Source organism: Gordionus sp. m RMFG-2023, chromosome 1 (genome assembly GCF_954871325.1).
Source record: "Gordionus sp. m RMFG-2023 chromosome 1, tfGorSpeb1-WG-v2, whole genome shotgun sequence".
Lineage (NCBI taxonomy): Eukaryota > Metazoa > Nematomorpha > Gordioida > Chordodea > Parachordodidae > Gordionus > Gordionus sp. m RMFG-2023.
In genome coordinates, this window is record NC_088775.1 from 23,348,806 (window position 1) to 23,420,894 (window position 72,089).

The following is a 72,089-nucleotide window of genomic DNA, read 5'->3' on the forward strand; positions in this document are numbered from 1 at the left end:
GAGGAAAAGTTATTTAATAGTGAATGAAGACAGGTAGAGAGAGCTTTGGCTACTTGTATTTTAGAGCCTTTGGGAATTCTAGAAATAATGGGAGGTTTGTCGGATTTTAGAAAGTTAATGATGTCGACGTGAGTGGTAGGTGGGAGGGAAATGAATGTGTCTGATGTGGTTGGTATGTGGGCGTTATTGGATGAGGTGGAAGTATAACTGTGAGTAGAAAAAATGGAGAGGGGATTTTGGAAGGGAGGGGAAGGACGCTTTTCAGACTCAGGACAAGCAATGCCTTTGGATTTGTGCTTGGTGAAAAGGCCGGATTTGGTGATTTTTATGTTTTTGGAACACGTGGGGCAGCGCTCCATTGTGTGACTAAAGGAGAGGCTATGAATTGAGTAAAAGAACTTATCAGTGAGAGAAATGTCAAATTATTTTGTACAATGAATGCAGATGTGATGGAGAGTAAGGAGAAATGATCTATAGAGAATAATGAGATTGTAAAAACAAGATTTTTCCATATGGAAGGAGATGGGCATAAGAATTTTAGGGAATAGTTGGTATGTGATGTTGATTATTTGTTTTGTGAAATATAATGGTTAGGGAAAATAAAGGTTAAAAGACTGAGGAATATATATTTTTAAAGAAAAGAAATTATAGTTGGGTGTATTTTTAGGTATGAGTAAATTTAAAGATGTATAAAGGGATTTGAGTTTTCAAGTGTAAAAGAAAAATGTTAAAAAAGAATTGAGTAAAATTAAAGATGTATAGGAAGATTTGAATTTTGGAGTGTTGAAGAAAAAAAAAAAATTTTTGAAAAAGTTTTAAAAAAGAGGAAAAAATTACAATAAAGAAGTGTTAAAAAGAAAATAATAATTTATTGTTCAAAAAGAAATGTATGCAAGTAAGTAGAGAATTTGTAATGTGTAATATATATATAAGGAAAATGTGAATGTTGAATTTTTGGAAAGTTAATGTTGATGTGTTAATAATTAAATTTAAAAAGTAAGTTTAAGAGAAAAAAATAAAAAATAAAATATGTAATGTATAAATGTGCAGGAAACTTCAGTTGTATTTGTTCAAAAAGAAATATATGCAAGTAAGTAGAGAATTTGTAATATGTAATATATATATAAGGAAAATGTGTAATTTAAATGTTGAATTTTTGGAAAGTTAATGTTGATGTGTTAATAATTAAGTTTAAAAAGTAAGTTTAAGAGAAAAAAATAAAAAATAAAATGTGTAATGTATAAATGTGCAGGAAACTTCTGTTGTATTTGTTCAAAAAGAAATATATGCAAGTAAGTAGAGAATTTGTAATGTGTAATATATATATATAAGAAAAATGTGTAAATTAAATGTTAAATTTTTGGAAAGTTAATGTTGATGTGTTAATAATTAAGTTTAAAAAGTAAGTTTTAAGAGAAAAAAATGAAAAATAAAATATGTAATGTATAAATGTGCAGGAAACTTCTGTTGTATAAAAGAAGAATGGCAGTGCTTCAATTCCTATTTTTAAGCAAGTCATGGAATAAAATCATGGATATAACATTTGCTAATTGATGAACTAAAAGCATTATTGGTGTTGTAAATATTGTAAATGTTGGTGTTGGTATTTATGTAGGATGTTCAATTGGGAAAAATCTCATTGTATTCATTAATAGGTTGAATATTAGAATTAATTAGATCCATAAAATTGGAATATAATTTTGTGAGTGTTCTTTGGTTTATTGAATTTTTATTGATATAGAGGAGTTAAAAAAAAAAGATCTTCTCAGATATGTGGTCTATAAGTTGAGTTATAATAGACACTTCAATTAGGGGAGGATTGGGCTGATTTTTGTTGCCAATTTGGGGAGACAGCAATAAGAAGTTTAAGAAGTTCACTCAGTATATTATAACTTCCTTATATGTATCGATTACTTAGGCAAGGCAGGCATTGAGCAATGAATAGAGATCTAGATTAGGATAGATTGTTGCAATGTGTTGTTTCTGATAAATCTGCATTGGGTTAATTACTTTGACATCTGGGTAGTTGGGTTATTATTGCAAGGGATCTCGATTATAATTAAATGTAGTGAATTATGTTGCTGATATGGGGTTGTTGGTATATTTAACAATTATAGTTAGGTTGTTATGGAGTTCAGGGGCGGACTGGCCATAAGACCCGGTGGGCATTTTGCTCACGAGGCTGCGAGAAAATGTCGATTTTTGAGGCCGGTCAGAGGAAAATATCAAAATAGAGGCCGATTAGAAAAAATTATTATTATGTTCACATTATTTTCTCTTATCATTTATTTATTTTTAATGATATCTCTATGATTTGAATATCACATTCCTTGAGAATTGTCATTTCGTTTACTATATTTTAATGCATAATATATCAATAACGTCGCTTGTCGCTACACATTATTACGACGTTCTTTTCTTTGTTTTTTTCAAATGAAGTGAAAACGCTTCTGTTTGAGTAGAGTGAAAGCTAAGTTTTGATTAATTTATTATATTATATTTTATACATTGATTAATTGGAAATAATATAGCCAACATTTCTTGTTCTAAATTCATTGAAATCAAATAAAATCCAGGTCGGTGAATCAGATAAAAGGATGGATGCTTGGGTAAAGCAGAATAATTCATCTGGCCAAAATAAGTTGAGAAGGCTGCTAAAAATAGGTGAGATAAGGTGGTGGGCACGTGAAAAAGCCCTTAGATGGATATATGGTAAAGAAAGCTTTCTCCCAATAACGATAACTTCAATTTATAATAGATAATAAATAATTTGAGACAAAAACTAGATAATTTATGTAAATTTATGATTCTAAGTATAGCTATAATATATTTGGAAATTTTCAAAATAATGGGGCCACTGTCATATCTTCAAACTAAAAAATTAGGTAATTTGTCAGCATGGAAAATGTAAGAAGATGCTAAATCTTTTGTATCATCGATTCAAAATAAAGCAATAAAATGGCTGCTAATTTAAATGAAACATTTTCATATTTATAGCTCCCGGAGAGTATCTGAGTACAAAATGCTTTGTAAAAAGGTCGAATAAGACGAGCGAAGAGAATATATAGTGAATGCCAAGATGAACGTCCTCAAGAATCGATTGACCTTTATAGGTTCGAACTATTTCGTCCTATCCGGAACTACTTTCTGCGAATTGAGAGCTTATCTTGAATGTGCAATATTTGCATCCGAAATAAATAGTATAGGTATATCTGAAAAGGCCTTGGAAAAACTGGCACAATTGGCATATATATTGAGTGTTAAATTTCATAACGAATTATGTTCATTTGCCAGTTTATTCGAAGATTTGGTAGCAGAATTAAAAGAAACGGACGATAATATCGCATGTACAAGTGAGGATTCAAATGAAGATGGAATATTACAATATGATAATAAATCAGTGTGATAATAAATGTACCAAGTGTTTAATATGCGTGTATGAAATTCTTAAAAGATACAATATGCATACAAGTGACACTAATTTATTTTTGGCTTATGAATACATTTTAACTTTATCATTTACGCAGGTTAATTGCGAGAAAGCATTTAGTAAATTAAAAATTATAAAAATAAGCTGAGAGCTAATATCGACCAAGAAAAATTAAAAGTGTTTTTAATGATGTAAGTTGAACGAGAACTATTAGCATAGATTGAACTAGAAGATATTCCTGTATATTTGCGCAAAGGTTCAAAGTTAATGAGAGATTTATTAGCGTAAAAATTATATATTTTCTTTATTCTTTTATTAGAATCTTATTAATATTATTTACAATATGATCGGTGCCTGATTTTATAAAAGTGCAGCAATTTTATTATCTCTAATATTGTATAACTGCAATAATTTTATATTTATAATTAATTCCTTTAATATATTGAGTATCCATTTTTTTTATATTTAACATGTGATGTATGATTTAATTTTATAGTGCAATATCGTCTAATATAAAATATATATTTTCGATGAATATTATTTTATATAGGTAATGAATATGATTTTAGATGTGCATTTTTTTAAAATAAAATATATAATTATCGTATAATACTTTTCTTATTTTTACTAAAAATGTAAAACGTTTGAACTTATTTTCAAAAAATAAGAAACCATTTAAGGAAACTCGGTCGAAGACCGGGCAAAAGCGGGCCGAAGGCCCGCAAAATGGGGGTATGGGGGTGTCGCCCCCATATAAATGTGGCCGCTATGAAAAAATGCCCACGAGGCCGTAGCGTCGCCAGTCCGCCCCTGATGGAGTTGAGCTCTTCAATTAGGGTGGGATTGGGCTTGATCAAGAGGTGGAATAGTCTGATCTTTCAAATTTGAGATGCCAAGATATGTTGATGATTTAACTTGATCAAGAGAATGAATTAACATAATATCTTCTAATCTAATATTTGATCTTGACTTTTAGTAGTGGTGGTCATGTACAAATGTTTGAAAATTTAGGGGAGAGAGTTATTGATTAGGGTAGTGAAAGAACTTTGAATACATATTTTTGTCCATTAGCGTCAAAAAAATTTTCTTTACTTCTGCCACTGCCATGAAGATGATAATCCAATAAATTTAATAATAGGTTGATATTTATTCAATTTTATATAATATTTCCGTCGGCTAGGGTTAGCTCTTTAAATATTCACAAAGATATGGCTCCTATGACAATGATATTCTGATGAATTCGCAGATTCCAAGCGAAAATTAAAAATAACATTATAATAAGTCTAATATTTTTTATATAATAATTTTATATACAAATTTGTTTTTATTATTAGTCAATATTTTATACATATCACAATTAGTATATTTAATTTAAAAAAATTATTCTACTTATATTTTATGTGAATTTTCTATAAGGCGAGACCTTTTTAAAGCAAATTTCAAAAATAATTATACAACTTAAATTTAAAAATATCTTTTTAAAAAAATTTACCATTTAAATTTGTTAATTACTACGTAATCCAGTGCTTACAGTATCTTTATACTTACTATCAATTTAGTTTTGAAAAAAAACTTAAAAATTCCATTTTTTAAAAAATTGTATTCAACGAAATATAATTTAATCAAAAATTTAATTTCTAAATTAACCCTTTAAAGCTCAACTTTTTAAAATAAAACTTAAAAAAAATTTTTATAAAAAATCTTCATTAATATACACTAAGGATGTAAAATTTTATTTCGACTTTTTTTTTCATAGTTTACAGGTAAAAAAAAAATCACGATACAATTTGACATCATTGAGCCAATTGCATGTATAAAAAAATATATATGTATTTATTATGAAATGTTTTTAAACAATTTCTATTCTGGTTAGAGTATCAATAAATTTCACATTTTTCACACTTAGTCCTTGAATGTACGCTAACACATAGTTTACACCTTTTTCGAGTTTTGGACGCTTCTGGCCAATGCCCCATATTAATGATATTACCTTAAATAACCTAGAACCTTTTTGTAATTTAGGAGTTTCATTTAAAGGTCTCCCTATTTTTCTTTTACTAATTTTACCTGCCATTAATAAAGCAGTAACTGTATGAATATTAGCACCTTCATGCATGAATATTATCAAGTTCTATGTGGAGTGCATTTGTGGGCGAATCTATTACTATATTATCAATAATTAAAATTATCCTCACCATCATCAATATCTGTTAACGAAATATTACCTTCAATTATAATTATTTTTAATTCAATGTTAATAAAATAACTTATTAAATTCTCAATGATTTAATTTGGGATCATAATTTTAAAAATATATTTAATTGTTTATATTTTTAATAATAATTTTAAAAATAAATAACTTAAACTATTTTTATTCTTATAATTTGTTAACGCCTAGCTGGCACCTAAAGGGAATGAGGGGAATAATTTTATTTTTTGGCATATAAAATTCATTGTTTAGTTTTTTTTTAAAATTATATTTTTTACCAAAACGGGGGTGGGGAGAGGGGGTATTTTTATTTTAATTTAAGATTAATAAAATTCATTGTTTTTTTTAAATTATATTTCTTACCAAAACGTGGGGAAGGGGGGGGGGAGAGGGGGTATTTTTATTTTAATTTAAGAAAAAATTTACCATTTACTTTCAAAAATATTAATGGTTATTTATTATATTTATAATAATAATAATATAAGGAAAGTTACAATATTTATGTTATAAAATCAAAAAAAATAATGATTAACGAAAGAAAAAAAAGAATATTATATACTATATCTATATTTCGCAAGAAACAATTTATGATATTTATATTAATATTTAAACCAGCAGTCACTTAACCAAAGGAGTATTTGACCTGGTCAAATACGGTCAAATTGATCACAATTTTTGTTTATTTTTTGGGTCAACAATATCAAGAGGGGAATCTCACTAGTAGTGAATTTAATGAAGTATGTGATATAATTCTAGAATTAGCTATTTTACAAGATAGTGATGACCAAAATATTTTAAGTGATATAATTAATTTCAAAAGCAAAAACAGCATGTTTAATATAGCGAATTAGGAAAGTAGTAATTTCCAAAAATAATCAATTCCGACCTCAAGTTAATAGATTAAACTTTGCCCACCACATTAAGAAATTAATGATTCCTAGTTCTACTTCTTATTTTGAAGGAAATAGGTTGATTTGGGTTAATATTCTTATAAAAATAGTAATCGATTGAAGATCTAAGACATCAGGAAAATTGATTAAAAAATATTAAAGAAAATAATAATATTGAATATGAATCAGAACAAGAATCTGCTACGGATAGCTAAATGTTAGTTATTTAATGACAATGAATTTAAAAATTTAATAATATAGATATTAACTTAAAAAAACATATTTGAATTTGACCATATTTTACCGGTAAAATATCGGTCAATTGACCGAAACTTATTTGACAGGTCAAATGCACAACCCTGATTTAAGCCGCTAAAAAAAATATTTTGCAAATTATAGGTGCTGAACTAGGAGGGAAAAGGGAGGTTTCGAAGAAACATTTTTAGGATTTCGAATTGGATTTTTTGTTTAAGAGATAAGGACTCGTTTTTGATCCCTGTCCTTAATGCAATTCTTCTACCCAATTGATTTAAGAACTTTAGGGAATGGGGACCGGGGTCTCCCAGAACGCTAAAAATTAGGGGAATAAATATAAAAGAATTGGGGAGGAATCTATATTTATTAAACTTATCGAGTTCTTGGAGTTCCAGGGGTGCGGTATTTCCGTTAGCCGGATAGGAGGTAACACGCGAGACATCCCAAACAAGTCTTTTGCCGCCGTGATCCGGCTTGGTTAAAGAAACAAGACGAGCGCCAAAAAGAATTAGACGAATACAAAGAGGAACTTCTCATAAAAGGATATTATTGCAAAGTTTAGTTAATCATTTCATCAAAGGGTCAATAAAACCATTATCATAGCACTGAATTAAATCAGCAAAAAAACCGGGTCTAAAACCATCTAACCCACCTGTTTTCCCTTTTTTAAAGGACTTCAAGCACTTAAGTACTTCATCACAGGTATGATTGGTTTGGGAAATTAGCTTCAATTTATAAGTAATATCATATTTTGAACAATAAATTTATTCAATACATATCATTATTAATAAATAAAAATGCATTTCAATATTTTATGGCCTAATAGCCTCTTGAAGTGGTTTGCCTCACCCTGCTATCGGAACTTGTTGAACAAAATTATCACTTTTACAAAAATTAAAATTTAAAAAAAAATCTTAAGATTTTTTATAAGGCACCTTTATAGAATATAGATTTAGGTATCTAATCATAAGAGCTGCCAATTTTGTAAAAATTGGTTCGAATAACTCCAGTCTCTCCTATATAGATAAGAGTTTAAAATAAAGGGACCAATTGTTTTGACTATAAAAGAGTCGACTTGAGTTAATCAACTAATTCGAATAACGTCTAGAGACTCTGAGTCGGGTGAACTGTCTTTTTAACAACACAATGTCTATTGTTGCTAAATAGTTGACCGAGGCCGGCAAAACGACTCATATTCAAACCGATTAATTAGTCATGAGTCGGCTGAAGCCCGACCCGTGCGCTATTTTTGAATAAAATATTTTTATCATTTCTCTAAATTGGTATCATATTAAATAACTTCTGAACCGGCTTGAACACAGGCCGAAAACACTAATTAGGTATAATAATTTAAATTAAATATATAAAAAAATAATAAAACTTACATCATCTTCATTCTTCTGTTGAGAATCCATATTAGTATTAGTATTTTCTAACTCCAAATCTCTAAATAAGGTCTTCTTTTTTTTATAAAACATTGGGTTTATTAGTTTTAAATATAAAATTAATATAAATTACTTCATCTTCTACTATCTCTTGAGAATCCATCATAGTAATGGCATATACAAAAACTTACTGGTGCCATCAAGGCGCTATAATCATTGAAATTTAAAATAATAAATATAATATAAATAATACATTTTAATGAAATAATTTAAAGAACCAAAAAATCTTGCTAGATTATTATTACAAATTTTAAATAACATTGGGAAAGAGATACGTAAGAGGGATTTATATTTTCTAAAATAATAAATTAAAGAAATGTACAAAAAAATAATGGTGCTAGGCCTTAAAAAATCGATAAACTTACTTTAAAATTTAAATGGTTATGTAATTAAAAAGTGTGCTCTCATCTCATAACCACATCTGATCTTATGTTGTGATTTAATCTTGACGTGGATGCTACCTATTTCAAACAGTTTAAAATTTAATAATTAAATTTTCTTTTCTTTTGGGCCATAGGTGAAATCATATTTTTATTCACATCGATTTATATTCATCCATGTAAATAAAATCTAAGAAGTTTTTAAATCTCATAAGCTTTTCCCACATATAACATCCACAACAATTATTTGTACTTTGGACAAATGTTAAAATTGAAGCATATATTTTTTAATGTTACCTGATAAATTTTAAATAAAAATTAAAAAATTTTTAACCGGTCCGCTCGTAATTTTTGATATTATTTAGCTAGCTAGCCCAATAAGATAAAGTGGTGTAACTAAAAGTCTGCTCGTTTCAGCTAAAAAGTTGAAAAATAGACAATTGTTACTTTTCTATGGTACATCTTCACTAAAATTTTATTTTAACATCTTTACAATATATATTTTTACCTATTTGTTTTAAAAAAATTCAAAAAAGTTCACAAATAACGATTATGACAATTATCAGGTACATCTTCACTGAAATTTTATTTTAACATCTTTATAATATATATTTTTACCTATTTACTTTAAAAAAATTCAAAAAAGTCCAAAAATAACGATTATGACAATTATCACGTTTCTATGGTACATCTTCACTGAAATTTTATTTTAACATCTTTACAATATATATTTTTACCTATTTGCTTCGAAAAAATTCAAAAAAGTTCACAAATAACGATTATGACAAAAGTTCAAAAATAACGATTATGACAATTGTCACCTTTCTATGATACATCTTCACTGAAATTTTATTTTAACATGTTTACAATATATATTTTTACCTATTTGTTTTAAAAAAATTCAAAAAAGTTCACAAATAACGATTATGACAATTGTCACTTTTCTATGGTACATCTTCACTGAAATTTTATTTTAACATCTTTACAATATATATTTTTACCTATTTGCTTTGAAAAAATTCAAAAAAGTTCAAAAATAACGATTATGATAATTGTCACTTTTCTATGGTACATCTTCACTGAAATTTTATTTCAACATCTTTACAATATATATTTTTACCTATTTGCTTTGAAAAAATTCAAAAAAGTTCACAAATAATGATTATGACAATTGTCACTTACTTTTCTATGGTAAATCTTCACTGAAATTTTATTTTAACATCTTTACAATATAAATTTTTACCTATTTACTTTAAAAAAATTCAAAAATAACGATTATGACAATTGTCACTCTTCTATGATACATCTTCACTGAAATTTTATTTTAACACTTTTACAATAAATATATTTTTACCTATTTACTTTTCAAAAATAACGATTATGACAATTAATATTTTTCTATGATGGTACATCTTCACTGAAATTTTATTTTTACATCTTTACAACATATATTTTTACCTAAAAAATTTAAAAAATGTTCAAAAATAACGATTATGTTATGTTTAATGACATAATTTAGTCGACGTTATTAGTTCTTTTAGTCGACGTTATTAGTTCTTTTAGTCGACTGAATTAGTTCTTTAAGTCAACTTAATTATTTCTTTTAGGCGACTTGTCGACTATATTAGTCGTTTTAGTCGACTAAATTAGTCGACTAATAGACTAATTTAGTTGCTAAAGTTTTTAGTCGAATTTTTCGACTAAAACTATTAGTTAGTCGTGTGTTAGTCGACTAAATTTAGTCGATTAACAACACTAGCTAAAGACCATCTTAAGGATTAATGGCATATGCAAAACTCCATTATTTACAATATATAGGAGGCTACGACAATACTAATTGGTTGTAGTGATAATAATGATAATGAGAGCACTTGAAATTTTATTTTTAGAAAAAGAAAATCACATTATCATCAGATAGAAAGGAGGATCAAAAAATGCCTATTGCATCTTTAATAGAAAGGTTCTCAGAAGTTAAAATAATAAATAAAGATACAAATATTTTAAAATTCTGGGAAGAAAATTCTTCAATATATCCAAAATTATATATCTTATCTAGAATCGTCATGGCTGTACCGATGTAACGTTTTAAAAATACTCCATTTTTTTATATACTCCTAGCTTATTTGTGGAGTATTTTCAGATTATATTGTTCGATTATAATGTATTTACATATCAGAGTATATTTAGATCAATGTAATTTTTATGATATTTTATTGAAAAAATGTTCATTTCAATCAAGAAACATTATTTTTGAAAAATATTTTTGTCAATCAAGAAACATTATTTTTAGCTACTACAATTTAAAGATTTACATCCTGAAAGTAAGGCTGCATTCATAGTGGAGACGGATCTGATTTTTACATCCGTTCCGTCAAAAGTCAATCTCATTAAAAATGATATATATGTTCATAGTGCGTCCGTTCCGATACCTTCCGTCTTAAAAACGGATCCGGCAAATTTTGAAGTCAAAACATTTTGACTTTTTGATCCGGCAAATCTTATAGAGCGTTATAACGTTACTTACAATTTTTTTTATAGTCTATGAACATTTATATCATTTTTAATGAGTTTGACTTTTGACGGAACGGATGTAAAAACGGATCCGTCTCCACTATGAATGCAGCCTAATATATTTTCATTAGTCACATTTTTATTTTTAGATTCCCAACCCATTATTTCATCATTAAAAGATACACAAGTGTTTTAAATAACTCTTAATTGCCAAACTACATTTATATTTATGTCGATGAGTATAACTACTGCAATGTAAAGATTTACATCATGAAAGTAATATATTTTCATTAATCACATTTTTATTCACTATACACAAAAATAAAATTGTAAAACCTTTCACTGCATAACCATATTTTATATCTGAAATTAAGTCATATCAAATTCGGTATCTTTATTTTAAACAGCGAAATTCTTAGGGATAATAATTTTGTGACATGTCCTAGTTTTATTGTAATTTTTATAATATGAAAACATTTTTTTTATCTAAAATGTCAATCAAGAAGATTGGAATTATAGATTGAAAAAAGATTTTATCATTATTAATTTTTTCCATGAAATTTTCTTAAAAAATATTTTTTTATGATTTGGATTTTAAAAAAATAAAAGTTTGAATTTTAAAGACTCCAAATATTATTAAGATTTGTTCATTAAGACTTTTTATTAAAGATTTAAAATATTATTAAGATCTTTTTATCAAGTTTTTTTTATTCTATATATATTGTTTTATAATTAGGTATTTTAACATTACATTATGCAATTATAACCATATTAACCAAATTGAAATATTCACAAGAAGTTAAATAATATATACTTAATTTCTTTTTCTCTTTTAGGTTATTTTGCAATTGATATGAAAACATTAATCTAAATATCGATAGTAGATTTTAAACTTAAAATCAGCAACCTCCCACCCTTAAACTAATTAAATTATCTTGTAATTCTCGGGTATAGGGTTTTGTTTTGTCCAACTTCTTTTGTTATTAGCCTATAGACGTTTAAATAACAGTTTTCGAACTGTTGTGCGTACAAGTACGTGCGGCTTGCCCACAAACGTGTGAAGGGCTACTCATTGATCGCATAATTAATTTTAATTAACATTTATATTGCATATATTATTTATATCGCATATAGCATATATTATTTATATCGCATATATTATTAATTGATTTTTTTGATCTTTATATTTACAAATTAAATAAAGGATTTTAATAAATTATTCTGAAAATTGTTTCTAACTTTGAGCAGTAACGTGATAATAGATAGTGCAAGATTTATATGTTAATCTTTGATATTTTCGAATTAAACCTTAAATAAATATATAAATTTTTAACAGTTAATATTAAATCTAAAGATTATAAGGCAAAATTACCTTAAATATCATAGGATATAGAAAAAATAATACTTATTATTCATACGTCAGTTATAAATGCCAATATCACTAAATTTATTATATTTAATATTTATATATCAGTCATAAACGTCAATATCACTAAAAAATATAATATTTAATATAAGCACGTCAGTCATAAATGTCAATATCACTAAATATTGGAGTATATTTTGATCAGAGTATTTTTAAAACATTACACCGACGACACAAGTACAATAATTTATGTATTAAAAATAACTATCTATTTTAGGTAAGGGTAGAACGTGAATTTTCATCTTTGAAATATATATATTGTCTAATTAAGGTGGAAATCTTAAGGATGATATTTTAGAAGATATTATGATTGTGCGATTGAATAAAACATTTAAAATATAAATTATTTCATTTGTAAATTATGAATGTGTATATATTTAACAGGGACTCGAACCGTTATTTATAACGGTTCAGTTTGGTTACGGTTCAGTATGTAAAAAATTATAGTGGTTACGTTTTGGTTACGGTTCTTAAGAAGAAATTTTTAAAGGTTCGGTTCTGCTAATTATAAAGGTTTATAAAGGTTCATTACGGTAATTTTTTTTTTATTGAAGCAACACTATCTTTTAATTTATTTTTATTATAAGCATTTATTAATTCTATATAAAAAAAATATATAAGATTCAAAATAACTCATTTTTAAATATTTTATTTGAACGTATAAGTAATATATTTTCTAATATAAATGGATTCCTTTTTGTTCGTTGTGACGATAACACAAATTTTAGCCCCGAAAAAGCCCTTTCTGCAGAAACTTGTGATGCGGGAACCCGGGAACCGCCAGTACTATAAGAGCAAGTTTATATAATTCTGGATATTCAACTCATTTCCATTTCTAAAATATAAAAACTGAACCGGTTTGAACCGGTTTAACCGTTATTTATAAAGGTTCTTTTTACTCCTTCAAAAAATTATTATATCGGCTCGGTTACGGTTATGGTTCAGATATTTATAACGGTTTATAATGGACGGTTCGTTACGGTTCACTCCGGATCCCTAATATTTAAGTATAATAATAAATGAATGAAAAAAAATCTTATTTTGAGTCATTATTTTTATGTTCCCTGAACTCGGACCCGAACCCGGGTCCTTTTTAAATTTTATTCCTGTACCCGAACCCTTTTTTTTGTCGAAGGGTTCACATCCCTGTATTTAAGCATTGGGACATTTTACGCTAAATTTTTTGATAAATTTTGTGGACAATTATTTCGACGGTAAGTTAAATTAATTTCAGATTTTGTGCACAGCACCAAAAACTATATTGACTAACGTTTTAGAAGATGCATTATCTGAAAAAAATTGCTTTCATAAAAATCTATTGTAAATTCCCTTTATATTTCTATTTAATGAATTAAAAGAAAACCATATATCGATCATAATAGTCATTTAAATGATATCGTGTTAAATTTTATTATATTATTTTGTGTATTCTATTGAAAATATATTTAAAAAAAATTTTTTTTCACCCAAAACGAATTCAAACCTTTTTGAAAACTTTACACTCTTATTTTCCCGGAAGAGGGGGGGGGGGTAACAGACGAATATAAATATAGCTTTTTTAAGGTCAATAATATTGTATCAAAAATTTAAGGAATTAATTTAAATTAATGTAACCGAACTCTTTGACTTTGCCTTGACTCTATAAATGATAAATAATTCATTATAGAATTTCTTATAAATAATGGGTCTTAATCACTATTTCATTTATCTTGGGGGGGGGGGTATTCATTTTCGAATTACAATATATATTATTTCGTATTTTAATATTTAAAACAAATAATAATATATTTTTAAATTATCAAAATTTTCAAATTTAAAAATAGAGTTAGGTCCAAAAATTAAAAAACAAATTAAGCTAAAATAATTAAACTAAAACAATTTTTTGCTCTAAAAATTTTCTGATTTTTTCTACGAATTATAAATTCCTAATTGTAACTTTTTATTGCTATTTGACAATCAATAATTATTTATTTGTATTTGAACGAATCTAATAATTCTATTCCATGAATTTTATTTCCATTGTTTAAAAAATAATTTTGGTTTTACACTTTAGAATGAAAAAAATACAATTGTACTTATTTCAAATTTGTCAAGGGAGGGTTTCACTGTTCCCTCCTTGGCTAAATAAGAAACAACAAATTCAAAATGGCCAAAATTTAAAAAATAACTTTATAAAGGAAATATTATTATTCGGAAAATATTCAAATATTTTTTCTTACTGTGCGACTAATATCCATGATTATTAGATAAAATTAATACAAATTAGAGTTCTGTATATACCGGCCAGCGGGCCTGGTAAGAGTTTTTAAAAATTATTATAATATTTATGAGAGGGGTGGAGGGGGGAAGTTAAGATTCCTCTGCCCAAGAGACCAATTTTTTGTGAAATTTAGCAAGCTGAAAGATGGTGTAAAAGGTAAAGTATTTGGAAAAATATATAAAACAATTTCTAATCAAATATTTAAAAAAAGGATGTAATAAAATAATAATTTTTTTAGACTCCGCCAAATTCGTCTCAATGTTTTGCAATTATTTTTTGGTATGAGACAATCTTTTAGAAAAGGTAAGTGAAGACCTGAGTCTGACATCCCTGTTTTTGTAAAAATCGTTGAAATCGAGCCGGAAACTCAGGTAAAACAGATGCATGTAGTCCTCGTTGATAACGCAAGTGGATAAATCTTGATTATCCGGTGGTTCAGATTTGTTATCGACCAGCGAAGCATGATGCGAATGGGATTGGGACAGAGAAATCCCAGGTTTGTCCACAAGCATGAAAAGAAAATCTTTCATGAGATCCTTTAAAAAAATATGGTAATTTTATTTGATATTATCATTTTGAAAAAATGCATATCCCCGAAAAATCAATCCTTCGTGGCTTTTATCAGGCCCCCTTATTATATTTTCCAGCGAGCCTGGGTTTTAAAAAAATTTAATGAGCTTGGGAATAAAAAAATTTCATTTAAATTTAGCTTATTTTAAGGATATTCCAATTAATTTCATTAGTAATATTTATCCATAACCATATTCTACTGTTGGTATTTGTTCAAAAAAATTGCTACTTTTAAAAATAATTTTTTTCTATATTTCAGCATTGCACAAAAAATGATAGCCTAAATATATTGAAATATTATTTATTTTCATTGAATACAAAATAAATTCAATTCTTGGATATTAAGACCAGCACAAAAGAATTTTAGAAAAAAGAATAATAAATTTGTAAATATAAATATTTAAAAAAAAACCTTTAACAGAAAAATTAGAGAAAAAAATTAATCCATAGTTAAAATTTCGAAGTTAAATAATCAATTTCCCAGCAAAATTGTTATAAACCTGAAAAGATATTTTGAGCAAATGAATTTTATCCCTATAAAGCTGGACTCTTTCGATAAATGTGACCAACGGAGTTGCATTATTGCTGGTTTTGTTCCGAGCTTTTTTTTCCGATTTATTTAAAAAAATATATTATATTTTTATAAGAGGTTTTTAATCTAAATTTAATTATTTAAAGGTTATGCCTAAATTTTTTTTGTTTTTGTTTTTATGCATTAAGATATAACTCTCCTAAAATTGATCACAGTTTTCAATTATTTTAAACTCTTATTTTTACAAAATAAACTAACATAACCTCATTCTATTTTTCATAAGTTTAGGTGAATAAATAAAATTATTAAAATTATTGAAAAAATAAAATTTTCTGACCTTTGTTGATTTGAGTATAACCAGAGCTTGTTTGGAAAAAACAGGATTTTTTATCGTTCTTAGACGGATACATGCTTTCGAAAGGGGTCGAGGTAAAATTTATTAAGTTGTTGGAAGAATTGTCAACGGTGTCGGTACTGTAGATAGGTGAAAATATAGCGACCTTTCATCGTTTAAAAAATAAATAAAAGGAATTAGAGACATGCTTGGGAGCCAATATGAAAAATGGAAAGGGCAAGGTTTTAGAAAATTTTAATTTATTATGTAATTACAAATATAATTATGATGGCCATTCACAAATGTTTGTTTTTCTTTCTTTAATTCCCGTTTGTTTCACTTACCAATATAAAAATTAAAAAATGATTTCAATAAGTAAATGTAGAGAATGAAAACCAGGTGTACCAACATAGTTATTAAATGTAAACATTCAATGATAAACACAAATGATTCTACTATAAATGAATTGTAACAAAATTGCCATATTTTTTTAACATCATCTGCAGGATATCGATGTTTCAATTTTTGGCAATAGGATCAAACTTCCGTATCTTTTTTGCCAGCCAAAAAATTTTGATGTTCCAGCTACTGCATACTAGGTAAATTGATTTCAAGATGAGCATCCTTATGTCCCGCAAATTTGAATATAATTATTTTTATAAATCGATAACTATCTTCAAAGATCATAAAATTGAAGATTTTTTAAAGATCAATTTTTTTTTTAAATTATTTGAAGAGCATTTTAAACTTTGATCCTTATTATTTATGGGTTCATTCTGCTCTAAAAACACTGGGTAAAAAATTATAAAACACATCATTTAATTTTTAAATATTCGAGAAAAAAAATATAATATATAACAAACTTTTTTCATGTTATTCCTATCTTGGGATATATGAAAAGCTAGACCCTTCGCCGACAATGGTAATGCTATGAGGGTGTGGATAGAAGCATGAAGCGTTAGGAATTGAAACACCAAATCGTACAGGCCTAAGAGATGAGCGTATAAGAGCTTGATTTATATATATATTTATAAAATGGATTAAGTGAATACTAAATATAATCAACCTATCTCCAGATGGCTGAAATACTCCCGTAAATCTAAATAAAGTGCTGATTACAGTATAAAACCCGATCATAATATTTTTCGCGCTTTTTACGCTTTGATTTAGAAAATTATATAATTTTAAAGATGTTTTTTTATTTAAGTTTTATGCCTCTAGCTTTTAACTGAAGCCATGAGAAATCTTATAAGAATAGCAAAGTCGCGCGAAAATTATACAATACTACAAAAATATAAAATTTGTTTATAATTTTACATCAAATTTTTTCAAAATCTACATTATAATTTTAATGTAGCAAGTAGCTTAAAATATAAAATAGAGCCATCAAAGATAGATATGAAAGAGAATTTTGAAGGTGACAACAACAAAATTTTCCTTAAAAAATAATTGATAAATTTCCTTTTCTACAAACTTAGAAAATATTTTAAACTAAATAAAAAATAATAATAATAATACAATTTAAATATAGATGCATAAAATGTAGGATAATATCGTCCAATAAATCAGATGGACAAGATGCCGTCACAGTGATGTTATATTTTGGTTTGATAAATAAATTATAAATTAACTCATTGATTCATATCCGTCTGAGACATATTTTCAAAAACCATTTCTATGTCATTATCATTTGAACCCATATAAAATTTCGTGTGTCTTCTCATTTTCTCTACTAAACATTGCATTTTTTTGTAATTTCATAATATGGGCCTTTTGTTATGTCCTTTCCTTATAACATTTACAAATAGCATTATTTATTTCTTCCTAATAACATCCTGCAGTACAAAAATGTCCTATAAGTTATAACATAATAAATCTTAAATTTAATCTAATTAATGAATTTTAAAAATAGATTAACTTTACTTTTATTTATATAATATTTTGTTATAAACATTGCCATAAATTAGTTTTCGATTTTTTTAAAATTAATGGATGAACAATTATACCCTGAGGAATTTTAAATCGGGCTAATTCTTTAGGATACCCGGTTGGAAATATCAATAGCAATAATTTTAGTTTAAAAAATTTGATTTTATTTGAATCAAGGAATTCCACAACAGAATTCAAATATTGGCCAACATACTTTCTTAAAAAAATACAGATATCGATAATTAGAATAACTTAAAAAAATTTCTATAGAAATATATGTTAGTGGCAATGTATTATATTTCAAACTTTAAATGATTTTTGGAGCGTGTTTTTTTATATCTAATCATTTGATTTTACCGGAAATGTATTCCATCATGTTTGGAATACGTACCCTATGAATTTCAGACTATTTTGTCATGAATTTTTGAACTTAATATAATTTATATTAGTTTTTTCATAGATTTTTTTAATATAAATTATAAATTATTCAAAATTATTTACAATTCATAAGATAGTTATTCTAAACAAGCTGGGATGTATTTCTAGTAAAAACAGATAAGTTGAATAACACATAGCCGCCAACATATATCGTATGCATATATTATTGGCTCTGTATTTTTTTAAAAAAAGAAATAGTAACATGATTTATCAATATATAATAAGTCCGTAATTCTTGAATTGGAATGTGAGCTATTTTTATTTGATTTAAACGAAAAAAAAATTGATTTTTTTAAATATCATTGCCGAGATATCTAAGCAGAATAAATTAGGGAATCAAACGTACGATTTTAGCGTTTCACTGTCGGTTGAGGGAACTTCAGGAAAGAAGCTACTGGTTTTTAAGGATGATAGTTAAAAAATAAATTAAATATCTGAAATTTTGTATCTTAGACAATAATATTTCTAGAAATTTGCAGATCCAATAGAATTTTTATTCGTGGATCTATGCCAACCACTTTTTTACCTCCACAATATATTTTTGGGTCATTTTATAGATTTTTAATTATTTCTATACTTTTGCCATATAATTAATATATTATGTTATTTTATAAATCATGTTATTTTTAATTTCTTAAAATTATTAAAATTTATCGGCATCTGATGATTTTTTTTTTATTATTGAAAAATAACCTTTAGAAAAATAAATAATTATATCAAATAATTCATATTAAGGTTAATACTATCACATGTAAACATCCTTTCTATACCATATAACAAATTTGGAAAAATGATATTATAAATTGCTTGAGGTCAAAAAGATCTTTCCTTGCATTAATGCAACACTTGTTATTAATTAGTTAACAAAAATTTTGGTGTAAGAACTGGAACAGAAAAACGCTCTTATATGGAGTCTAGGATTTGATATTAAATGATAAAACTCAAAGTAATTCCCTGTTATTATAAAAATGATATTATTTTTTGTATAAATTAGTATAATCAATATACACCGATTATATTTTTAGTTATCTTATTTGGTGTCTCGTATTTTATTTTCACCATATTTTGTACCTATTTGCCTCATATTATATTCAACATATTGGTATTTGTAAAGAAAAATACCTTCTTTATACTTGTTATTAAAAATGCTTTAACTTGTTTATCATATCTTATTTATAAATATCAGAGAATTATTATCACATATTATTCTTTTCGTGTTTGATTAATAACTTAAATGGAATAAATAACCTAAGAAATGACGCTTAATCTGCTCGAGGGCCAACACGTTACCAGGCATGCTCACCCCCCCCCCCATTTTTCATGACATAGTGGTTTGAATAAAAACCTGTGTTGATTAAATGCTTATAAATTTTTTAAACTTTAAAATTTGGCGCGAGTAAAAATCCTCTTGTCAATTGGTTCAAATAGGTCCCGTGACAAGATATAATCTTATCGAGGTCGTTGGAATTGCCGTTTAATTCTTTGATGAAGGTGTGCCAAGAGCATTCCATCACCTTTAGTTGTAATTTTTTTTATATTAAATTAAAGGTAAGGAAATGTTCCTAAAAACGAACAATGAGGAAAATTATTTTATCCTGTCCAAATAACTGTTTATAGATTATGTTTCTTATATTGTTTAACCCGAATTAGTATTCTTTTTGTAAGTAATTGCGGTCTGTTTTAGTTGTGGTTAACAATTTAACATGATTTTGAGAAGAAAAAAAATGTGATAAATATATACCAGTTTTTATTCAACTAGGGTAAACAATACCAATAAAGTTTTTTAAATGGAAAAAGGATATCATTAAAAAATTCTAAAAATTAGACAAAAGAGGCAAATAAAGTTTTCTTTTAATGGGGTAAAATAAGTATATAAAATGGGGTAAAAGGATATGAATAATGATTTTTTACAAAATGGGGTAAAATATTTGATTGTACTATAAAATATTTTTAGTTTATCGATTTTAGATGATGCTTAGCGAAGAAACTCGAAGTTAGCTGTGATTCATAAGGAATATTGTAGGCACAATTTAAGCATGTTTTCGCATTTCTTTAGTTCTATATCATTTTTTTTCTTTCTTTTATCTTCTTTCAATTTTTGCCATCAATCATTGGTGGTTTATATGATGTTCTTCGCAATTTATTCTTTTTTATATATAGCTTAGAATTCTGCAGGCCTCGTAGTTCAATTCCTGCCATTTATAATATGTACATCGCTGCAGTCTTTGGGCAACTAAAAATCGGGGCTGGGACCAGATCGACATTAAAGTTTTCGGCCATTGGGACTCGGGCCGAGAAAACCCGATTTGCAGGGACTCTAATATAATGAAGCCTATATATAAAAAGTCATCTCATAAATGAAAGAATTGGAGCTAACATTAACCCTTCAGTAACTCATACTAAAAAATGGCGGAAATATTCATGTTGGGTCAGACCCAAGTCCCTTAAAAAATGGCTTATATTTTAAAAACAAAAAAAATTTTGGATATATATTCAGAGATAAATTTAATAAAGCTACTGAAGATTTGAGTTCATAGAAAAAACATTTCAAGTAATATTAATTTTAACATGCCTAAAGTCCCAAAGACCCTTGGAGAGTACAGAAGGGTAAAGGGAACAGCTAGGTCTCAGCCTAAGTGATAAATCTATGTTATGACAATGTAGTGTAGACAAATAAATAGGAACAAGTATGCAAAAATTTCAGAGGTGGTTAAAAAGATTTTTTTTAAGATATTATATTACCTCGAAATTGAAATAATACTGAATCTGTTGGATGAAATGCGACATGGTAGCTACCATTATGTGGCAAGAATGAAATAGTGATCCGATTTCTATAAAAATGGATATATTATGTGTTTGTATAAAAAATTACTTTTGGAATAAATTTGTTCGAGATAGTCCATCTTATTGCTACCGTTAAATCGCCCCCTCGATTTAAATAAGAAGTTGGGGTAATTTTTCTGACGCTTCCAGCATTTAAGGAGGGTATGACACAGCCATTTAGTACGCCAAATCACCAAGAAAAGGGCTTGATAATTGTGAAGATGAGCTTTCGTTAAAACCTTTTTTTCGAGGGCAAAAAGTAATCAACTAAGTTTTATTTTTTTTTCTATGCCTACACTCTGGCCATTTAATTTATTTAATTTATTATAATTTTATACTATTTTTAACATCCTTTTGTAAAATATACCAAGTTTAGAGAGATCCAGTGCCAGACTCGGATTTTCCATATTTGGATCGGACGAATTATTATTATATTTAATATATTTATTTAAAAAAAATGAAGATATAATAAATAAATTACAAAATTTTTTTAAATATTCTTTTGTTTAAAAATTTATGTGTAAAATTAATAAACAAAGTTTTCACAAAGCATATTACTATTTTTTTGATTTATATTTATGGATCATATGATATAATACATAAAATTTGTAAGTCGAGCAAAGCTAATTCATGCAGGGGAGGAGGGGGCTTAAGTATAATTGGCACTAATGAAATGTGGAAAAATTTGCAAAAACGTGATTTTTAAAAAAATTAATAAAATATTGAATAATGTCGATGAATTATATTTATTCCACTGTTGAAGATATACTAAAAAATTTGAATATTTTTTTTATTGAATTAAAATTATATTCTGCGTATAAGAGAGCTATCCAAGGAACCCGTTAACATTTTTTTTAAATATTAATGTTTTATTTCACTTTTTAATAATTTGCATTTTATATATTGTTTTGATTTTGAATAATTTTAAAAATAATAAAGAATAAAAAATTTTAAAAAGACTAAATAATAAAGATTAAAATGACATCATCAATAGTAAAATTCTATAACAAATATTTATTTATTAAAATACAAAAAAAATTACCACTGATAAAGGACCTTCTTCTATAACGTACTTGAGACAAAACATTTCCCAGATTGGAACCTTGTTATTATCTTTTTTAGGCTTCATAAAAATGATATAAAAAATATTATCACAAAATTCAGAAAAGAGAAATGAGTTAATTTTGACTCTAGAGCTGTACCGATCCAATATTTTCCAATATTAAAAAAACCAATCTGGTTCCGATATTTATATTGATTTTTATTTACTATCTATCTTTGAACTAGGCCAATTAAAAAAAAATTATAATATTCGATTCGAATTATTACCGAATACGAATAATAAATTATTTGTTTTATGATCGGATCGGTCCCGATATTTGGTGTTTTTCAAAAATATCGGATCGGCCCGATACCTGTAAAAAACCCGATCCGATCCTTTTACTAAAAATGCAATTCTTATAAAACTTTTGAGTAATGAAACTTTGAATTATTATTTTTTAATAAAAAAATTTTTTTTTAAATATTTTAAAAAAAAATAAATTTTTTCGAGTTTCTATTTTACATTAATAATATTTTATAAATAATTTTTTTTTAAACAATGCAAATGTTATTTATTTTTTTAAATAGATTTTACAAGTTTTTTTATAAAAATAGAAAGGAACACCCAAAGTTTTATTTATTTTTAATTTTTTAAAAAAATAACACCAATTTTATTATTTATACTTTAAATAAAAATTATTTTAAATATGGTTTCTGAATTATGGAAATATTTTGATAAAGATGAAGGTAATTTTGCAAAATGCGTCATCTGCGGAATTCTAATTTCACGGGGAGGAATACTGAAAAATTCGTTCAATACAACTAACATTAGGAAACATCTGAAGCGTTGCCATCAAAAGGAATTCGAAGAGCTAACACAAAAAGAACGAGAAATATTAGAAAAAACAAATCAAATTTTTAAAAAAAGAGCCCTGAAAGTCAGCCAACAATATCAGCCATTCTTAATAAAACTAATATTTGGAAACATTCTGATCCTAAATCAATAATAATTTCTAAATTTATAGGGGAAATGATAGCGTGTGACCACCAGCCGATTTCTATCTTGGAGGATATAGGCTTTAAAAGGCTTTTACATCATTTATGTTCAAATTACAAAATTCCCAATAGAAAGTATTTTTCGCAAGGAGTTATTCCGGATATATATGAAAAACTCTCCGAAAAAATTCGTAAAGAAATTTTGGTTGACGATTCTTTTTTATCCTTTACGGTAGATATATGGACTAGAAATTCAGGTGGCGATTCTCACATCTCATTAACATGCCACTATATAAACCAAAATTTTCAACAAATTAATAGAGTTCTAAATGTTAAAACATTTAATGAGTCGCATACAGCAATAAATATTGCTCATAATTTTGTGCACATATAAAATGTACCTAATATATTAAAGGCTAGGTTAGATAAGTTCTATCTAGTCAATCAAAGCGTCATTCACTATGCTATATTATAATTTTAATATCCTCAAGTAAAACTCGTTTGGCACCAAAAAAATGATACTAAATAATAGATTTTTATTTTTTATATTAAAAATTCCCAGTTTAAAAGTCAAAACATTTAAAAAATTATATACAATATATAAGAAAAAACATTTTTAAAAAAATAATATCAAATAATTATATTTAAGGAATCGTTATTTTTAAAGGCTTTTAAACAAAGAATTTCGTTATATTAAAATATATAATAAAATGACATAAAATAATAAACACAATATTTCTATCCCTTAAAAATAAACTACCAATCTTGGTTAAGAATATATTTATATCAAATATTATAAACCCGATAAATCCTTAAAAATTAAAAGGTAATATATTTATATTTTACTTTAGAGGCAACAACAGTTATGCGATTCAGAATATCGGAACTTTCGTATTTAGAATTACTATTTTTAATGGCATCCTCAAGAATTTGTGCCATTTTGTGACCGAAAAATGTGTGCTTCAAATCGTGGCCTTGATCTTAAAAAATAGGAAAAAATACAAACAAAACTTTTAATATTTTCTAAAACATTTTTTTTACAATACTTGCATCTCTATCTACACCTTGCAAGCTTTCCAGCCCGGTGACCAGCTGACTAGTAAAATCCCCTCTGGCTAACATCACGTGATCCCGGATGGCAGCGATGTGACTTACTAATCGAAGACGAGACATCACATGATTTACCAAGTCGCGAGAATTATTTTCGTAGCAGTGGGACAACAAGTTTATAAAAGGACGAGATAAAGCTTCATTTATAACATCAAAAAATACAATGGCAAAAATAATGACATTTTACATAATTTATTCCTATTTTAAAATTTAAGATTTAAAATCAGAGACCTGCAGGCTCGGCCCTAAGCCCGGGTACCAGGGCTGGGAATTTTTTTAATATAAATTTATACAACATGAATTATTATATTCGTCAATTAGATATGGTTATAGTTAGTGTTGTTAAACGGCTCGTTTTGAGCCGATTTTTAAAAACGACATACTCAAAATTTTAGCCAGAAAAATAATGCCTAAACCCAGAGATTTCGATAATACATGTATAGACCTTTGTTCCTTCAATGAGCAAAATCTTCAGGCTTGCGTAATATTTTTCTGGATGAAGTATTGAGTTAGCCGTTTTTAAAAATCGGCTCATAACGAGCCATTTAACAACACTAGTTATAGTGATTATATATAGTTATGATTAATATAATGTTGGGTGAAAGTTAACACTAGCTAACATAGTATCAATTACATAATATAATTATAGTTTTCCTGCCATGGAATAAATATGCAAAGGATTAAATAAATTATTATATAATATATGTTATATTTTTTATTAATTAAAATATCATTTTTTTTATAAATACAATTAATATAGTATATTTTCAAAATATTATTTACACAAATTTTTTATAGTATCAATTTGTAATATACTAAATATCTGTTTAGAATAAAAAAAATAAAATGGCTCGTTTTGAGCCGATTTTAAAAAACGGCTAACTCAGTTTTTTATCCAGAAAAATAAAATATTATGCAAGCCTGAAAATTTTGCTCATAGAAGGAGCAAAGGTCTAGACATATAGTATCGAAATTTCGAGGCTTAGTCAATACTTTTCTGGCGAAAATATTGTGTTAGCTTTTTAAAAATCGGCTCAGAACGAGCCGTTTAACAACATTAGCTAATATGCTTGCTTATTAAATTATAATATTCGCCAAAAAATATGATAAAATACCAAATAGATGAATTTTTTGAATATACCAGGTCGAATATACTTTTAAAAAATTCCGAGCCGGACCTAAAAAAATTTTTTTTTAAAAATCCAGGCCGGGCCTCAAAAAATTTTAGAAAAAAAAATCTGGGCTGGGCTGAAAATTTTTTAATCCGGGCCGGGCCATACAAATCTGTTTAAAATTAAATAATATATAGTAATAATTCACATTATTTAAAACTACAAATTTAAAGTTTGATAATATCCTTTGTAATAAATTTCATATTTGTTACTTTGCATAGGAATGGAGGTGGGAGGGGGGGGGGGCTTTATTATTTATTTTAAATTAAAATTCTAATGAGTTATTGTAAAAAATTGTAAGTAAACAAAGAATATATTTAAAGTTTTTAGAAATCCTAAAGATTATAAAGCAATTTAAATCTTAGGTATGTATTAGTTTTTGAAAAGAGCCTATTATATTATATGAATGTTTAATTCGTTTGCTTCTTTTTTAAAAAAAATATGAACTTAAACTCAAAAGATTGAAATTTAAAATTACCCCCCAACTCCGTATCCAAGAAATTGTATCTGGTGAATGCGTTTTGGTCGTTAACCTGAGACTTAAAAATATGGTGAAAATAGGGGGAGAGATTGGAAATATGTGAAGAATGGTAGGGAATATCGGAAAAATTGTCCACTTGGAAGTAAAGTTTATTGAGTAGATTTTCTTGGGGCGTTTCATTATTCTTCTCTCGTTTAACCTTACAAACTTCTTTCAGAAAATATAGGGATTTGCCGGCAGAGAACATCTAAATATATTCAATATTATTAAATATTTTTGATTGCTAAAAATGAAACGAAATTATTGGATAATGAAAAAAAAAAATTTGAAATATGAGAATAAAAGATAATTTATTAGTAGTATTACCAAAATTATCTGTTTGAGAGTGGTATTCCCAAAAATTATCTACTTGAGATAGTCCTTTTTTAATTTCTTTCTTTCTTATTTCTCTCTCTCTTTCCAATTATATTGGGATATAGTAGTATATTAAAAAATCATAGGATAATAACTTTGTAAATTTGATCGTTGGAAATTAACTTGGGTAGCATAGTATAATTGATCACGTATTTTTGATTCCAGGCGTCTTGTTTCATCAAATCCATACTTTCGTCTATAGGAAACTAATAATCACCATTTTTTTAAATATATAGGCTTTTACCTCGTAAAAATACTTTTAATTTAATGTATACATTTAGAAATATTAATTAAGAAAGGCACGTCCGTTATAATTAGGCTGCAATTTTATATGCGATTTTGCGCCTTAATAACAAAATCAGTTGATCAAATTTATAATAGAAATGTTAGATAGTGTCATACATTTGTTTCATAAAAATCAGAGCTTGATACGGGCATTAGCTATAAAAATCAAAAATAAATATAATATATTTTAAAAAATCCGGGCCGTACCTGAAAATTTTTTTTTAAAAAGCCGCGGGCCTGAAAATTTTTTTTGTTCTCGTTCAGTGAAATATCTTGGAACCCGGTTTAGATTTTGTCATTTAGAAAAATAAGGACTTTTAAAATTTGGTAAAAATAACAGAAATATTAGTTTTTTTTAAATTTATTTTACTATATTTATCATTTATACCATAAAAATAATTTTATCATTATAATTAGAATAAAATACAAATTAAAAATTAGTATTCTATTTGTTTAAAATTTATAAGAGAATTATAATATCTTCCAAAATAATTGTTTAAATTAAAAGATTTTATGCCTAACTTTGACAGTACATTGCAAATTTATGTACTCAACATTGGTATTTGAATATAATTGCTTAAATTAAAACAAGCTTTTCTAAACGATTCTTAAGTTTGGAATACACTCCATTTGATGAAAATACCAGGGATGTGAACCCGAACCCCTTTAAAAAGTGGAGGATCCAAGGGTTCAGGGTGCTTAAAATTTTTAACTTAAAATTATTTTTTTTAAATTAATGTAAAAATATAATTTTTAAAAAATAATATAAAATTTTTATAATTTTATTAATTTTTAAAAAAATAATATAAAATTTTTCTAAGTAAAATGTTTATAATTTTTTTCGTGGAATCTCCCTAAAAAATAGTCACTTTAAAACTATAATTGATAAAGCAAGGGATGTTGTAAAATATTTAAGAACTCCCACAATTGCTAGAATATTAAAATCCATGAAAAGGTAAATGGCAATTTTAGATTGCACAACACGTTGGTCCTCTATATGTATGATGCTAGAGCGATTATTAAGTTTGAAAGATTTCTGTAATAATTTTATCATAGGAGCATGTGAAATCATTTTGTCAGAAGATGATTGGAATCAAGTAAAAGAGCTTACTAGTGTGCTGGTTCCTTTAAAAATAACAACATTAAGAGTGCAAGCAGAACAATTGTGTTTATCGGATTTTTATGGCATATGGTTAAGATGTCGATTAGAGTTAGGGAGATTAACAAGTTCTTTTTCAAATGAAGTATTAGAAAATACGAAAATAAGAGAGCAACAATATTTACAAAATAGTGTTGTATATGCTTCTATATATTTAGACCCGCGATATCAGGTTTTATTAAGTAGTGAGCAAAAACAAATGGCTATAGACCATCTTGAAGATTTATGGCATACCCAAAACTCTATTATTTACAATACATTGGTGGTTACAACAATATCTACTGGTTGTAGCGATAACAATGATAATGATAACGATATTGATGATCTGGAAATTTTACTATTAGATAGAGAAAAAAAAATTAAATTATCATCTGATAGAAAGGAGCAAAAAATATCTATTGTATTTTTAATAGAAAAGTTCTCGGAAGTTATGAGAATAAATAGAGATGCAAACATTTTAAAATTCTGGGAGGAAAATTCTTCAATATATCCAAAATTATATACCTTTTATAGAATCGTCATGGCTGTACCGGCGACACAAGTACAATAATTTATGTATAATAAAAATGACTATCTATTTTAGGTAAGTGTAGAATGTGGATTTTCATCGTTGACTAATTTACGTGGAAATCTGAAGGATGATATTTTAGAAGATTTCATGATTGTGCGAATATTTAAAATATAAATTATCTCATTTCGAATTATAAATGTGTATATATTGAAGTATAATAAAAAATGAATGAAAAAAAGTCTTATTTTGAGTCATTATTTTTATGTTTCCTCTGAACCCGGACCCGAACCCTGGACCCGGGTCCTTTTAAATTTATTACCGGACCCTTTTTTTTGTCGAAGGGTTCACATCCCTGGAAAATACTCCCTACCGAAGCTGTTGATTGTTTTGCTAGGAATTAAATGGTCAGGCTACATTCATATTTTTATTATTTCATCTGAAAACATAATTTTATTAAACGATGTTGATTTTCAGAATGGTGGGTTATAAAAACAATCATATAATAATATTTAAAAACCAATCTAATTTAGATATGACTAATATTTTTTTAAATTTTATCAGGTAACCAAACATATTAAAAATGATTAGATTGCAATTGGTGTAATATTTTGTTATAAACAATTGATTTATCCTCAGGAAAAAGGTTAATTAAACCATATTTATCATAATATAAATTAAAAACTAGTCGCTATCAGAAAATTAAATTAAGAGTATTAAGAAATATTTTAATTTGCCTAATGCACACCCAATTGGGAAATAAGAGTGGCTAAAATAAAAAATAATAAAGCCACCATTACTTTATTAGTCAAAAAAAATAAAATTTTAAATTTGGTTTAACAGTTTTATTTGAGTAAAAAATGACTTTCTGACTCACTGATATTGACTAGTTAAATTTTTTTAAACCGTTTGCCCAAAATAACAAATTTTTGATTGACAGTCGGCAATTCATTCGACAAAAATCAAATAAGCTCATGACTTATCAATATATATTTTTTCAATAATTTCCTGAACGGATCCACTAAGCATTAACCTTTTTACTTACAAAGAAATATTATACTAAGGTAAAAAAAATTATGATGTATATTTTTCAATCCAAATCTGTAAATTCTCCTAATGATATATTAGTATTTGGTTTAAATCGCGATTTAGATCAAAAAAATCGATAAATCACAAATTTTGCCATACCAAATAGATATTGTTTAAATATATATTTGTTAATACACTTATATTTGAATCAAATATTTATACGACATTCATACGTAATATTAAAGTGTCATTCTTGAGTAAAATTGTACTCGTAAGGATACAATAAAGCTGCGTTTAATTTTCTCTTCGCATCAAGTTAGAAATTTCTGCAAGAGATTGAGTTTGGGATTATATTTTCATAGAGTACAACGGACATTTTTAGCGACTGTGTAGTGTGTGCTATGTCGCCAAGAGGCTAGATTAAAGGATGGGGGGGGATAAATTATAATGCATTTTTTTATGTTTGATGGATTGCAGAAATGATTACATTTCTTATATGCTTAACGAGTTTAAGAAGAACTGACACCGCCATTTTGGCCAATATCGAAAGTTCTACCACCAACATGATATTGGCTCGGCGATTATATGTTTGATAAAATAGGCATCTATGGTTGCGAATTCTCATTTTTATGCCTAATCTTTGGTCTTTCGAACTAGAACTTTTTATTCATTCTATATATAAGTATAGGATAAAGTTAGTTTTTAAAAAAATATAATTTAATATTTGATTGTATGTTCTAGTTTTAAAATACCATTCCCTTTTGGGATTTGGATAGCCTACATGTAATTATATTTGAATTATTTCAACTTTCCAGTGATTTAATTAGTATTAGTTGGAAGCCTGTTAAAAATTGAGTTATCATTTTTCCCGTTTTTCCATACCAGTGCATTTGGTGTTTTTTTTATATTACTCGCTTTCATTGTTATATTAACTTCTTTAAATTAACTGTACATTCGATAGAAAAAAAAACTAGGTCTGTGGAATGAAATGGATATAGATTAATATTTTAATCTCGTGGGATATATTGATATCCGAATTAACTGAGTATACAATTATGATTTTTGGCAACATTTAAGTTGAGTCATAAATTTGGTGGCTAGATAATATGGAAAAACTTAAGATAATGAGTTTATCCATATTATCTCGAACTCATTACAAAATAAACCAGTCTTTATGGACCAAACATAAACATGTGTCTAAAAAATAGCTATTACTATAACTACAAAATAGAGCACAATATACTTATATGTGTATTAGGTGAAATTCTTAAGAGTCCATAAAAGGGCATCTCTCATATAATATATTTTTTAATAAACCTCTCTAAACCTATCAACCAATTTTCCCTTTGTTATCCAATTGCAAAGGCATTCGGCTAACGGCTGAGAACATTTGTCTAAGAGTGAATTAGCCGTAGCACCAGTTCCCTTAATATCGCCTTGAAAAGTAAATTCCTTCAAAACATCGAGTATTTGGCAACCTTTTTTACCTAGAAATATACTTTTTATAAATCTAAAATTTAAATTTTTTTGAGAGACTACAAATTAAAATTTTTGTGATATTTCTCCTATCTTTAAATTAATTCAATCTATATTATGCTCAAACCTTTACAATTCATAATGATGGCCATCAAAAATTGCAGCCTATGTTTCATGTCCGTACACATGACCCATAATCTTTGAACAGTTATCAATGGATCCGTTATAGTTGAATTTTGGGGTAAATCAGTAGCGATTTCCTTATTCCTCTCTTTCGTTGAATCTGTTAGAAATTTCTGCGAATCTTTATCTACCTATATTTAAATTATAATATTATTTATAAAAAAAATTATACATTATATTTAAAAAAGTGACTGTTTGTCAAGCTTTTAATTTTAAAAACAAATCCTTCTAAATTGCATAGTTCCTTCTTTTCTTTCTCCTGATCGAATTCACGAGAACTTTATCCCATGTATTTATATCATTAAATGGTATATATATAACTATTCTTACTTATAATTAAAATTAATCCAAAAAAAATATTTAAGTAAATATTTCTTAATTACGGCTTCCTTGATAACCGATATGAGTTTGTAGTAATGGATTAGTTCATCTTTAAGGCTGGAGGATAGAACCTTTTATATAGAAGAAATCAAATTTTTCATTAATACTATTACTTTTTTTTATACTTTTTGTTTATTTATATTCATCTTCTTTTTTTCTTTACTTCTCTCCATATTTTATTCCCTTCTTTCTTTCTTTTTTCATTCAGCTTAAAAAGGCTTGATTTTCCTTTAAAAACGCATAACAATTTAATCAAGTATAATGAGCCATTCCTTAACTCATTCCAAATGTTGAGCAACCACGATAAATAGAGATAAAGCATTAAGTCACCTCTATAAAAAAATATTATTTTCTCCCATTTAAATAAATTTAAATCTCATCTACCCTCTATAAAAAAAATAACCCCCAAAAAGCCTGGCATAAGGGTTTTAAATTTAAAAAAGACAAAAAATACTATTAAGTGGGATCAATTGGTGTGGAGCAAAATAAAGCTAAATATAAAGAAAACTTAACAATGTGCTCAACTAACATATTTTTTGTTTAAGTAAAACATTGTAACTTGCAAAATCAGTCCTTTTTCTAACACGTTATTTTCATTTATAAAGTTTTGTATTTTGAAGTATAACCAACCACATTCGGCAATCTTTTTGACTTGTTCGAGAGTGGCAGGGTGAAGGAGAAAAAACTTAATACATTATTATATAATATCAATAAAATATCTATAAATAAAATAGCTGATAAAAGCAGTGACGTTACTAGTCTTTTCAACTTGGGGATAGAACCCATATTTTTTTAATTTGGAAGGTTATTCAAATGTTTCTAGGGCTCAAGTGGCCTTGGACCATCCCCTTTTTTAACGATGCCATTATTTAAGAAAGTAAATATTAAAAGATTGAGTGTAATGAGGAAAAATTTAAAAGATTAAAACAAATATTTTTTTAAAAAAGGTATATACAGTATTTCCATGTTTCGTGTCTGGGTTATCAACTATTTCTATATTCCATTCCAATGGTTTGCCCCGTATTTTAATATGTTGTCCATCAATGTCAATCATAACATACATCAAGTCTTTAAGCAAGAGAGATTCCACAAAATGCAATACTAGAAATGAATCTGAACATCCCTTCTCATCTAAACAATTAAATATTTTTTATATATTCAAAAATAAATAAAACAATTTTTTTACATTTTTATATTTTTTTACAAAATAAAATATATAATTTTTTTAATAAAAACTTGTGGTATTTTGATGCAATTATTGAGCAAAAGAATGAGCATATATAATTAATAAGTATATAGGAATATTCTTATATATAAAGATTAGCATTTCCCCTGATCTATATCAAGATTAACTCTTATCTTTGTGGCATAGCCCTAAGCTAACCACTAAGGTGGTACATATGAATGGAATCAGGTTTAAGCCTGAACCGCATAGTTAGGAAAAAACTAACAAAAACTTATTGGCCTCACCCTATCTATTAGATTTTACCTAATGCAGTGGGTTTATTAATTTAACATAATGTTGTGAAGAACGCCATTCGTTAGCTTTATCTAAAGGTAACTGTGATGAAATCAATTTTTAATAAATTTAACAACTTTTTACCTTTTGTACCACAGTATATATATATTTTACAAAACAAACAATTAATCGTTGTACACAATTAATAATATATATTTTTTAAATTCATCATATATTTAATTGTCTTTGAGGCTAATTGTTTCTATTATATCTATTCTCTCCTTTGGGCTCTCGATTTGAAACGGTATAAATTGTTTTCTTATCCGTTTTGGATAACGGCTGCTTGTACTTTCGTTCTCTACCACCGTTTGCTCATTACTGTTGATTTTCATCTTATCATTTATGAGGGTGTCTTTGTTTATTGAGTCTTGTATTGGGTCCATGTCTTTGGTCACCAATTCGTTATTTGTGGTGTAGTTTGAATCGTTTCTTCTTCTCTTCCCTCCTCTCTATTTTTTAAATCGGAGTTGTCGAACCTATGTTTTAACTGATTAATATGTTTTCTCCATACCCCTAATTTAGTTTCAACTAAAAACGTCATTGGTCCTGTTCTTTTAACGATGATACCTGGTATCCAATTATCTTTTTTAAAATCTTTTGCATATATTTTTTCATTTATATTAAAAAAAACCTGGTAACTGAGGTATATATGGATGAGGATAAATTGGTTTTATTAATTGTAAAGGTCCTATGGGTTGAAATTTGAGCATAATTGAACTTGGTGATTGTTTTGTGGTTATGTGGCGTATTTCGATAATTAAACAAAAAATCTTGTATTTTATTATAATCATTATGTTTTTTTTAAAAAATTTTAAAAGTTTGTACTAATCACTCCGCTTCTCCTTTGGTTCATGGGTGGTATGGGACACTATATACATTTTTAATTGATAATTGTTTGCAAAATAAACTAAATTCTCTACTTTGAAATGGGGGTCCATTATCCGTAACAATCGTATTGGGGTAACCGAAAATAGCAAAAAGTCTTAACAACAATTTTCTTACTTCAGTAAATATATTCATCGTCATTTTTTGTATTTCAGGCCATTTACTAAAACTATCTATTATTACTAGATATATATCTCCGTTAATTGGTCCGGCAAAATCTAAATGAATTCTTCCCCATGGTTTATTTGCGGAGGGCCATTTCCCTATGATCGTTTTATTGCCAGGATTATTTGTTTGACATAATTCACAATTCTTACCGTGTAATTCGATATCTTCGTTAATATTCGGCCACCAAACGTTCTCTTGTGCCAATAATTTTGTTTTAGTATAACCCTGATGCCCCATATGTAAAAAAGACAAAATATTTACTTGTAATTTTTTTGGAATTATGGTTCTTAATCCCCATAATATACACCCTGCCTCCATCGTGAGTTCATTTCGGCGCTGGAAAAACGGTTTTAGATTTTCCTCTATTATCTTTGGCCATCCAGTTGTAAGGTAACGTGAAACTTTTGATAATACCGGGTCATTTCTTGTGTGTGCTTTTATATCTAACGCTGAAATAAATTGTGGAGCATCCGATACTATTAAATTAATATCTAACTCTTCCCAAGCAGATGGTTTACCGTCAATTGGAAACCGGAAAAGCATATCCGCATTACTATTTTTTTTTCGTCCCTCGAAGTTGCAATTCATAATCATAATTTGCTAGTAGTAATAACCATCTTACTAATCTTGATGACATATCTGTTATTCTTTTATGTGGATTAAGTAACGATATTAGGGGTTTATGGCCAGTAATGATAATGAAATGTCTGCCAATTAAATATTGTTTAAATTTAATTAATCCAAATATAATTGCTAAAGCCTCACGCTCTATCTGACTGTAATTTCGTTCGGCAGCATTTAATGTTCGAGACGCGTATCCAATCGGTTTTTCTGTTAATGATATGAGATATAACTGATCCTATTCCATGTTGAGACGCATCAGCAACTAGAATTATCGGTCGGTTTTTCCGGATTATAATGTGTTAAAATTGGTGCTTCTGATATTAATTTTTGAAATTTATTAATCACCATTGTTTCATTATTTTTCCATTTCCATGGCACATCTGTCCTTAAAAGCCTATATAATGGAGCAACAATAGTCGAAAAATTGTTTATAAATTTTTGATAATAATTTATTATACCGATAAAAGCTTGTAATTCTTTGACGTTTTTTGGTAATGGTGCGTCTAAAATTGCATTGACATTCTTATTTGTTGTCGTAATTCCCTCTTCGCTAACGGTATGACCTAAGAATTCAATCTTTTCTTTTAAAAAATCACATTTTTTTAGATTTAATTTCATACCGTTTATTTTTAACGTCTTTAATACATTTATCAAATTTTTCTTATGACTCTCAATTGATTCCCCCGTAATTATTATATCGTCCAAATATACCGCTACTCCAGGTAATCCCTTTAATAATGAATCCATTGCTTGTTGAAAAATCGCTGGCACTGAGGTTACCCCAAACGGAAGTCGTGTGAAACGATACAATCCACTAGGCGTGTTGATTACTAACAGCTTTTTTGCCTCCTCATCTAGCTCTATTTGAAAATACGCTTCGGATAAATCTAATACTGTATATTTACACCCATTATCTAGTGTGGCTAATAATGGGTAAAGGATATTTATCTATCAAAATATTTGCATTAACAGTTTGTCTGAAATCACCGCAAATTCGTAAAGATCCATCTTTCTTCAATACGGGTACAATAGAAGAAGCGATATTCGAGTATTTTAGTCTTTCTAAAACTCCCATGGATTCCAGTCGTTGTAATTCCGTTTCCAGTTTTGCCTTCCGCGCAAATGGTATCGGTCTACTTTTCATACCTTGAAACTGTGGGTTGGATTTTACCGCTAAACTGGCCTTAAAACCTCTTAGTAAACCTAATTTTTTAGTGAACAATAAGGAAAATTTATGTACAATATTATCCTCCCAAACCTCATTAACTATATTACATTGATTTATTTTTATTAATTTTAATTTGTTTATTAAATTTCTACCTATCAAGTTAATCCCATTGTTTACAATAATAAATTCATGATATATAACTTTATTCATATAATTAACGGGTAATATACACTTACCTTTATTAATCATTACATTATTATAAGATTTTAAAATAATATCCGTTTTTGTTACTGGTATTTTTAAACGGTAAACGTCTTCTATATTCAAAATGGAGACTGCCGATCCTGTGTCAATTAAAAATTTAATATAAATTTTATCTATCAATAATTTCACCTCAAATTTTTCTCGAGACTCCTCTGGAAATTCCCAATCCTCAAAACTTTCTCCCTCATTTTCAGGAACATCTATCTTTCGAATATATTCTTTCTTCCCACGATTCCTTCTGCATACTTTTTGTAAATGTCCTTTTATCCCACAATTATGGCAGATGGCATTCAAATTAGAGCACTTCGGTTTTATGTGATCTCCTAATCCACAACAATAGCAAATAATTTTTGATACTGATTTGTACTTGTCATACTGCTCCCTTGTTACTGTTTTTGAGATTTTATTTATCTCCTTCCCTGCAGATAATTTTTCATACGACATCATTTCTGTAGTCTCCATTGCGGTCGCGATTTGTATTGCACTTTCCCATGTCAAGTCCTGCGTGTTAATTAATTTCATTAATATTTTTCCATTAATTCCTGACACTAATTTGTCCCGCAATACTGTATTATACATATCTTTAAATTCACACGTCTTTGCCTTTATCTTTAATTTATTAATATACTCTACGATGGTTTCATCTTTTTCTTGTTCCATTTTAAAGAAATAATATCTTTCTAATATGAAGTTGGTCTTCTTCATATAATAATTTTTTAAAAGTTTAATTATGTCATCATATGATATTTCCTCTAATGTCTTTGGCAAACACAAATTAAATAATTTAGAATAAACCTCTAATCCAATATTCGCTAATAAAAATGATTTTTTATCTTCTATTTTTGCGATTTTAAATATGAATTCCATTTTTGATAAATAAACTTCCATATTGCACTCCTTTATATTATATTTCTCCATTTGAAACGACTGCGCCATTGTGATGAAATCAATTTTTATTATAAATTTAACAACTTTTTACCTTTTGTACCACAGTATATATATTTTACAAAACAAACAATTAATCGTCGTACACAATTAATAATATATATATTTTAAATTCATCATATATTTAATTGCCTTTGAGGCTAATTGTTTCTATTACAGTAACGAGTAACGGTAACGCGTTTCTTTTTTCGAATAACGGTAGCGCAAAACGTTACTTTACTCGTTACTTTTTATTTTTTCTTAAAAAATATCAATAAAAAGAAAAACATATTTTATTGTATTATAAAATTACTTTTATTTATTTTTTTATTCTTAATATTAATATTAATAATTTAAGCCGAGTTTAAATTCATATCAACCACTTCAAACATTTTTTTAAAATTCTCGTTGTTAAATTATCAGTCGAAATTAATATTCAATCAAAATTCAAAAAGTAAATATAATATTATTAATTAATTTATAATTTATTTTAAAAGAATATTATGTCCATAGTACTTACTTCTTCAGATGAAGAAGATTTAACCCTTCTCTGGCCCCAATTTGAATTATATTTTAAACCAATTAAGAAAATTAATGGTACCAAGTCTACACTTTGTAAATGTAAATTATGTCCCAACGCAAATATTTCAACGTCAATGACAAGTAGCTAAAACTTAAAAAAACATTTGAAGGTAAAGAATGAATTAATATTGATTCCTTTATCCAACACACACACTAGAATATTTTCAGATAATGTTTTTTTTGATCAGGAAATGAATGAAGATCTCTGTGAAGATGATCTTTCAAGCAATAAAGATATTTCCTTAAATATTTTTATAAATTCCCCGAATTGAAATTTTTGATTATTAAATATAACACCACTCTCCCATCCTCTGCGCCAATTGAACGTGTGTTTAGCACGGCGAAAGCGCTTATTTATCTGATCAAAATTTTGAAAATCAATTGTTGTTAAAAATAAATAAAAAATTGTTACATAAAGATGTTATCTTATGGTATATTATTTTTGTATACTTTTATTCATATTATAATTATACTAGTAGATAGTCCTTCAAAAATGACAAGGAATGAAAATTTTCTTCTTACTTTTATGCTAGATGTTACCTGTTATTTGAAAACAATATCCAATTTTTATTCTTTTTACTCCCTCCCCCCTTCAGGCTAGGTTCAATCCATTAAAACTAAGTGTAAATACTATGGTTTGAAATTTAAAGCATTTACTTGATAATACCAATATTATTTGTTAAATATTACTGATTACTTATACCTAATATTTAATATTAAGAAAAATTCCCAGGAAAAGTCCAAAGCTTATTAATTATGAAAAATTCTTCCAAGCCCAATGAAAGATCATAATAATTTTGGTAGTTGAGAACTGAAATAAAATATTTAAATAATCCTAATGAATTTAAAAATACAATCAAAATTCAGATTTTCATGGGCCTTGGTTTTTTGATCAGGTCAAGCCCTATTTGTTTTGGGCCAATGTCTGACCTATAATTAATAATAATAAAATTCTCAAGCGTCCAAGCTCATGATAATTTTGAAAAATTTTCCCCAAGCCCAGCCCAGTATAATTTATAAAAATATTTTCCAAGCCCAGCCCAACACATAATAATTTTATAAAAAAATTTTCTCAAACCTGGCCAACCGATAGTAATTTTCAAAATTTTTTTCCAAGCCTGGAGATAGGTAAATCTCTAAAAACCATATCTATTTTTTAGTCTATTTTAACCCAGCTCACCCCAACCAAGGCCAACCCATTAAGACTAAGAGTGAATACTATTTTTTTGAATAAAAATATATTTAAATTGGATTTTAAGTGAGGGCCATATAAATATTCTGTGTTAAATATTACACCTATGCCTAATATTAAAAAAAATTCCCGAGCCAGGTCCTCGCATTTGGTTTTCTCAAACCCGCAAAAGACCATAATAATTTTGATAGTTGAGGACTGAAATAAAATTATAAAAGGTCACAATGCTTTTAAAAATACAATCAGAATATAACAGTTGCATGGGCCTTGGTTTGTTTTCAAAAGAAATTTCCAGGCCAATTTCTAGCCCATATATAAAATTAAAAAATTTACAGGAATCTTAGACTATAATAATTATGAAATGTTTCTCAAGCTATGTACAAGTCCATATTAATGGTGAAAAATATTTCCAAAAAATAATTTATTTTGATCCAGAAAAATAGGTCTGATGTAAGGGGTTATAAGAATTAAATCTGTCTGATTTCAAAATTATCATCGAATGAAGAGTAAATATCTGATTTACCTATGATTCTACTGGTGAACTCCTGGTATTTATATGAAATTCATGAATACATATTAAAGTACCATGCTGAAAATATGTTCATCCTAATTAAATTTTAAACAAACCAAATGATTTATTACTTAGTTACAAAATATAAAAATAAATTTAAGAAATTGTTATTAAATTACAATAGAAAAAATAAAAAGATATGTCTAAGTTAACAAATAATAGGAGGTAAACTTCAATCATAGTCAAATTATATATAAGTAAAACAGAAAGGTTATACATTTAATCAAAAATGTTATAATAAGTTATGAATAACATACATTCTACAATTATGAAGTTATGAGTAAATATACAAAATTTTCCTATCTTATGAGGTGTTATTTAAAAATTTATATTTATTTTGGGTTTATTCTAAAATTTTCCATTATTTTTATAAAATATGTTAATGATATATTAAGTAATTTTATTTATGTTATTTATTTGTATTTGTAATTTATAATCTAAAAATTTATTCTTGCTAGATAAGAGTTTTATGTTACCAAGGTGTGCTTTGTCCCTTCCATATTTCTCTTATCTTTTTTAAAACCCCAATATAATAGTATAAAATCTAAAATTATACATAAATTCAAGAATTAAAATAGTATTTAAATAAATCGCTTATTACTATTGAATGGGTACTTGCCATTTAAAGTTCTACCTTATTCCTATTGAATCGGTACTTGATGCATTTAATGTTCTATTTACCCCTAAATATTCAGGAATATGTATAATATTAGGTGTGTGTTCAGTGCATTTCAATGCACAGGCAAAATTTTAAAAAATGTCAACTATTAATTAATTTATGAAAGTTGCATGGGACATGGTTTTTTGATCAGGCCTGGCTATGACTGCAAAAAAAATTTCAGACCAATCTATAACCCATATTTAAAATTCAAATATCTTAAAGCACTTCTATTTTAAATTTTATCCAATATGATTTCCATCACATTTTTAAATTTTGATATTTCTAATACATGCTCAAGGTATACATTGCAACAATTTTACCTCTTTTTCTCTTAAATTTTAATATTTATATAAAATTTATTAATAAAGTAAATTTAATACCATGCACACAAACTAAATAATTACCCTTCAACCCCATCAGCTAGTATGGTAATAATAATAAACGGCAGAATTTTAAAAATATCAGCTATTAATTAATATATATGTAATTAATATTTTAAATTTAATTATATTCAAAAGGTGCATGCGTAAAGCAAACGCCTTTAAAACTTTAATATATATATAATTAATATTTTAAATTTATTTATATTCAAGTTGGTGCATGCGTAAAGCATATTGCCTTTGAAACGGGAGGCTTGTGTTCGATTCTCGTAGAGAGCAAAAAATTAACATTACACTATATAGTCTCCTTAAATTTAAAATATATTAGGGAGATACGAAAACGATCGTGTTTTGATTATGGAGATAAAATTAACAACACTATATAGTCTCCTTAAATTTAAAATGCATTAGGGAGATACAAAAACGATCGTGTTATGATTATGGAGATTATATATATTAGATATCAAAATTTTATTATAAAAAGATCTTATCTTATATGTTCTTTTGTATAGTTTTATTTTATTATATATTGTCGGAAAAAAATAAATATTTTTTTGCATTATATATAACATTTAATTTTTTTTAAGTAACGAGTAGCCCGTTACTTTTTTAAAAAGTCGGTAACGCGCGTTCCTTTTGTAAAATGGTAACGAGTAACGCGTTCCATTTTTCGATGTAACGAGTAACGGTAACGCGTTTCTTTTTTGTAGTAACGTTTACAGCACTAATTTAACATGCTCATTTTCTTGCTCATAATCGCTTAAAATACTATAAGTTTTAATTTTAAAAAATTATTTTATATATTTTGTCACACTACGAATATTTTTGATTTTGAGTTAAGAATTATGATTACTGAACTAAATCATTTTGAAATTTATACTCTTTAAATATCAGGTATTGAAATAAATATTTTTGATGACAGATTCGTTATATCAAAATGGAGCCTAAACAATTATTTATTTATTGCTGGATTGTTATAAATTTTTAAAAAGAATATGGTGATTATTATATTTTATATAAATTATATCGTTCATACTTTTCTTCAATATAGAATTTTTTCCAAAATTTTGTTATTAAATTATTAATTTTTATAATAAATATAATAATTAGTTAATTGAATGGGTTCCTATCCTCTTAAAGGATATTTAAAATCAGAATTACCCTCATGACCAACATGTTTCATGAATTATTAATAAAATTTAAGGTAGAAAATTCCAAAAATCTTTATCACTACTAATTTATGCAGGCACCTATAAGTTTATCATGTAAAACATTTTTAAATAAATGGATAAGAGAAAAAATAGATTTTTTTTTAAAAAAATCAGCTATATGTTTAATTTATATGAATGATAGAAAGAAAGTAGTGTGGTTAAATTTGGGTTGGGTCGAATTAGCATGATTTTTGATAAAAAATATACGAATATTTCAATATTCACATAGAAATAATTATCTTTAATAATATTAGATTCTATTTTTTTTAAATAATCTGACATTGTATAATTTTTACTTTACACTAGCAACTCGAACCACGAACTCGAGTTGTGATCGGGAACCCAAATTAAAAACTAGAGAAATAGTAGTTCAATATTCACATAGAAATAATTACCGCATTAAAAAAAGAAAATATTAGATTCCCTTTTTTTATAAAATGTTCTTATCTTGAGGTAAAAATATTGTATAATTTTTACTTTACACTAGAAAATCTAAAAAATAGAGGAAGAATAATTTAATATAATAATTAACGTCGAATTCGAAATAATTATCTCATAGGGATTTATAGATTTTAGATATTTATAATTCATATATCATCAAAAAAATGCGGGTAATAATGTTTATTTAATAAATAATTTCGGGATCTGGTCTAAAGTCGTAAAAATTGGCTAAGGCTCAAGCCGACTAGATGAGGCTCACGAGTTGGCATTAGTCAGCTCAGGAGTTGGTTCTAGTCGTCCCAATAGTTGGCTCAAGTTTAAAGAAATGTATTTATTTATTATTTAACACTAATTCGCTAATGGATATTACGACTATTAGAGAACTGCAAGGGTTGTCCATAGCTCGACAAGACCTAACATTTAAAAGAATATTATTCAGGTTGGGGCTCGGGTCGGGTGGTAAAAGCTGTCCAATCCGAAACCTGACCCGAAAAAAATATTTATATAAATATCCTAAATAAAATTCATCATTTTAATTCATAATGTCAATTATAAAACCTTATCATATTTTATTTATCACATTTTCTCCTTCAAATGTCAATCAGAATATCATGTCATTTTCATTTATTATTTTATAATTTACATAACAACCATATACCAAATTAATTTATGTGAATATATTTTAGTATACTGCAGCATAGTTAACGATATTATTATATATTTTACTTTCATCATATTCTATAAAGTTCCTCACATTTTCATATCAAAAAAATTATTTCAATGGATGTCAAATTTAAAAAATAGTAAAAAGATTAAGAGCAATGAAGTAAGGGAAAATGCCAATGGCAAATCTGAGGTCTGGAAAAGGCTTTCATTTATATATGATGAAAACAAAGAACTTAATCATGTAAGTTGCAATTTTTGCAAATATATGCTAACAACATTCATAAAATATATGATATTATTAAATTATTTTAGGCATGAATCAACTAAAAAGGCATAAATGCGTATTTACAATAGAGAGTAAAAAGACTCAATTAACAATTGATAGTTTTTTTTGGTACTGGTCCCAAAAAGTCAAAAGTTGTGCCAAACAGTGTCCCCTACACTTTTTGAGGAAGCAGAATACCCCCCTGAAAAGTACCCCCCATTTTGACACCCATAAATTTTTAATACATTAACAACACCAGTGATCAAATAGTGGTAAAATGTAAAAATATATATACTTTAAAAATATTCTTTTTAAATTAATAATTTATAAATTAGGGGAAGAGAAAGTGAAAGAATTTAGAATTTCATCGATATTTAATTGTTTAAATAAAAAAAATTTCCAGATAAAATGGTTAAATTATTGAGAAATGGATCTTTCATGTTTAAATTAATTTAATTTTACTCATGACCCTTTCGGCAGTACTTGAGGTAGTAGGAATGGTTAATAAATATATCTATTCTCTCCTTCATAAAATCTTATGTCTTCTTTGAAAAAACATCCAAAAATTCAGTGTTATTATCTATTAGGAATAAAAATAAATTAAAGACAACAATTTAAATTATACTTCTCAAATTTTTCAGGCAATCTTTTGCCAATTGAATTTGATTTATTGCAAACCCTATCCTTGGAAATGGTTTGCAATTTTGTACAAGCCAAACTTGTTATCAGCAATATATTATCCAAAACACAAAGTGATAAAATAAAATAAAATTTTTCTATTCTAAAGACTATAGCACTAGCCATAGTGGAAGAGGCAGGATCTTCAGAATCCTTTAAATTTGTTAAAGCTGCCCTAAAGGCATCATAAAATAGAAAAAAATTTACAATAGCTTTATAAGACGATAGCCAGCTTCTATAAATATAAAATAAACATTTTAAATCTAAACAAATAAGATAATATTACAGAGTGCCATTCTTGATGCGTAAAAATTGTTGCGATTTTGTCAGAACATTACTCTGACATGATTTGAGCAGCTCATATCTTTTAACACCATTAAAATAAATATTTGTCTAATATTCCTAAAACATTACGCAGTTCTTTTATTGATTGACATAATTGAACAATGATTAAATTTAATCGCTGACAATATCACCAAAAAAAGCTGCCTTTGGGGTCTCCTCTCAAATCACCTGCACTCCATTGATTCTTCCACTCATGTTTGAGGCGCCATCATAGCTTTGCCCAATTTAAGGTGTAAATTCATGTAGCCAAGTTTGGATATTATATTCTTTTTACTATCGAGACCAGTTGTATTTCCCGTACAATATATGTCTATCAGTCTTTCAACGGGATTCGGCGTCTCACTATTTTCAAAGATAATAGATTTGAATATAAAACGTTTTTAATCCCTTATTTTTTTTCTCCCTTCTTCTTTCTTCGTTTTATTGTATATACATTTTGAGTACGTTCAGAATCTGCAATGAATTTAATAAGGCATTACTTTGCTATTTGTCCAATTTTGAGTAATATTCTTAAAAGCTACTATTTCAAAGCTTTTCTTTATATCGTTAAAATTAAGCCCACCATGTCTTTTTCTAATGTGATCTGTCCATTTATCATCACTTATATTATGCGATGTGCAATTTTTAATTAAGCATTTGTATTTTTTTAAGTTAATATTTTTGGGCATATTTTGAAATTGGAAAAATAATTTATGACAAGAAATCTCGGATAACAACCTAATTTACTAAACATCGATCAAAATTCTCGTCAATACATATTAAATTAAATAATAAGTTGGGGGTGGGGTCTTATTATTACATTCATAACCCAGGAATCACTTAGTTATGGATGGATGTAGCAAAACAATAAAATAATTTAAATTTAAAAAAATATTTTAAAAAGTACCCCCACTCAAATTTTTAGAAGCAGTTGCTTGGGACCCCCCCCCCTTCCGTTGTAAGGCCACTGCTGCCAAATTAAAAAAAGAGTGTATAAAGGTGCTCACCATTTTTGTGGACGTGATTTGAGATCATTTGATGTAATTCATGGGGAAGTGTTGATTTTTGCCAATATTTTGCCAAAATTGGCTCAATATATGGAAATATTGATGTTAAAAGCTTCATTCCAAATCCCACGATAATTTCTAGAAATTTAATAGATACTGTTGATGGTATACGCAATTTAAACGCATATATGAAAAAGGGTCGATGTGCTGTTAACAAATATATGAAAATATGGTAAAATTATTTATAATTTTTAGATTCGATTGTATTTGAACTTTTTTATAATATATTTTACAAATTAAATAAAAATGCAACTTAATATATATCTTGATTAGATTATGGCCATTGAATAAACGTTTATTTAAGGTGACGATGAATATATACATATTTTTTAGTTATTATAATATTCAAACTCAAATTGTAAAATTTAATTCGGAGTCGGGTCGGGTTGGACTAAAAATGTGTGCTCGGGCTCGGATCGGGCTGCGATAAAATTAGTTTGCAGACCTCTAACGACGATGATTAATTGCTTAATAAATAGGTAAAAATTGACTTCCGATCAAATAATTTAGCAGTATTGGCTATCCAAAAAAATTCAATAACCTAAATTACACACCCTCTAGCTAGTATTTCTTGCTCCTTACTCGAAGTAACGGTGAAGAGATCCTTCAGTACACTCACTAGAATTAAGTAACCCGATTATGAACTAAATTTTACAATTGTTTTAGACGATATTTTAATCATCAAACTTAATAAAAATTTGTTAAACAAATCTTTTGAGGTTTGACATTTATTTTTACTTATCATATTTTTATGTGGTGATAAAATATTTGAGTGCAGGGTAAGAAAAAAAACTTAAATAAAATATTTAAAAAAACAAAATAATTATCCCCACCATAAAAACTAAAATAATTTTTTTTAACATAAAATTTTAAAAATGAAATAAAAATATAATAATTTTTTTAATTATTATTTGCTATATAGTGGCGTGGCACCATATATAAAATAAAAAACATAAATAAATAAAATCCAGAGTATTTTTGTTTATTTTCATATTTAAAATTTTTTTAAAAAAATGAAATATATTAAAAATTAATGTTAAGGGATATGTTTTAAGTGCAATACAAATAGAAAAATAAATATATTTTGATCTTTTGTATAAATAAAATAAATATATATTAAATAAAGAATTCACAAGTCATTTTCGAAACTATAATATAAGAAAGGTAAATTTAATAGAAAATAAAACAATGAAAAAAATAAGTTAAAAAATTAATCATAATTTGACCTTAAGTTTTACCCAAAAAGAAATTGTGTATTTTTTAACTCTTCCAGTTTATAGATAAAAATTAATTTTATAAAAAAACATCGATCATAAAATAAATAATTTTTTTATAAATTGCAAATGTGTTATTTTAATTATTTTTGCAAAATATTTTTATCTGGATAGGTTTTAATTTAATCGTCAACATGTTTCATTAAATCATCACAACACTAAATGTTGATTTTTATGTTTTATATAATATGCATTTACATTATAAGATAAATAAACAAATTTATTTCTAAATTTTAGGGTTTAACAATTCTGCACCAGTCTCCCTTAAGTAGATTTTTATATTGAGATAATCTAGGTTTTATATTAATGGATTCGTCCATGATTATAGTTATTCCAAACCTAGCTCACATAAACAAGATAAGAACATTTTATTTTTTAAAAAAGGAATCTAATATATTCCTTTTTTTAATACGATGAATATTTCTATGAACTCGTCCTCTAGTTTTTAATTAGGTTCCCAATCACAACTCTAGTTCGTGACTCGAGATGGTAGAGTAAAACATATATAAAAAATTTGCAGATCAAGTTAACAACATTTTATTAAAAAAAGGGAATCTAATTATTAATATGTTAATTATATGTGATATTGAACTACTCATCCTCTAAATTGGGTGCATGATCACTGAGTTGCTAGTGTAAAGTAAAATTATAAAATATTTTCAGATAAACAATTTTTTAAAAAAAGAATCTAATATTATTAAAGATAATTTTCATGCTAATATTGAAATATTTGTACTCTATGTATATAAATATGATTTAGCAAAATAATCACAATAGAATATTATAAGTTGGTTTTAGTAGGTTGGTGCTCGGGTCAAGGCTCAGGGGTCAATGCTTGGGTGTATAGATTTACCAAATTGACCCATAGGTTGGGTTGGTTCTGGTTCATTTTTCAACCAAAAACCAGGATTGAAGTCATGTAAAATCAATCATTTAACCATACTAATAGAAAGTAATAATAAAAAACTATAAAGTAAAATAAAAATATGCCTTATTAGTATAACAAATTGAAATAAATTATAAGTAAAAAAGAAACACCTTATTAACAAATTTAAAAATCCAATCATAACCTTATATAATTGACCATATTATATTATATAAAATGTTGGCTTTGATTGATTAATGAAACATCTACATTCTAAATCATAAAACCAAGTAGAAAATATTTTTTAGAGAAATTAAGCAATAAAATTTTTAAGTCAATACAATCAGATCCTTTACATATAAATTTAGTGTTTTCTTATAATAATAAAAAATTAGTAATAAAATAGTGTGTAAATTATTAATTGAGTTTTGCCAATCCAATCTAATATTTACCCCAAACTGTTGAGATAAATATTTACTAATAATTTGTGGATTGACACACCTCTAATTATTATAAAAATGGAGTTCTATAATATATAGAAATATCATTATAATAAATTTTACCAGTATACCCTTCACTTGATTTTCCAGTTAAACTGAATTTATAATTAATGTTAAAAGTTGAAAATTTGTTAATACTTATTCTCAAAGGGCAATAATAGTTCATGGGTAGAGTAAGGTTTAGGATGAATTTGTAGTTTTTTAAGTAACAAATAGCTCGATTCATCTTTGGCATTAAAGTTTAAATATTTTCCAAAGTTAACCTATTAACATTGAATAATGAAAAAATTATGCATATATTTACATAATTCATGTGTTCCTTGGAGCTACTTAAAGAGTTTAAAAAATAAAGTATATTATAGAATTCAGTATATGGTATCTAAAATTTATATAGTCATAATTTTAAAGACTAAATATTAACTTGAGTTTTTAAATTAAGAATGATTTCAGATAAGGTTAATAAATCTTCAATTTGATTATTATAAAATACTAAGTATATAAATAGATATTAAAATAAAATTATAATTTACATTTCTTTTTTAACTTTTCTTCAATCTCAAAGTCATCTAAATTTGGTGCAGGTGTCATTGAGCTTGTAAAATAAAAGATTATGATAAAGATGCTGAAAATTTACCTTTTTAGCATCTTTAAACAAATTTCCATATTTTGGTTACTTAATTCTGGAAAAAGAATCAATTAAATAAAAGATTCATTAACTTTATTACCCTTGTGAGTTAGATTAAAGGAAAGCTCATTTAAAAGTGAAGATAAATCCATTTTTTTTTTAAATTCAAATTTATGAGCGAATGTTTCTATATAACACAAATCTCAACATATGTGCTTAATGCTAAAACAAAGACATACTTAGAGACGGATTTGAAATTCATAATAAATAATATATTCATGAATATTTTTATATGTAGAATACTTTTTTCTATAGTTAAGACTTCTACTTAATTTTATTTAAAATGTGCGAACATAAATAAGAAATTAGATTCAAATTTATTATATGACGAATAACAGTGGCATAGCAAGGAGGGGGGGAGGTGTGCAGGGGCTCGAGCCCCTGAAAAATTTGAATAGCCCCCTGAAGATAAAAAAAGATTTTTTAATGGAATCTTAATCCCTTGAACTAAAAATAAATTTTTTTGATTGCCCTCTGAACGATTTCTTTTATAATTCTATTAAGCAATTTATAGATTTAATTTTATTATTTAAAAATTAATAAGACTGCCTAAATATTTATTAAATGAATGCTATTTTACATATTAGATTAGATTAACACATATAAATTATATTTTCACTATGTCAGCTTGCAATCAAATTTTGTGTGTCATTGGTTAAAAATAGAATATCAATATCACTAACTAAATATTAATTTAGCATTAACAGTTGAAGCTTAATTGACTATTATTATTTAAAATATTATATAACCCTAATTTAATAAATATAGTCATTTATTAATTGAAAACTAAAAAATTTAATATTGTAATTAGCCTAATGACTAATCAACTATATATATATATATATTTTTTTATCATACCTATTCTTAAAAATATTTTCAAGGTCCAAATAAGTATAAGAGATTTCTTTATAAAAAGTAAGTATGGACATATAGTTTATAGTCCTCTATTATATACAGTTGTTTATAAAATATTAGATAAAACGCCACTTTTATAGACGTATTTGTCAGTTATATAATATATTACAGTTAATATTATAGTGGATTTTACTGCTTTTGATAATAAATCTATTATAATAATCCTCAAAAAACGTCAATCAAATTTAGCCAATAGTGTTCTTTTAAAAAAAAATTGTCTAATAAAAATGATTATAGGGTAATCGGCATAATAGTAATCATGTAACAACTTTAACATTCATTCAATTTTATAACACATTTTACCATCTTCACTTCTTAAGGTTTTTTTTATAGTTTATATAGTTAACCTACAGGAAACGTTAATATATTAGAATATTCAAGTCTTTTAAAATCGGCTTCAAAGAAATTTAAACTTCAAACTGGGTAGAATAAAGGAGAGTTTTAATGTCACAATATGTCTCTAGGAATTTAGGGGTAAAACAATTTTGTTATCAAAACTATTTTTAAAGTATACTTTGATAAAAATTTTGAATATTTTAATTTTTTTTAAAACTTAAATGTGTCCTAAGTGTTGTTATAAATTTGTGAAAATTTTAAGGATAAATTTTAGTTAATTATTATTCAATAAATTTTTTGGTTTTAAAGAAAAGTTATTGGGAGAATAGAATAATATTTCTCAAAATTATAAAAATAAAATTTGGTATCTATTCTATCTCCAGTTTGCGAATAATAATAAAAATGATTATTTTAGAAAGGAAATATTAAATATACACATGAATTTCATATAAAACCTACACTTATAAAAAATTATTTAAATTTAAGACATTCATAAATACTCTTTTAAACAAAGACCTCCTATCATAGATTTAAATCAAATATGAGGTCAACCTGATTGCGTCATAAAAACTCTGTGGTGGTATCTACTGGCTATTTAGAAGATTATTGGCAAGGGTCAAAATTCAGGGTCTTAATTTATTAGGTATACATAGCAATTAAGATTGATTGTTAAGGGAGAAGTATTGATATTTTCTCATAACTTCATAATTGTAGAATGTATGTTATTCATAACTTATAACATTTTTGATGAAATGTATAACATTTTTGATGAAATGTATAACATTTTTGATGAAATGTATAACATTTTTGATAAAATGTATAACATTTTTGATGAAATGTATAACATTTTTGATAAAACGTATAACATTTTTGATGAAATGTATAACATTTTGTTTTACTTATATATAATTTGACTATGATTGTAGTTAACCTCTTATTATTTGATAACTTAAAATCTTTTTATTTTTTCTAGTAATTTAATATCAATTTCTTAAATTTAAATTTATAATTTGTAACTAAATAATAAATCATTAGGAAAGATGGTGGTTTGTTTAAAATTTAAATTAGGATGAACATATTTTCAGCATGAAATAATGTGTATTCATGAATTTCATATAATGATAGGTAAATAAGAAATTTCCCTTTCATTTGATGATAATTTTGAAAAATTTTCTCAATTAATATATACATATATTAGACAGATTTAATTCTTATAAACCCCTTACTATTTTTCAGGATCCAAGGAAAAAATTAATTATTCTGAGTTTTCCTGGGCTTGATAAATATTTTTCACAATTAATTTGGACTTGGACGTAGCTTGCTAAACATTTTTCAAAAATTTTTTAATTTAAAAAATGGGCTAGAAATTAGCCTGAAAATTTATTTTGAAGACATGGTCAGACCTGATCAAAAACCAAGGCCCATGCAACTTTCATATTCTGATTGTATTTTTAAATGCATTGTGACTTTTTATATATTTTATTTCAGTTCTCAACTACCAAAATAACTATGATCTTTGGCAGGTTTGAGAAAATTTTCCAAAGTGCGTGGACCTGGCTTGGGATATTTTTTAATATTAGGCATAGGTGTAATATTTAACACAGAATATTTATATGGCCCTCAGGTAAAAGCTAATTTAAATATTATTTTTATTCAAAAAAATAGTCTTCACTCTTAGTCTAAATGGGTTGGCCTTGGTCTGAAGTGGGGGTGAGCTGGGTTAAGATAGAATAAAAAATAGATATGGTTTTTAGAGATTTACCTATCTCCAGGTTTGGGAAAAATTTTTAAAAATTACTATGCATTGGCCAGGCTTGAAAAATTTTTTTATAAAATTATTATGAGTTGGACTGGGCTTGGAAAATATTTTTATTATATTGGGCTGGCTTGGGGAAAATTATGAGCTTGGACGTTTGATAATTTTTTTATTATTAACTATGGGACAGACATTGGCTTAAAACCAGAGTTGTACAAATAAAAAAATTTGAGCAAGATCTTTGAAGATCGTAAAATTTGAAGATCTTTTACTTTTAAAAAATTTTAAGCAATCTTCAAAGATCGAGATCTTTTGAAAATCTTTTGAAGATCTTTTATTTAAAAATATTTTAGATCAAACGATCTTCAAAGATCTTCATATTTTATAATGTTTTATTTTTTTTGATATTATTTTTTGAAGTAAATGGATTAGTAAGCATGTTAAATTAAAATAAATAATAAAGATGTACCGACAATTTTCATAATCGTTATTTTTTTAAACTTTTTTCGACATATATGGGTAAAAAAAATTTATATTAAAAAAAATTTATATTATAATTTCAATGAAGATGTAATGTAAGTAATCTAAAAAAGTGGAAATTGTAATAATCGTTATTTTTAACTTATTTGATTTATTATATCGTAAATTAAATAGGTTATAATTATTAATATTAAGATGTAAAAATAAAATTTCAATGAAGATGTACCATAGAAAAGTGACAATTGTTATAATCGTTATTTTTGAAATTTTTTTTAAAGCATAGATATTGTTAACATGTTAAATTAAAATTTCAGTGAAGATGAACCACAGGAAAGTGACAATTATCATAATCGTTATTATTGAACTTTTTTAAATTTTTTTAAAGCAAATGGGTAAAAATAGATATTGTTAACATGTTAAAGTAAAATTTCAGTGAAGATGAACCACAGGAAAGTGACAATTATCATAATCGTTATAATTGAACTTTTTTAATTTTTTTTAAAGCAAATGGGTAAAAATAGATATTGTTAACATGTTAAATTAAAATTTCAGTGAAGATATACTACAGGGAAGTGACAATTGTCATAATCGTTATTTTTGAACTTTTTTGAATTTTTTTAAAGCAAATGGATAAAAGAAGATATTGTTAACATGTTAAATTAAAATTTCAGTGAAGATGTACTACAGGAAAGTGACAATTGTCATAATCGTTATTTTTGAACTTTTTTGAATTTTTTTAAAGCAAATGGATAAAAGAAGATATTCTTAACATGTTAAATTAAAATTTCAGTGAAGATGTACTACAGGAAAGTGACAATTGTCATAATCGTTATTTTTGAACTTTTTTGAATTTTTTTAAAGCAAATGGATAAAAGAAGATATTGTTAACATGTTAAATTAAAATTTCAGTGAAGATGTACTACAGGAAAGTGACAATTGTCATAATCGTTATTTTTGAACTTTTTTGAATTAAATTAAAATTTCAGTTAAGATATACTACAGGAAAGTGACAATTGTCATAATCGTTATTTTTGAACTTTTTTGAATTTTTTTAAAGCATTTGGGTAAAAATAGATATTGTTAACATGTTAAATTAAAATTTCAGTGAAGATATACTATAGGGAAGTGACAATTGTCATAATCGTTATTTTTGAACTTTTTTGAATTTTTTTAAAGCAAATGGGTAAAAGAAGATATTGTTAACATGTTAAATTAAAATTTCAGTGAAGATGTACTACAGGAAAGTGACAATTGTCATAATCGTTATTTTTGAACTTTTTTGAATTTTTTTAAAGCAAATGGATAAAAGAAGATATTGTTAACATGTTAAATTAAAATTTCAATGAAGATGTACTACAGGAAAGTGACAATTGTCATAATCGTTATTTTTGAACTTTTTTGAATTTTTTTAAAGCAAATGGGTAAAAATAGATATTGTTAACATGTTAAATTAAAATTTCAGTGAAGATGTACTACAGGAAAGTGACAATTATCATAATCGTTATTATTGAAATTTTTAAATTTTTTTAAAGCAAATGAGTAAAAATAGATATTATTAATATGTTAAATTAAAATTTCAGTGAAGATGTACCACAAATAATCTTTATTTTTGAATTTTTATATATAAAATTGAAAACTGATAATTGCCATATGTAATATTTTTAAACTCTTTTTATTAAACAAGGTTAGAATAAAGATATTTTGAAAATTATTTATTATTTCAAAAATATTAAAAAAATATATTGTTAACCAGGTTTGTTGTTAGTAAGGTCCTATCCCATTTAATTTTAAAAAATAACCGATCTAATTTTTTTAAATAAAAAATATTGGCTCATCATGTTTCTTAAATTTTTGATGGCTTTTAGATTGTAAAATATTAAAAAGTGGTGCCTTCTAACTTCTATAATTTGAGAGTTATTTAAGTAAAGTCGTGCTTTTACAATGTACAACGACATTAAACAGCAAGAACTTAAATTTATATTACGAGCCAAATATATTTATGGATTGTCAAATTCTTGGTTTTTTAGTTTTGACGAAATAATAAACCTGACCTAAATTATTCAATTGGATAGATTTAGTTTTTTTTATACTGAAAATATTTTATATTTTTTTTATTTTACTCTATCAATTCGAGTCGCGAAAGGCAGTTTTAAATATGAATATTTATTGTAAACCTAGCATATAAATATTTTTCCTTTTAAAATTCAACCCATACTTTTTGATCCTTCACTACAAAAGTGGAAAAAAATCCCTTAACTACAAAGGTGGGGTCTATTTTATCCCAAATTTTGATTAGCTATATCTCAGAACATATTAAAATTTGAGATCTACAAATACAATTTTGAAAATGTATTCAAATATTATTGGAAATAATAAATACAAAATCTTAGATTAATAGTTACTTCTAAAAACAGTTATGTAAATTTTACTAAAGTTACTGAAATAAAATTTTTTTTCTGAGACCTTTCTTTAATTATATTTTGATCACCAAGATCTCCCTTATTAGATGCATTGAATATGTATGCCCATTTTTCGTCAAAAATAGACCTCCTGGATTTAGGTCCTAAAATATTGATGATAGTCTTGCTCATTTTTGTTCTACAAGTATAGTTTTCATTTATATTAGAGTCGTTAAATATTATGGGAACCAACATTGTAATGATAAGTATCTCTGTGAATGTACAAGATAAGTGATTACAATTGCCGAAACTGTTGTTTCATCTGTATTATTTCTTATTTTTGGAGTACCTTATTATGTATTTAAACGTGATACGTGATAATTAAGCGCTTATCCCTATAATGTTATACACAAACACATGGTAGATTTCCAATTGCGGTCGTTTTGCGGGACATTCGCATAAAATATATTTTTGTTGAATAATATAAATTATTATTTGTTATTCAAATCTTAGTTTTACTTTAAGATTATATTTTCATTTTAGTTTTACTTTAAGTCAACTTTTTATATTTATTAAAATCTTAGTTTTACTTTAAGATTATATTTTCATTTTAGTTTTACTTTAAGTTAACCTTTTTATATTTATTCAAATATTATTTCTGTAAAAAAGATATAAATACGTTATAAAAGAGTGAAATAAAACAGATAAAAAAATAATAGTTTACTTTTCTTCAAATTGTAAAATTATAATCGTTTTTTTTAATAAAATTTTATCTTGTTTACATTCTTTTATATTTAAAAAAGATCGTTGGTTTTTTTTATAAATTAATATATTTTAATAAATCAAGATGTTATATTATTTTGAAAAATAGTTACCTCTTTGTATTTATATAAACTAAATAAAAAATAATAGGCGGATAATTAAGTCAATTCAAAAGCAAAAATTTTTTTTTAGCAATTTTTATCTACCGCAATTTTCATATTTCTCCCGCATAATACCAAATTTCTCCCGCAATTTGAAAATTTTGACCTGGCAAACCTGCTCACGATGTAAACTAATATCAGAATATATTATGTTGGATAAATTGATAAAATAAAACACTAAAAATCTTTGGAGGAAATAATTATGCAAATATAAAAGCCTAGAGTTATTTACACGGAAAGGATGCCATATTAGAAATGAAATATTTTCTAACTATAAAATAGGACCAGAATGATATGATGAAACAATTAAGATTATATATATTGTCGCATCACCTCTAGTTGGTATATTATATCTTAAAAAAATAGTAGTTTGTATTAATATCAAAAATATACTTGTATTAAAATTTAACTCAAAACAGTTTTTTGAAAAAGAAAAAAAAATAGCTTTCCTAAAAAACACGTAAAAAAAGAGAAGAAAAGATATCAAATTTATACATCTATTGTAGAATGAATAATAACATTTTAATATTTTAAATTATTATAACTAAGTAGATGGCGTTAAATACCTAGTGTGCAAATTATTGCACAATACTAGTAGATAGTCCGTCAAAAATGATGGGGAATGAGAATTTTCTTCTTATATTTATGCTAGATGTTACCGGTTATTTGAAAATTATATCGAATTCTATTCTTTTTACCCCCTCCCCCCCTTCAGGCCAGGTTCAATCCATTAAAACTAAGACTAAATACTATGGTTTGAGTAAGAATAAATTTAAAGCTTTTACTTGATAATACAAATATGTTAAATTTACTTATCATTTATACATAATATTTAATATTAAAAAAAATTCCCAGGTAAAGTACAAAGCCATAATAATTTTTAAAAATTCATCCAAGCCCAATGAAAGATCATAATAATTTTGGTAGTTGAGAACTGAAATAAAACATTTAAAAAATCATAATGAATTTAAAAATACAATAAAAATCAGATTTTTATGGTCCTTGGTTTTTTGATCAGGCCGAGCCCAGGCCTGCAGAATAACTTGTTTTAGGCAGAGTTGTACATTTGCTCAAAATAAAAAGATCTTCAAAGATCTAGATCTTGATCTTTGAAGATCGTAAAATTTGAAGATCTTTTACTTTTAAAAAATTTTGAGCAACGATCATCAAAGATCGAGATCTTTTGAAGATCTTTTATTTTAAAAAATTTTGTGCAACGATCTTCAAAGATCGAGATCTTTTGAAGATCTTTTATTTAAAAATATTTTAGATTAACTATCTTCAAAGATCTTCATATTTTATAAAGTTTTATTTTTATATTATTTTTTGGTAAATGGATTAGTAAGCATGTTAAATTAAAATAAAAATTTAATAAAGATGTACCGACAATTTTTATAATCGTTATTTTTTTAAACTTTTTTCGACATATATGGGTAAAAAAAAATTTATATAAAAAAAATTTATATTATAATTTCAATGAAGATGTAATGTAAGTAACATAAAAAAGTGGAAATTGTAATAATCGTTATTTTTAACTTATTTGATTTATTATATCGTAAATTAAATAGGTTATAATTATTAATATTAAGATGTAAAAATAAAATTTCAATGAAGATGTACCATAGAAAAGTGACAATTGTTATAATCGTTATTTTTGAAAATTTTTTTAAAGCATAGATATTATATTGTTAACATGTTAAATTAAAATTTCAGTGAAGATGAACCACAGGAAAGTGACAATTATCATAATCGTTATTATTGAACTTTTTTAAATTTTTTTAAAGCAAATGGGTAAAAATAGATATTGTTAACATGTTAAAGTAAAATTTCAGTGAAGATGAACCACAGGAAAGTGACAATTATCATAATCGTTATAATTGAACTTTTATAATTTTTTTTAAAGCAAATGGGTAAAAATAGATATTGTTAACATGTTAAATTAAAATTTCAGTGAAGATATACTACAGGGAAGTGACAATTGTCATAATCGTTATTTTTGAACTTTTTTGAATTTTTTTAAAGCAAATGGATAAAAGAAGATATTGTTAACATGTTAAATTAAAATTTCAGAGAAGATGTACTACAGGAAAGTGACAATTGTCATAATCGTTATTTTTGAACTATTTTGAATTTTTTTAAAGCAAATAGGTAAAAATAGATATTGTTAACATGTTAAATTAAAATTTCAGTGAAGATGTACTACAGGAAAGTGACAATTATCATAATCGTTATTATTTAAATTTTTTAAATTTTTTTAATGCAAATGAGTAAAAATAGATATTATTAATATGTTAAATTAAAATTTCAGTGAAGATGTACCACAAATAATCTTTATTTTTGATTTTTTTATATATAAAATTGAAAACTGATAATTGTCATATGTAATATTTTTAAACTCTTTTTATTAAACAAGGTTAGAATAAAGATATTTTGAAAATTATTTATTATTTCAAAATTATTAAAAAAATATATTGTTAACCAGGTTTGTTGTTAGTAAGGTCCTATCCCATTTAATTTTAAAAAATAACCGATCTAATTTTTTTTTAATAAAAAATATTGGCTCATCATGTTTCTTAAATTATGGCTTTTAGATCGTAAAATATTAAAAAGTGGTGCCTTCTAACTTCTATAATTTGAGCGTTATTTAAGTAAAGTCGTGCTTTTACAATGTACAACGACATTAAACAGCAAGAACTTAAATTTATATTATGAGCCAAATATATTTATGGATTCTCAAATACTTGGTTTTTTAGTTTTGACGAAATAATAAACCTGACCTAACTTATTCAATTGGATAGATTTAGTTTTTTTTATACTGAAAATATTTTATATTTTTTTATTTTACTCTATCAATTCGAGTCGCGAAAGGCAGTTTTAAATATGAATATTTATTGTAAACCTAGCATATAAATATTTTTCCTTTTAAAATTCAACCCATACTTTTTGATCCTTCACTACAAAAGTGGAAAAAAATCCCTTAACTACAAAGGTGGGGTCTATTTTATCCCAAATTTTGATTAGCTATATCTCAGAACATATTAAAATTTGAGATCTACAAATACAATTTTGAAAATGTATTCAAATATTATTGGAAATAATAAATACAAAATCTTAGATTAATAGTTACTTCTAAAAACAGTTATGTAAATTTTACTAAAGTTACTGAAATAAAATTTTTTTTCTGAGACCTTTCTTTAATTATATTTTGATCACCAAGAAGTATTTAAAAAATGCAAATTTTATTAAATGAATGTCGAATATAGATAATTATATAAATTTTATAAAAAGATATCAAATATTAAAAAAAATACTAATCATCAAATATCATGTAAATTTTTGTACTAACATTCACGCCAAAATGTATGCATATGATCTTTACAAATGAATTTTTAACAATTTAAACAAATAAATGTTGTTTTTACCTCCTTCACTCTTGGACAATCTTTACATACTCCCTTTTTATTAGTTGGAATATGTTTTTCATCAGTTATATTGAGAACATCCCCAATGTTGTTACGTAATAATCTACATATACTAGGGTTCTCAGAACTGCTGATCATATATGGAGTTATCAGTTCCATTGCTAATAATTTTATAAATTTTTATATTCGATAAATTATTAGCTTTATGAACTATCAGTACATTTATCATTGATATATTTACTATAGTATAAAAAAAGGCCAATGGCCGTCTATTGGATTCCTGGATATATAATATATGGGGATAGTTGATCAACTGTATCAACTCCAGTTTTTGTTAAATTATAAAAAGTTATAATTTCTGGTTTTTTAAACTTATCAGTTGATGCATCAATTTTGTTATGAGTGTGTTATAAGCAACACTATATTCTTATACTTTTTTATGTATGAAACTAACAGTTCTATTTTCTCTAAATGCAAATAAACTAAATTTATATCTCTAATAATCACCTGACTCACAATCTATATAAAATGTTATAAATATTAAATAGACAATTCTTCCAGAACTTGATATTAAATTTTCCATGTGCATCTTTTATAGTATTTAGCTCCATAATAAAATAAATAGTATTAAATTTTAAAATTTTGGGTTACAACACAACATTGAAATATAAATTTAAGTTAAGAACCTTTCTATAAATTTAGGTAGCTGACATATAAATGCAATATATAAAAAATTTAGAAATGGTTGGTTCAGTTTAGATTCTCTTTAATAACGGCTAATATATATTTAACAAATCGTTTCAGGTTTGGTTTAGCTGAGTTAATAATCAAGCTAAACCTTGGATATGAACTAAAAAGATTTCACCAAAAAACCATTGTTAAAACAAATAAAGTCATCGAAAAAACAAGAAATAAACTGAATTGTATTGTTAAAATGTTAATTTTGATGTATTTGTCAAATCCCGCATAAATATTTTCAACTCTATAATTGTCCCATACATAATATTTCTTTATAAAATCAAGATCTACAAAATAATTCTCTACAAAATAATTCCCTACATTCATTTTAAAATCATTCTCTATAAACGACATTCTCTATAAAACCATTCTCTATAATTGTTTTCTTCTCTATAAATGTTTCTCTATATAATACATTCTCTATAATGGTTTCTCTATAAAGACGTGGAACCCCATTATTATTATTAAAAATATAATTCTTTTTATAATAAAATAAAAATAAAAACTTCACCCTTCGCCTTCTATTTTTATTTGAAAAAAAATTAGTTTTAAAATTTTGGGTTATATTGATCGGGGATTTCTTAACATGTGATGTGTTAGTGAAATGGGGGATTTATTAAAAAAAATTTTAAGATTATATAAAAATCTCTCTAAAAATCTTTCTTTTTTATTCGTTATTCAGAGTCAGATAAAATATAACATTATATATATTTTTTTAAAATATATAATTCTTTTTATTAATAAAAACTTCTAACGTTTCCTCGCCTTCTATTTTTTTTCCTTAAAAAAATTTTAAAATACCCCTTTTATTATAAATCATAATCATAATTTTCTTTTTCATTTTATTTTTTCTTTCAGATTCAGATATATAAAATTTTTTCTTTATTAAATAAAATTTTTTTAATTAATATTATGAAAAAAAATTCTCTTATATCTAACTTCTTTTTATTTTACCAAGACAATATTTTTGCAACATGCAGCTCATGCCATAAAAAGCTCAAATCAATTCCATGTAAGATATTTTAAATATATTTTATTTTTGTTATTGGTTTTTTTACAACATCTTTATATTTTGGTGATCTAAATTTTGCTTCACAATTAGGTATATTATCTAAATTTTTTAAGCTAATTCTTTTTAAGAGACTTTGGCCTATTTAAAAATTGAATTAAAGGATAATTAAGAAGAATATTATAAATTTTTTTCTAATTTTAAAGTCATTCAACATACTACAAAACCTATATGTATCAAATGATTTATTCCGGAATTAAAATAAGTTCGATACCAATTATATATACCCCACCAATTGTTTTCTTTTTATATTAGGCCTACCTAGTTTAAAAATGACTTAATAACCTACTAATTATATGCATTTTACAGCGAATCTTAAAAGACATATTTTCAGTCAACATCCTAATATTGCATCTAATTTAAATTCAGATGAAGTTAACAATTTAGATATATCAACATCAAGTTCGCAGTCAAACGAGAAGACATCTCAAACAATTAAAATTGTCATGAGCAAATCGAAAGTATTTTTTATTACATACATTATTAAACAATAAAACACTACAATTATTAATATTGTTGGTAAATCGCAGAGTTGTTAAAATATACTTTTAAATGGATCTAGGTAGAGAAATAAATATTAGTCTAAAAAGTTATAGATACAAATACAATTTTAAAAATGTATCTAGTACAGATACAATTTAAACAATTATCAAGATTGTTGTATCGATTATGTTTTTAAAAAAATGATTTTTATTTGTAATTCTTTTGTAAATCTAATTATATATGCTTTTTATATAATTATCTAATTTAACTATTACAATTATCCAATTCAATTGATCTTAATAATTAGAGACCTGCAAAAGTTTACTGGCCCCGCACAAGCAGTATTCGGGCCGTGTACGGGAATAATTTTAAAAAAAAATGGGAATCAAGCCAGAGGACCTAATATTTTTTTAAACTGGGTGGAGTCGGACCATATAATTTTTTTAAATACACCTAAATTTATCAATTTTATAATGAATTTTTTATGTAATATTAAATTATTTGATTTTTATGTTTGAATTTTATTTATAGAAACTAGACGCCATATAACATATGTCTTATATTTTTAGTAATTATAAAAATTAATTTCAATATTTAAATAAATTTATACCGGGCCGGTCCTGCAAAATCTTTTTCAAAATATTTCGGGCCGAGATTGAGATACTATACATTATGCAGATCACTATTAATGATATACTGAAATTTTTAAAGGATTTTAGCATGACAGAATATTAATTTTTATTGTTCTTCATGGCAATTTGTAGGTTTATCCTGGTAAGCCAGCTTTTTTCCCTCTGATTTTATATTAAATTAAGATTTATAGCAAATTTTAAACACTCTTCTATAATTTGGGAAAGTTATGAGTATTTATTATATCTACTATTATTTCGATCATGATTTCTTAATTTTTATGGGGCTTGATAAACCATAAACATCAATTATGGCACTTAATAAGTTTTAATATTTTATATATATATTTTTTATTATAGTAGTTTTAATATTTTTTAATATATATCAGACACCTGCAGAGATACCATTTGCACGGCCCCGTCAGGATTTTTTTAAAAAAAAATTTTTGGGCCCTGCTCGGAATTTTTTAAAATCATATTCGACCTGACATATACAAAAATTAACCTATTCGGTATTTTATCATATTTTTCGGCGAGTATTATCATTTAATAGGCATATTAGCTAATGTTGTTAAACGGCTCGTTTTGTGCCATTTTTAAAAACGGCTAACTCAATATTTTCGCCAGAAATATATTGACTATGCCTCGAAATTTTGAAACTATATGTCCAGACCTCTGCTCCTTCTTTGAACAAAATTTTCAGGTTTGCATAATATTTTTCTGAATAAAAAACTGATTAGCCGTTTTTAAAATCGGCTCAAAACGAGCCATTTAATGAAATAAAATAAATTTTGCATTAAATATTATAAAAAAGTGTATCAAAATGTATCTTAGAATGAATTTCAAAACAGATACAGATACTTTCTAAATAATATCTAAATACAGGTATCTCATTTTTATATCTAGATATTTTAACAACTCTGGTAAATCGTATATTTTAATTTTTTAAATGCTATTTGACTCAGATTTACGTTCAGATAAAAAATTATCTGATTGATAACAAAATAAAATTAAAAGGTATTTTTTAATCTGATTTGATATGAAAGTTGAATTTTGCAGGACTTTAATTATTAATCTTATCTTAAATCTAAATAATTTTTAAAAAAAATTTAGGTTTACGAATCGGTTGTGGGATTAATTGCTATTAACAACTTGCCAATCAATTTAGTTACATATGAATCATTCAAGCTATTATTAGATCCAATAGTCCAATCATTGAATATGACTTTAAACAAACACATCGTAAATGATAAAATGAAATATGCGGCATCAGAAATAAGATGCCTAATAATGCAACAAGTAAAAAATAAGCTCATTTCTTTGAAGATAGATACAGCCACAAGATTTCAAAAATCAGTGTTGGGGGTTAATGCCCAATTTATTATAGATGATAAGATTGAAATACGAACTTTAGGCATGTTAGAAATTGTAAAGGCGCACACGGCGTCTAATTTAAAGGAAGAAATAGAAAATTTATCAAAAAAGTATAATATATGTTTGACCCAAATATACAGTATCACTGTTGACAATGGTGCCAATATGATAAAAACCGTGGAAATGATAGCTGAAGAACAGCTAATTACTCATATCGATCTTTCTGAAGATGCATTCTCAGAATATTTGTTACAAAATAGAGATAATGAGTCCTCGCAGGAATATAACGACTCTTCACAACCAAATAACGATTATAATAATATAGAGATCACCCAGGAAAATAACAGTGATATTTCAAATATACATGATAATGATTCCTCTGGGGAGTATATAATAAATAATCTAAATCAAGATGATAACATACATTTTCAACATGATAATCAAGAACAAATAAATGATGATATGGAAAATTTATTAAATGATCTAAGAAAATCATTTGGGCTAATTTGTGTGCGATGTTGTGCCCATACTATTCAATTAGGAGTTAATGATTATATAAAAAAATTTCTAAAGGAGGATTTAGATGATATAAGATCTATTCTAAAAATATGCAAATCACAAAAATATAAAAGTTTATATTCATTAGAAAAAATTAACAAACCAGTTCTGGACACTGTTACTAGGTGGAATAGCATCTTATAGAATGCTAAAAAATCTAAAGGATAATAAAATATTTTACTTAAAATGGGCCATATATATTTAGAAACTTTTATAAATTCAAGACTCTGGGATAGAATTGACGCATATCTCACCATCTTATCTCCTGTTAATTTATGTACCATTAAACTGCAAGAAAAATCTTGTACAATCGGAGATTTTTTTAAATTATGGCTTGAATGCAAATTAGATTTAGAGGAAATAAATAATGAATCCTCAAATAATTTGATTAAATGTCTGGATTATCGTCAAAAATATCTTTTTGATAATAATGTTTTTAGAAGTTACATGGTGGCCAGGGTAAATTTATAATATTTAACTTTAAATTAAATAAATTTATTTTATTTTAGGAACATCTGATGTCTACGTGGAGACAAATACAAATTTTTAATAAGCCAAAAGATAATCCAGCTCTGAGTGGCCTTTAATCCCTGTAAGTTGTAAAAAAAACCTGATTAGATGTATATTTGGAGCGAGAAAGCGCTAATGCTCCAATATACCAAAATATTGAAATCCTTGATATGAACACCAAAATTAATGCTTTAATATATGGTCAAAAATTGCCATCTGATCAAAATATTTTGCAATATTGGCAATCCAAAATATTTCAGGATCCGGAATTATATGCCCTATCGCGAGTAGTTCTAGCCGCTCCTTGCTCTCAAGTATCTGTTGAGAGATCATTCAGTGCTCTGGGATTGGTCCTTACACCGCTACGAACAAGATTAGAGAAATCTATATTAAATGATATTTTATTAATTAAACTTAATAAAAGTTTATTAAATAACGTTATATTTTGATTTTTATTATATTTATATAAAATTTTTATTTGTATATATTATATCATGTATTATTTAATTATATATAATCATTTTACTAATTAAAATATGACGAACAAAATAAAATTGTTATTCAAACTCTTGAAGTACTGAAAAAAATCAAAATTCACAAATACTTGTTTTAAGTGCTGAATTTTTAAAATTGAGGTCTTTATAGTCCCTCCTTTCTTTTGATGAAAGATAAATTTGTTTTATTAAATCATGTTTTTGGGAATTTTATATAAATATAAGTGCTAAACTGCTAGATTTTCAAAAAGGGCTAAATTTAATAAAGAAAAATACTAAATATATTTGAGGGGAATTAAATATTTTTAACTTACCTAAACCTCGACATTTCGCTGATAAAAGTCCAAACTTTTGTGCCATCTATGACCACAATCTTAAGGCTTACATGACGAGGTAACGTTTGAAGTTTTTATTAATAAAAAAAATATTTTTAAAAAAAATATATTTTAATATTATATTTTATCTGACTCTGATGAATAAAAAAGAAAGATTTTTAGAGAGATTTTTATATAATCTAAAAATTTTTTTTTAATAAATCCCCCATTTCACTAACACATGTTAAGAAATCCCCCATCAATATAACCCAAAATTTTAAAACTAATTTTTTTTCAAATAAAATATAAGGCGAAGGGTGAAGTTTTTATTTTTATTATAAAAAGAATTATATATAAAATTTTTTTTAATAATAATAATGGGGTTCCTCCACGTCTTTATAGAGAAACCATTATAGAGAATGTATTTTATAAAGAAACATTTATAGAGAAGAAAACAATTATAGAGAATGCATTTATAGAGAATGGTTTTATAGAGAATGTCGCTTATAGAGAATGATTTTAAAATGAATGTATAGAATTATTTTGTAGAGAATTATTTTGTAGATCTTGATTTATTCCAACTAATAAAAAGGGAGTATGTAAAGATTGTCCAAAGTGAAGGAGGTAAAAACAACATTTATTTGTTTAAATTGTTAAAAATTCATTTGTAAAGATCATAGCATACATTTTGTCGTGAATGTTAGTACAAAAATTTACATGATATTTGATGATTAGTATTTTTTTTTAATATTTGATATCCTTTTATAAAATTTATATAATTATCTATATTCGACATTCATTTAATAAAATTTGCATTTTTTAAATACTTCTTGGTGATCAAAATATAATTAAAGAAAGGTCTCAGAAAAAATTTTATTTCAGTAACTTTAGTAAAATTTGCATAACTGTTTTTAGAAGTAACTATTAATCTATTTATTATTTCCAATAATATTTGAATATATATTCAAAATTGTATTTGTAGATCTCAAATTTTAATATGTTCTGAGATATAGCTAATCAAAATTTGGGATAAAATAGACCCCACCTTTGTAGTTAAGGGATTTTTTTCCACTTTTGTAGTGAAGGATCAAAAAGTATGGGTTGAATTTTAAAAGGAAAAATATTTATATGCTAGGTTTACAATAAATATTCATATTTAAAACTGCCTTTCGCGACTCGAATTGATAGAGTAAAATAAAAAAATATAAAATATTTTCAGTATAAAAAAAACTAAATCTATCCAATTGAATAAGTTAGGTCAGGTTTATTATTTCGTCAAAACTAAAAAACCAAGTATTTGAGAATCCATAAATATATTTGGCTCATAATATAAATTTAAGTTCTTGCTGTTTAATGTCGTTGTACATTGTAAAAGCACGACTTTACTTAAATAACGCTCAAATTATAGAAGTTAGAAGGCACCACTTTTTAATATTTTACGATCTAAAAGCCATAATTTAAGAAACATGATGAGCCAATATTTTTTATTAAAAAAAAATTAGATCGGTTATTTTTTAAAATTAAATGGGATAGGACCTTACTAACAACAAACCTGGTTAACAATATATTTTTTTAATAATTTTGAAATAATAAATAATTTTCAAAATATCTTTATTCTAACCTTGTTTAATAAAAAGAGTTTAAAAATATTACATATGACAATTATCAGTTTTCAATTTTATATATAAAAAAATCAAAAATAAAGATTATTTGTGGTACATCTTCACTGAAATTTTAATTTAACATATTAATAATATCTATTTTTACTCATTTGCATTAAAAAAATTTAAAAAATTTAAATAATAACGATTATGATAATTGTCACTTTCCTGTAGTACATCTTCACTGAAATTTTAATTTAACATGTTAACAATATCTATTTTTACCTATTTTCTTTAAAAAAATTCAAAATAGTTCAAAAATAACGATTATGACAATTGTCACTTTCCTGTAGTACATCTTCTCTGAAATTTTAATTTAACATGTTAACAATATCTTCTTTTATCCATTTGCTTTAAAAAAATTCAAAAAAGTTCAAAAATAACGATTATGACAATTGTCACTTCCCTGTAGTATATCTTCACTGAAATTTTAATTTAACATGTTAACAATATCTATTTTTACCCATTTGCTTTAAAAAAAATTAAAAAAGTTCAATTATAACGATTATGATAATTGTCACTTTCCTGTGGTTCATCTTCACTGAAATTTTACTTTAACATGTTAACAATATCTATTTTTACCCATTTGCTTTAAAAAAATTTAAAAAAGTTCAATAATAACGATTATGATAATTGTCACTTTCCTGTGGTTCATCTTCACTGAAATTTTAATTTAACATGTTAACAATATAATATCTATGCTTTAAAAAAATTTTCAAAAATAACGATTATAACAATTGTCACTTTTCTATGGTACATCTTCATTGAAATTTTATTTTTACATCTTAATATTAATAATTATAACCTATTTAATTTACGATATAATAAATCAAATAAGTTAAAAATAACGATTATTACAATTTCCACTTTTTTATGTTACTTACATTACATCTTCATTGAAATTATAATATAAATTTTTTTTATATAAATTTTTTTTTACCCATATATGTCGAAAAAAGTTTAAAAAAATAACGATTATAAAAATTGTCGGTACATCTTTATTAAATTTTTATTTTAATTTAACATGCTTACTAATCCATTTACCAAAAAATAATATAAAAATAAAACTTTATAAAATATGAAGATCTTTGAAGATAGTTAATCTAAAATATTTTTAAATAAAAGATCTTCAAAAGATCTCGATCTTTGAAGATCGTTGCACAAAATTTTTTAAAATAAAAGATCTTCAAAAGATCTCGATCTTTGATGATCGTTGCTCAAAATTTTTTAAAAGTAAAAGATCTTCAAATTTTACGATCTTCAAAGATCAAGATCTAGATCTTTGAAGATCTTTTTATTTTGAGCAAATGTACAACTCTGCCTAAAACAAGTTATTCTGCAGGCCTGGGCTCGGCCTGATCAAAAAACCAAGGACCATAAAAATCTGATTTTTATTGTATTTTTAAATTCATTATGATTTTTTAAATGTTTTATTTCAGTTCTCAACTACCAAAATTATTATGATCTTTCATTGGGCTTGGATGAATTTTTAAAAATTATTATGGCTTTGTACTTTACCTGGGAATTTTTTTTAATATTAAATATTATGTATAAATGATAAGTAAATTTAACATATTTGTATTATCAAGTAAAAGCTTTAAATTTATTCTTACTCAAACCATAGTATTTAGTCTTAGTTTTAATGGATTGAACCTGGCCTGAAGGGGGGGAGGGGGTAAAAAGAATAGAATTCGATATAATTTTCAAATAACCGGTAACATCTAGCATAAATATAAGAAGAAAATTCTCATTCCCCATCATTTTTGACGGACTATCTACTAGTATTGTGCAATAATTTGCACACTAGGTATTTAACGCCATCTACTTAGTTATAATAATTTAAAATATTAAAATGTTATTATTCATTCTACAATAGATGTATAAATTTGATATCTTTTCTTCTCTTTTTTTACGTGTTTTTTAGGAAAGCTATTTTTTTTTCTTTTTCAAAAAACTGTTTTGAGTTAAATTTTAATACAAGTATATTTTTGATATTAATACAAACTACTATTTTTTTAAGATATAATATACCAACTAGAGGTGATGCGACAATATATATAATCTTAATTGTTTCATCATATCATTCTGGTCCTATTTTATAGTTAGAAAATATTTCATTTCTAATATGGCATCCTTTCCGTGTAAATAACTCTAGGCTTTTATATTTGCATAATTATTTCCTCCAAAGATTTTTAGTGTTTTATTTTATCAATTTATCCAACATAATATATTCTGATATTAGTTTACATCGTGAGCAGGTTTGCCAGGTCAAAATTTTCAAATTGCGGGAGAAATTTGGTATTATGCGGGAGAAATATGAAAATTGCGGTAGATAAAAATTGCTAAAAAAAAATTTTTGCTTTTGAATTGACTTAATTATCCGCCTATTATTTTTTATTTAGTTTATATAAATACAAAGAGGTAACTATTTTTCAAAATAATATAACATCTTGATTTATTAAAATATATTAATTTATAAAAAAAACCAACGATCTTTTTTAAATATAAAAGAATGTAAACAAGATAAAATTTTATTAAAAAAAACGATTATAATTTTACAATTTGAAGAAAAGTAAACTATTATTTTTTTATCTGTTTTATTTCACTCTTTTATAACGTATTTATATCTTTTTTACAGAAATAATATTTGAATAAATATAAAAAGGTTAACTTAAAGTAAAACTAAAATGAAAATATAATCTTAAAGTAAAACTAAGATTTTAATAAATATAAAAAGTTGACTTAAAGTAAAACTAAAATGAAAATATAATCTTAAAATAAAACTAAGATTTGAATAACAAATAATAATTTATATTATTCAACAAAAATATATTTTATGCGAATGTCCCGCAAAACGACCGCAATTGGAAATCTACCATGTGTTTGTGTATAACATTATAGGGATAAGCGCTTAATTATCACGTATCACGTTTAAATACATAATAAGGTACTCCAAAAATAAGAAATAATACAGATGAAACAACAGTTTCGGCAATTGTAATCACTTATCTTGTACATTCACAGAGATACTTATCATTACAATGTTGGTTCCCATAATATTTAACGACTCTAATATAAATGAAAACTATACTTGTAGAACAAAAATGAGCAAGACTATCATCAATGTTTTAGGACCTAAATCCAGGAGGTCTATTTTTGACGAAAAATGGGCATACATATTCAATGCATCTAATAAGGGAGATATTAAAATATTTCCCTTGATCCTTCACTATTTCATCAAAATTAAAATCGTTTCATTAAAACTATTAAATTTTTTCCTCTCAAATAGTAAAAAATCCAAAGACATAACCCATATAATGGTAAATATAGCAGATTCGAGATTATAAATATATTGCATGTCAGCTTTCTGATCTGATAATGCCATTTGGTAAAAACAGAGTGTATTTACAGAATTTAGTCAGCACAATGTTGGTTGCGATATGTTCCTAATATACGCCATCCATAGAATTTTAAAATATTATAAACCTTTAAAAAAATATTTCTTAAATAAAGATTATAAAAGCTGTCCTAATATTTTGATAATTTTTCAATAATGAATGGTAGAGGTATATTTAGGAATGATTTCACATGTAGGAAATATACTACATGCTGTTAATGTGTAGTTGCATTCAGAAGAATCTTAACAAAGATTCTCAAAATTATGCTGCAGATGTGTTCATCTTAACAGTTAAAAATTGACAATAAATTTTATGGCGCCATTGCTAAAAATTAATTATATTTTATTTGAGATTTAAATAATAGAACTAAATGTTTACCGTCGTTATTGAGATATTTATAAAATTCCTGGCATGACATATTATATATGTTTAACCATTAGCTCGGCCTCTAATGTTGTTAAAGTAATCCGATTTCTCTCCTTTTTCCAGGCAGTCCACATGAGGCTAAAAATGCGCTCGGATGAGGCATTAGAACGAGGTAAGGAGAAGACATACTCGCATATTTTTCCCAAGCATGGGGATTTATCGTTATTACGAAAAAATTCTACCCATTTCTCCTCTGCTTTTAGACCATCTAACTTTAAGTATTTTGGCGAATCATAAAAAATAGAGAGAATTACAAACTCTCAAACAAGAAATCAATGTCTTTCTGTATTTTTAATATATTTATTAATTATAAAAACCATCAATTGATGGTTTCTGTTATAAGGTCATAATCTTTATACATTTGTATATAGAGTTTTTAAAATCAAATTTTGATTGTAAATATTCTAAAATTGTCTTAATAAAAATATTTGCTTCATTTAAAAATGTATTAATTAGAGTATTAGAACATTTTAATATAATATTTTTAGCAATAGCGCCATAAAATTTATTATCAATTATCTGTAGAGATGAACAGAGCTGTAGCATGATTTTGTGAATTTTTTTTATAAAGAATATTCTGATTGCAACTGCTTCTGCCATTTCATACTCGAAAAAATTTTTCAAAATCTTTATTTAAGAAAAGTATTTTTTTAAGGGTTTGTAAAATTTTAAAATTCCATCGATGGCAGGTATTAATGACAACCACCTGATAGGAATATATCGCAACAACTCACACCATTCCAAGTCAGACCACTTCACCAACTCTTTTAATTCTTTAACTCTTTTAATTCTTTAACTCTTTTAGTTGATGACTAAATTCGTTAAAACATTTCATCACAATTATTTCGACATCCACAGATAGTACATTTATTTCCTTCTTGCAAGAATTATGTAGTATATGGCATATACAGCCAATTGGTATTAATTCATTATTGTGCTGCCTCATTTCGGTAACTTTGATTTTTGCCAAAATTTACAGAGGCATTATCAGCGCAGAAAGCTGACATGCAAATCATTGGTAACCCTGAATCAGCTATATTTACCATTATGTAGCCAGCTACATCGTTGGATATTTTACTATCCGAGGAAAAAATTTTAACAGTTTTATGGAAATGTTCTTATTCTTGTTGAAATAGCGAAGGATCTATTAGATGCATCCTTTAGAATTGAATATGGATGCCCATCTTTCAAATCGTCTAGAATTGACCTCTAGAATTCAGGTACTAACAAGTAAGGTTTACACTTATATTGGAGCCATTAAATATCATGAAAAAAAGATTCGACCCACAATGTGATGATATAGTTCTGTGAATGTTTACATGATAGTTGTATACGATTTCCGCAAATGTAGTTGCATCTGTATTATTTATTATTTGAGAATATTTTTGTATTGCAATCGATATTGATATACTTCCCTGTACTGACTTATATGAATGAAATGATGTTGATTTATTATTGGATAAAAATAAAACAAGATAGAAAGAAATTTAGAAACTAGACATGTTTTTCGAATAAATATTTAAAATTGTTTAAAAAATATAAAAATCATCAATTAATGTCTCTCAAAATTATTATTTATATATTAAAAATGTTAAAATACTAAAAAAAAATTGCGAGAGAAAT

At 25.7% G+C, this 72,089-nt stretch overlaps 2 protein-coding genes across 2 annotated transcripts; both read right to left on the reverse strand.

Moving 5' to 3' along the window:
• Positions 1-14,744: 14,744 nt before the first annotated feature.
• Positions 14,745-26,834, reverse strand: LOC135923206 (gamma-tubulin complex component 3-like). The gene is made up of 12 exons (XM_065457834.1): positions 26,742-26,834; positions 26,230-26,479; positions 24,516-24,716; positions 24,316-24,449; positions 22,475-22,555; positions 21,482-21,671; positions 21,352-21,440; positions 19,989-20,123; positions 17,106-17,252; positions 16,246-16,408; positions 15,877-15,977; positions 14,745-15,342 (listed from the first exon to the last, which is right to left on the reverse strand). Exons 1-12 carry the CDS (start codon positions 26,832-26,834, stop codon positions 15,076-15,078), a joined length of 1,851 nt encoding a protein of 616 aa, XP_065313906.1. The 3' UTR covers positions 14,745-15,075.
• A 3,109-nt stretch (positions 26,835-29,943) lies between these two features.
• On the reverse strand, positions 29,944-48,216 carry LOC135923210 (gamma-tubulin complex component 3-like). The gene is made up of 9 exons (XM_065457848.1): positions 48,201-48,216; positions 48,035-48,159; positions 47,960-47,991; positions 32,623-32,798; positions 32,227-32,352; positions 31,670-31,738; positions 31,231-31,417; positions 30,945-31,114; positions 29,944-30,042 (listed from the first exon to the last, which is right to left on the reverse strand). Exons 1-9 carry the CDS (start codon positions 48,207-48,209, stop codon positions 29,944-29,946), a joined length of 993 nt encoding a protein of 330 aa, XP_065313920.1. The 5' UTR covers positions 48,210-48,216.
• Between the last annotated feature and the right edge of the window lie 23,873 nt (positions 48,217-72,089).

Bases quoted from the DNA above. Each gene is read 5' to 3' on its own strand.
- LOC135923206 (XM_065457834.1), bottom strand. From the start codon at position 26,834: ATGGATTTGATGAAACAAGACGCCTGGAATCAAAAATACGTGATCAAT. The intron at 22,556-24,315 runs GTAAAATATAAA...ATTTTTATGAAG, and splicing joins TAACTGTTGTTGCCTCTAAA to CCTAAAAAAGATAATAACAA. The intron at 17,253-19,988 runs GTTTAAAAAATT...ATATAAATCAAG, and splicing joins TACTCGCGCCAAATTTTAAA to CTCTTATACGCTCATCTCTT.
- LOC135923210 (XM_065457848.1), bottom strand. The intron at 47,992-48,034 runs GTATTAACAAAT...TTATAAATTCAG, and splicing joins TTATTGCCCTTTGAGAATAA to TTTAACTGGAAAATCAAGTG. The intron at 32,799-47,959 runs GTAAAATTTATT...TTAATTGTTTAG, and splicing joins ATCAAGTGAAGGGTATACTG to ATGAGAAGGGATGTTCAGAT.